Source organism: Hevea brasiliensis, chromosome 6, assembly GCF_030052815.1.
Source record: "Hevea brasiliensis isolate MT/VB/25A 57/8 chromosome 6, ASM3005281v1, whole genome shotgun sequence".
Taxonomy (NCBI): Eukaryota; Viridiplantae; Streptophyta; class Magnoliopsida; order Malpighiales; family Euphorbiaceae; genus Hevea; species Hevea brasiliensis.
The window spans coordinates 3,171,781-3,232,462 of NC_079498.1; the positions used below are offsets into that span (position 1 = coordinate 3,171,781).

The window sequence follows — 60,682 nt, forward strand, 5'->3', positions numbered from 1 at the left end:
GCAATAGAAAATTAAACATAACTGGACTGTAATATTCAATCTTTATTTTCTTATGATTGAAATAAGGAATATTTATTATTTGATTTTTAGATTTTATCCTATATTACACTTTAGTTTCTAAATTTTAAAAAATTAATTATTTAGTCATTGAATTTTTTATTATATTACACTTTAATTTTTAATTTTTAAAAATTAATTATTGAGTTCGTGAATTTTACATTATGTCATAATTTAGTCTATTTAATTTTAATATATAAAATAATTTAGTTATTTTGTCAATGAGTGAAATTATTATAAAAATTAAAATTACAGAGACTAAATTATTTTATATGCTAAAATTAAAGGAACTAAATAATTTATTTATCAAAATTCAGGAGGTTAAAATGTAATGTAATGTAAAACTTATAGAGTAAATTATTAATTTCTTAAATTATAAGAATTAAAGTGTAACATAAAGAGAAACACAATGATCAAATTGTAAATTTTCTTTGAAATAATAAAAATTTTATGAAATATGATATTTATACATTATTAATTTTAGAATATTAATATTTATAACTTTATTTTATTTATAAAAATAATGAAAACTATATATTATTAATAAAATTATAATTTGTATTTTATAGTGTCTTATAATGGATGTGTGTGTGCGCGTAGGTTTATAAGCTTTGCCAAGGCTTCTCCCAGTCAACAATTGTCTAAGCGTGAATATTGGTATAATAAGTCTTGTGTTTCCGTGTGTGCGTGTATTCTCAAAAGAAAAAAGTAAATCCTGAGGGGTGAACTTGATTCTCGGTGTGGCCCAATGGTTTAACGAGGTTCGCGAATTAGTGAGCGTACCCATTAGGACTGAGCCTTCAAGGTCCAAAATCGGTTGTGGATGTGTGTGTGCGTGGGTTCATAAGCATTGTCAAGACTCCTCTCAGTTAATAATTATCTGAGTGTGAGTGTTGGTACAGTAAATTTTGTATTTTCATATATGCATATGTTCTCGAAAGAAAAAATTTATTTTCTTAAAAATAGTCAAGTCGATTTATTCACAATAATCATAAATGCATTCCATTAAATTCAATGAAATAAAACCTTTTTTTTTTAAATAAAATAAAATACACCAATGAAATATATATTGGTTTTTCTAAATATACATCCATTAAAATTTATTTAATGCATTCTATCTATATGAAAATTATAATTTTATTAATAAAAAAATTATGCTAAATGGATGCAAATATATTAAATAAAGTATAAATTATAATTTATCACACAAATGAAAGGCACTAAATGAATTTCAATGGGTGAATTTCAATGGGTGCATATTTACACCCATTAGAAAAATTATTCATTTTATAATATAAAAATCAAAACTAAATAGATGTAATTATCATAAACTCATCTTTTATAAAAATTAATTTAATAATTATTAAATTAAATATTTATTGTAAGATTCATGAAGTGTTAATATATTTATTATTTTAATTATTTTAATTGATTTTGCATGTAAAACTCATAACAAATATTTAATTTAGTAGTTGTTAAATTTATTTTATATAAAAATAAATTTATAATAATTACACTTAAATTAAGTTTAATATGTTTTTTCTTAAATTTAATAATTTTCATTATAATAAAATTTAAAATAATTAAATAATTTTTTTAATAACACTTAAATTAATGTTGTATCTTCTAATCACAATTTTAAATTGAGTACAATATTAATTAAATCTCTCTTTATCCTTAAAAAAAAATTAAATATCTCCTTATTTTTAAAATTTAAACATGATAAATATATATATATTTTAATTCTTTTTTTTTTTCGCGTTATCTTTAGTTTTTCAACCATGGTGTAGGAAGAGCAACGATAAATTTCTTTAGAATTATAATAAAATTATTCTTAAATTTAAAAATATAAAATAAAAATCCTTAAACATTAAAATTTTATACAATAAAATTTTTTTAATTCTCATTTATAAGTGATATATTAATGTAAATAATTCTGAATGATAATAATATGAATAACTGTTATTATTTTTTAAAGATAAAAATCTCTCGAATCAATTATTAGATATCTAGTATTTCATTATTCCGTATGTCTATTTTTTTTTAAAGTTAATTTGTGAAGAAAATTATAATTAATTTTTATCATTGTCATATAGAGTGAGAATTATCTACCTCATCACTACTTTACATTGTATAAATTAATTATTAAGAATTAAAAAGATTTTATTGTATAAAGTAAATTTATGAGTTTTATATTATAAATTTATAGATGACTCTATTATAACGCTTATAGTTTGTTTTGATAAGCAGAAAGATGAGAGGAAAGAAAATGACTATTGATAGGTAGAAAGGGGAGAGGAAAAAAAATGACTAAGGAAAAATAAAATTAATTAGACATTTTTTGTTATTTAGATAAAAAAAAATAAAAATTGCAAGAAAAATAAGCTATATTTTCTTATGAGAATTTTCTCTTCAATTTAAAAAAAAAGAAATTAAATAAAAAAATAACCTTTTAACCCGTCAAATTACATAATTATCTTTTTGATTTAATTGCTATTTTATATATAATTTATAAAAAAGAGTAAAATAATAATTTAAATTATTTTCTTTTCATTATTCTCTTCTCAAATTAAAAATTTTTTTTTTTCATTTTCCTTTTATTTTTCACTTATTTAAATTTAAAAAAAATAATTATAAAAAAAAATAATTTATTTTCCATATTTTATTTCCTTTCTTCTCTTCTAAGATATTTAAACATCGTGTTAATGTTTACGATAGCTCTTGGAATTTATCAGGGAAGTAAAGAGATATTTAATAACGCCGTCAAAAATATGGACGGCAGAATGGCGGATACCAAAGACAAAATCGTACAATCCGAAGAGGCGGTGATGAATCATCAGGCGCCCACCCACACACGTATCACATGTCATGCACCGGACCTCAATTCCACCATTTCAATTTACCTTTCTCTTTTCCCTTTCACGTCCGCCCACAATTTTATTATTATTTATTAGTCTCCTCCTCTCTTCTGCACTTCGGTCTTCACTCAGCAGCTTTCCCTCTATTTTTCTTTAGCGTTTCCTTTCCTTTCAGCTCGGTATGCTCTTCCTGAATCACTTTGTAAGGTTCTCTAATCTAACTTTTAGGAGGTTTTTTTTTTTATTAAGAAAAGCAGAAATTTATTTCTATCTTTAATTTAGTGTTTTTTTTTTTGGAAATGATTTTGGTCTTGCCTTTTGCTTTCTGGGTTTTTTGTTGAGTGCTTGTTCTTGTTGTTTAATGGCTTTCTCTCTGTTGTTTGCTTTATTCTTGTGCACGGTGCCCATTATTGGACTGGTTTTTAGCTGCTATGAACATGCAAGAACATGGAGAGATTCTTTTAGAGCATCTTTGATTATCGAAGGAATTCAATTTGTTTTACATTATATCTGATAAACTCTGAGAGAAAGATGGACAATTCAATGTAGAAAACGATAAATGTGGCTGGCTGCCATTTGTTTTGTAATGGTATAAAATGTCAAAACAGAGTCGTTTTATGGGAAATGAGGAATTCTCATCCAGAACCTGTTCTAGCATTGGGGTTATGTTAAACTATGATCATCTACTTAATGCATGCTAAATTTCTCTGATTATTTGGTGTAAATGGTTTTTCACCAATATAACTATTTGAAAGTGAACTTTCTATATATTATTGACTTGAAATTTGACGTGTATGATCCTTGTGGATAGAGGTTTTAAATTGTTACCATTGATCTAACAGATGTATTCTAGAAAGTAATAAAATGATTCAAGAATTCGCATGTCTCACGCTACTCTGCGTAGATTCTCTCCCATAGATATTAAGTACTTGCCTTCTGGTGCTTACATAAGAATCCAACTGATTATTGAACTATCTGAATATGACCTTACTGAGAACATGCATGTCTTCTGTTGTTAATTCTCCCCACATAATAATGCGTGAGAAGGAGAGAAATTTGTTCCAAGTGCTTGGCATTTTAAAATTAATGGTTGTGCATGGAAATGTTTTCACCTCTAAACAGAATCTCTGTTGTTGCATGCTTGCCAGGAAATAAAGTTTCAAAACTTTTCATCCATGCTGCTGTTAACAAGTTAACTTGACGAAGCATTTTTATCTGACCATTAGAAAGAGAAATTAAAGTTCATTGAAACCTTTTCTTTTGGTGACTTCATTTCACATTTCCCACTAGTAATCTGATTAATTATGTCAATGGTATATGTCATCTAAAGTTGTTATTTTTTCATATATTTTAACTTTTATGGTTATGAAGTGAGATTGCAGTTCATGCTTAATATTTGCATGTTTGTTTTATGGAAACAGGAGAGCGAAGTGCTGATTTAAATTGATGGGTACAGAATCAAAGGATGCTTTAGTGGATGAGAGTGCCAGCATCTTCTTATATAGCCATGCTGAGGTGAATACTAAAATATAATTGTTATGGCCTTATGGGTAAATTAAATTCTCATCTCTCTAGTTTACTCATATTTACAATTCATGACAAGCTATTTTTAAACTTACAATGCATCCTTCTGTCTAATTGTGTGAAGAAAATTAATATAATGACCTTATTATCCTTTTGTAAAACATATAATAAATAAGAGAGGACTAAAAAAAGAGGAATTATAGAGTAAAATAAAGAAAATAAATCTCTCTTATTTTAACAAGAGTACATTGACAAAATCTTCCTTAGGTCATCCTCCCTGTTGTGGAGATACTGAGATAGTGATTTTATGCAAATTTCATTATTGTCAGTGATGTTTTCCATGTAAGTGGTTTCAATATCCATGATTGTGGTTTCTTTTAGAATATTGATTATTTTAAAAACTTTTTGGGTATTTATAAAATATTTTTAATTTCATAGCGGTGTCTTGAATTTTATTCCTTCTTTTATTCTTCGCTGTTCTTTAAACAAAATACTGCTGTTATAATATTATTTTGGGTATATGTGAATTAATAATAATTTGTTGTGATAGATTGAAAAATATTCTTCCCATACACCTTCCCGCTAAGTTGCTTTTCTCTGTGGCACAGTATGCAAGTCAATTTTTCCCCTGATAAATTATATGAGGTTTTTTCATGTATTGCAATTTTCTGGTAAACTTTTCCATAATTCCCATCTGAAAACCTTGGAGCAATGATTGCACTGGCATGTTTTTATGTAATCTCTCATCTTTTTGTAGGTTGACCAAGATTTATCTTATTTGACTACTTTTGAAGATGAAGTTACAAGATTGCAACAATACTTACCTGAATATAAAATGGACTGTTTTGATGGTACCATCGGTTTTGAAACATTCAATTCACTAAAGGGCTTCAGTATTGAAAGTTTTTCATGTGCTTTCGACTATGATCACATAAACTTCGATGGTGGTAATGATCTTGTCAACTTATAGTGTGTCTTTGTGCATATATATGTATGTGCATGCGTGTGCACACATGCATGCATTGGTGCTTCTGCTTGTGTTGATATCGTTATCATTCTAAAAAAAAATTGTATCAATGACAGCTCCTAACTGCAAGTAAGCATGACACCCAATTGCCAGCAGAGGATGTAAAAACTCAATCTACAATGATAGTTTCATAGTGTAATACCTTGTAAAATCTTAATGTGCTGCTGACATTCATTGTCTTTGTTCACATGCTGTTTATGGAATGTTATAAGGTGCTTAAGCCTTTCTCACACCTTGAGGGATGTGAATTTGGAGGACACTCCTTTTAAACAGTCAAAGATGCAATTTCTTTGATAACAGATGCCCAAACATTAAACTATCCACATTGGTGCTTGTGTCAACAGAATTTTAGCTTATATTTATAACTCCTTGTGATGTTAAAGGTCAATGTTGAGGAAAAGCTCAAGCTGTTCTGACATTTGTTTGCAATGCTTATTGGGATGGTCATTATGACTTCAAAAGTGTTTGTTTGCAAAGCTGTTCCAATCAGCTACACCTGTTGGATAGATACTATTTCTTTAGGGTTGCTGTTGGGAAGCTGTTCCTTTATATCGGGTTTTCCACTCACCAGGATGTTCCCAACTTCTTGAAAACATTGTGAAAACTTCTAGAAGTCATCTTGCCATCAGACACTGGCTTGCATTGAGTTTTTTTGTTAGTTTATTTATTTAGTTATATATATGTATATACTCTGTGTCGTCATTGTGTGTTTAGAGGATGGTAAAAGTAATAATAAAAATACAGTCCATTGTACATCACAGTATGGTATTCTTGGCTATAACTTTCTTCTAGAGTACTCGATATATTTAACTAGAGGAACACTTATTTCCATGAAGGAATAGCGGCTTCCGTGTCTGGCGCTCCATCACTACAAACGGTAAAAAGCAATTCTCTATTAGCAAACACATTTTGAATTTCATTTTTTGCATTTAAGTGCATTATCAAACTGGGGATATGTTCTATATTTTGTAAATCAACTGCTCCTTATATAGTTAAACATCAGGTGCTGGTTCATGGAATCTGACAAAATTATATAGTGCTTGTGGAGAAGTGTGGTTTTGCATATGTGTGCACCTATGTTTTTATTTATAATCTAGAGTTTTCCATGGTTTGCTCTGATCGTGTTTCTCTTTCAAATTTTGCGTTTCAGTGGTTTTAAACAGAACTTTGTTTTATAATAATAATAATAATAAAGGTACCACCTACTTGATTATAGTTAAGTTGTTTAACACATGGTTTCTTATATATCAACTTTTCTCTTGTTGGTTGGCTGGATTTTTTTGAATTACTAGATTTAACTTTTATCTTTTCCTTGCACAGATGCGCTGGATTTGTATCTTGCACAAGAAGGAGAGGAAACAAAGGTAGAAGTATGTATTGAGAGTATTTAATATGTAAATGGTTTCATATTATACTTTATACTTTCTGGAAAGTTTAGGATGAGTTTGACTATCAATCAGAGATTTTTCTTAATCTAGATGGGGAGCTAAAAATTTGTAAGATATTAATCAAATGTTGATAGGGTAATTCATTTTTCGTATTTTGTGCCCCCAACCAAAAAAATAAAAAAAAAAAAAAAAGAGCCTATCTGAAAGTGGTTGCTGTATTTGTAGGGCAATAGCAATAGGCTGCAAGTCACTAACAAGAAGGTTCTTCTTGGAGATTTTAGAACTGATTCCGCATGCAAGGAAACATTGGGTAAGTCCTTACAGAGTTATGCAACCTTGTTTGCTGGCTTATGTTAATCAAAATGCTTCTCATATAACTATCTAAAACTTTGGTTCATCCCCAACTAGGTGCTGAACCAGCTGATGAAGCTCCCAATTTGAGTTGCGGTTCATGTGAAAAAACCAGTCTAGGAAATGTGGCTTTGAAAAGCCACTCCCCACATTTCCAAGAAAGAGATTGTCATGCCGAAATATCCAATTTATCTTCTTCAAGCGAAACAGTGCTTGAATCTGCACGTGACAGGGATTCCCTTTTGCTTGACAAGATGACAGCTCAAGATCTTTGTCAAGTCTTCAGCAGAATATTTGGATGTGAAACATCAGTTAAGGACAAGCAATGGCTGAAACACCGTATTGCAGTTGGTTTGCAGAACCGAGGTGAATTAGTAGATAGTCTGAACTTATTGGAATCTGGTGAAACTTCCAAGGCTGATGAAGAAAAAGCTGTCGTTCTACTAAATGCGGCATTGTCTGGAAGTGCTTCTGACTTGACTGATACATTGGAAAACCAACTCATTTCAAGAGAAAAACATGTGAAAAGGATGAGGCTTGCTAGTTGCAACTCTTTGAAAAGTGTGTCTTCTCCAGTGAGAGAGGTTGGGTTTTGTTCTGTGAACAAAAGCAATACTGCGGATGCACTTGTTACACAAAAGCAAACACACTGGCCTACTGGGATATGCACCAAAGGACTACAAGAGCAAAACTCAAGATATCACCACAGAAAATGCAGGGCATCCTACAAGAATGCAAGAGACGAGTTCCTGAATGTGAAAATTCAAAAGCAGCATTGTCAAAAGGGAATAGGAACTGCACAATTGAGTTGTCAGGAAGAATCTCTGAAAGGATCCTGTGTTCAGGTTCCATTAGATCTTCCAGTCCAAATAGGGGAATCAACAAAAGATAATCATTTGGTAAGTAATACCAATACATGGGGTTGCATGAAATTTGCTTGTCCAATTAAGCATGACCTGTGTATCAAGTTTCTTGCTGTGAATCATGTTGTTTCTTGCCCTGTATGACCTTGTGCTTTCCTAATAGTTCACCATTATTTTCCTTCTTGATGCAACACTATACTGCTTTTATGCAACTTTGCAGGTTAAAAAAAAGTGCATGTTTCTTCTTTGCAATTTTGCAGTTGTGATTTAGTTTTCAGTTATTCATGATACTAATTATGACTGTACTGCTTGTACTGTATAAATTTATGGCCATCATTGTTAAGTGTAGGTTAATGACTTTGACAATTGCAAGGACAATGAGGTATCAGTTTCAGATGAAGATTTTGATAGGGAAACCTCTTCAGCTGACTCACAAATCTCAGAAGATGATTCTGTAACAAGGAGAAAAAGAGCTAGAAAACGGAAACAGCATCACCGGAGGTGGACGCCTTCTGAGGTGATGAAGTTAATTGAGGGTGTTTCCAAGTGTGGAGTTGGAAAATGGACTCACATAAAGAAGTTACTGTTTTCTTCATCTTCTCATCGCACATCTGTAAATCTCAAGGTATTTTATGTTATTATATCATCCATTTTTGAATTAATTTTTTTTTTATCCTCTGATCTTAATAGTGCTTGGGTTTCAGGACAAATGGCGAAATCTTTTAAAGGCTAGCAACAATGAGATGCAAAAAAAGAGAAAGGTCAGTGTCTAAGCCTAATTGGTCTTGTTTTTGTTGCCTTCATAGGACTGACATTGGATCAGGGGGTCTAACTTTTTGGTAAATGTTAATTTTCCTTCCCTTTCTCTTTTTTTATGTTTAATTATTTAAGACGAGCTAAAGAAAAAGAGGAGGGAGTAGAGGTTTGAAGTTTGAACTGCAGAGTAGGTATCCCACCATTGGGCTTTCATGTAGTATGATATTTTATTTTTTGAACATCTTGTGTGTAGTTCCAGGCCAGCTATTGGTTTTTATTTTCTTAGCTTATAAAAGACCAACTCTTGTATCTTGTTGGAGTATTGAACGCCTGTAAACCGTAAGTCCATAACTTATCTTCAATAATAATTGTTATATTATTATTATTGTACCTGAATGCAGTTATTCCTGATAAGAAGAATAATTGTTTGTTCTTTTTATTTGTTACCAAAAGAGAATAAGAAGTAGAAAGTTCCTTGCTATAGCCCTGCAGTTGACTACGAAAATCCACACTGCAAGTTTAGCTGCTCTTATCATGCAAAAAGAATGACCAAGATATTCATTTCTGCAGGTAGAGCAAGGGGAAACACAATTATCACATCAACTATCAGAGTCTATTTGGTGTCAGGTTAGAGAGCTGGCTGTCATCTATTCATATCCAAGGGAAAGCAAGTCCAAAGTATAATGTACTCCTGTGGCTTCATCAATCAATTCCTCGCAACTATTGCTAATTCCTTCAGGCCTTTGACAATTGCTGATGGGGGTTAGTCAGCAAAGAAACCACTAGATATTTCGTAGACGTGGAAAGTGTGAGTTATAGAAAGCTTTAGCTAGATAAGTGAGAGTAAAAAGAACCAAAACAAGAGAAAGAAAGGTTACTTTAAGAATGCCTTTCATCTTGAAATAGAATCACTTTCTCCCTTCAATTCAAACTCATAGATGATACCCCACTAGGTTAAAAGAAAAACGTACAAATGATACAGGATTTCTTCTTGTGAAATTGTGGCAGTTGAATATGCTATTTGTTTTGTAGCCCTTTGTTTTCTCCCCCTTATGTCGGACATTAAGTTATGCAGCTGAGTATCCTATCTTTTGAGTGAACAGAAATTTTCTTAGCATGATTAATGTATGTTATGTTCTACCTTTTCTGTGTACTGCTGGAGGATGGGAATTTAATGCTGGTCGTTTCAAGACCTTTGTGTGGGAGGAGTCTTTGATGATCTCATGGTTCCTATTCAAGTATACCCCAGTTGAGCTGATTGAATGTGAAGTTCTATTTTTTTTGACCTGACCTAGCTTGTGATCCCCACCACCTTGATGGACTACTTACTGTCTTGTGCATACCAAACGGCTTTCTACTCTTGACTTTTGGCTTTTGAGATATCTTGTTTGTATGACCCTCCTCAAGTCCACTTCTGGTTGGTCTCCACTAGCAAGCAATTGGCTCAATCCTTTTCCCCGTTATTTTGTGAATGGCTGCCGTGATGCTTTTCATATTGAATATGAGATGTACTCTTCCAAGTTTCCAATTTTCAGCAGGAAGACTTAATGCTAACGGCACTTGCGACATCTTCAAGTACTTTGACTTGGACCATAAAAAGCCCATCTGTCCTTATCATTAATTTTTAAGAAAAATAAATAAATGTCAACTTTTATATTTATTTCATGAAACTGGACTGCAACGAGTCCTAGAAACCTGAAGAAAACTCTAATATCATTTAACTAACTTTTTGTCAATATCATGCCTGTTTATGAGGGTACAAGTCACTTTTGCTTGTAGATTTTTTTTATTGGTTATCTTTCTCTCTAAGTAAATTTATAGATGTATCTTGCATTCAATGTGAGCACAAATTATTGATGTTGTGCAACTTCTTTTACTATTTATGATTAACAGTATTGCACTAAAATTAAATTAGCTTTGCGCATTAAAATTAATAATTTTTACACTTTTAAAATTTTATTTCTTTAAATAAATAATTTTAAAATATTTTTTTAAAAAAATTAAATTTTAATCGATAAGAAAAAAAACATTCCACCATTATCAACTACATTACTCCTATTAGATTTGATCTCTGCCGACAAAAGCCTAAAAAATAGTAACATTTCCGAAATCATGTGGAATTAAATGCAATATGACATTATACATATTATTATAAACAGAGCCCACTAGTTTTGAGAGTCCCTTGAGTTTCTACTGTGAGGGTGGTTTTCCTCGAGCTTCCCTTAACCGGATGTGGTCGCCCCTCTCCACATTTGGTGGGGTTGTATAGTTTTTGTTCTTTTGGTGAAGGAGCTTGGATTTGAGAGAGGGCTATTTCTTTTCCTCCCTTTTTATGTATATTTGAAACTTTCTTCTTGGATCTGTGTTTGTTATGTTAAGGTGGTGTAGGAGTCTCACGATTTGGGAGCAGCGACTTTCTCTGTGTAGGTCATCGTTTTCTTTCGTTGAGATGAGGCTTAGATTCGCATGATAGTAGTGAGGGTGCAAATTAATTAAAGAGGATTTGTCCTTTGGTCCCGGTGAGCTACGAAGCTTGAAGTCCAGCACCTCATGGCTATAAAAGACAGAAACGCCATGGCTTTGCTCCTTCTCCCTCTGAGCGTCCAAGTTCTGCATGTTGCTGCCACTGGAGATGTTATTAGTGCTGCTACATTTGTGACTCGATGGGCTTTGTTCGACTTCTACAGAAGTTTGCAAAGCAAGTTAAGTCTTTCCTGCTTTGTCTCAGGTGATCTCTTCTTCTCTCCTCAACGTCGGCGGTAATTTGTATCTGTTTCTGCTACTCAGTGTCTGTGTGTGGTGTTGAGTTCTGCGTAATAAAATTTGATGTTCTGTGGGCTTAATTATATTTTAATGGATCTGAATTATGTAGCTATTTGCTCTTCTTTGGGCTTTAAAGCAAGATTATTGCAGTTAAAAAAAAAATATAGACAACAACCTTATAATTTTATTTTTTTTTTAATATGCATAAAAAGACCATTTGCATTACATTAGTCAATTTATTCCACTTCTGTCCCGTCAAGCAGCTCATTATATTACATTTTTAAAAATTTTTGTTTGGGTTGGGTCTATCCTCATTAGATAAACCTCATCCTTCTTTGAATAAACAACTTCAATTCAAAATCCCAATAATTTCATTTTCGAAAAATAAATTAAAAAAAAAAACCTAATATATAAGCAAAAAAAAAAAAAAAACTGCCAAATTTTCTGTTTCCAACTCATCTAGGCGCCAAGGAGACCGAAATCTGGTCAGAGATCGTCCGCAAATTATCAGACCACGTTTTTGAAGCCAAATACCACTTCGATATCTTCCCAGCCACGTGTCCCATGTCTGGCCGCTTATTTGGATCCACGTGTACGCACTGTACTGCTAGAACTGTCAGTTTCTCCGCCACGTCCACTGGGAACGAATCCTTCAGCCTCCTATCCATCCACCTCCTTAATCTCCCTTCTCTTCCTCCATCACCATCGTCGCCACCGTCAATCGCCGCTCTTGCTGTCTCTATCAATGACGTTCGTATGAAATCGCCTTTGCTCTTATCGTACTTGTATTTCAATGGTTCCTCACCGGATAACAACTCTAATATCACTACACCGAAAGCGTACACGTCGGATTCCTGTGTCGCTATTCCTCTGGCTTGAAATTCCGGCGACATGTAGCCTCTCACGCCTTCGAATTGCATAGCTCCACTATTATATCTTTTCAAATCCTTCGATCTATCTTTTTTATCTTTGTCTATTTCGCTGGCTTCAGTGATTTCGGTCGAAGTTGAGCTCTTCTTTTTTCGGTTCTTATTCTCTTGCGCTTCCCCACACAATTGTGCAGTACCAAAATGACAAATTTTCGCATTGAAATGCGGCTCTGTAATGATAATACCACTGCTCTTGATGTGGTTATGGACTAGGGTTAAGTTTAACTCTATTTGGTTGTGGATATAATCGAGTCCGTGAGCCAGGTCGGCGGCGACCTGCATTCGCGAAATCCAAGAGGAGAGAACCGTGAAGTCCGGATTCCTCGCGTTTCGTAAACAATCGGCTAGATTTGCGCCTGCGATGAACTCGTAAACGAGGTAGATATAGTCTCCTGTTATCGAAACGCCCAGTAATTTGACTACGCTTGTATGATGGCTTCGGCTGATAAGTCCTAGATGTTCTCTCAGCTGTGACATTTCCATTTTCCAGCGGAACTTGCGCTGAAAGACAATCGTCTCAGTGTCCCTAAGAGTACAGCGCCAGCAGGAGGTGGAGGCAGTGGAGTAGCGTTTGGCGAGGAAGTTGTTGGTGGCGGCGCGAATCTCAGAGATGTCGTATATGATAGGGCTTTGAGAGATGGATTGGCGGAGACCGGAGAGAGAGGTTCGGCTGGAGAAGGTGGAAGACGAACTTGTTGAGTATAACGCACCGGAGATGCTGGAGGTTGAGGGAGCTGAGGAGGAGGAGTAGGAGGATGAGGAGGTGAAGGTTGGCAATCTCGGTGAGGGAGGGGTGCTTGGAGATTGAGCGGGGAGAGTCCGGGAAGGCTGACTGGGACGAGTTCGGGAGGAGCGGGCTGAGTTGCGGTCTGGCTCGTTGATCGCCAGTTTGGTTTTGCACATATATGGCTATTAGATGAAAAAGAAAATGTACAAAATGAAAGAGAAGGGAGAAAGAGGAGAGCATTTAAACATTGAGGAATCTGAAAACCGTAAAGTGATGGAGGAGCCTGGCTGCTCGTGCTAAAGTGCGCACGTCGAGGCGGTGCACTGTAGCTATATTTATCTAATTTATTTATTTTCCTCCCAATTTGATGACAAGAGTTGGGTCTTCTTCTTCGACCTGGGGAAACGACACGCATTTTAATTTTTATATTTAAAAAAATATATTATTTAATTTATATATTTTATTTTTATTAAAATATTTAATTTTTTTATTAATTAAATTATTATTTAATTTTTCTATTTTAATAAAATTAATCAGTTAATTTTTATATTTTAAAAAAATATATTAATTAAGTCTAGAACGATTCTTAAGAAAATTGATGGGTAAAATGAGAAATTCAATTAACAAAAGAATTTAGCATGAATGTCTCAATTCCTATTCAGCAATAATGCAGTTGCTTGAGACTTTTAAGTTTGTTGGTTGTGTTTGTAATCGGGCAGCTCATAGTGTAGCTTAACAAGCTTTTCGTGATGAATTTTTCTTATTACTCGGAATAAATTTTGTACTCTTCTCTATGTTTCTTCTTTTTTTTTTTTTTAAACCATATTTTCCTACTCAATAATCACAAAACATAAATTAAGAACTCAATTAATATTTAAATCTTTTTTGAAAATGAATTAATCTTTAAATCTAAAACTCTAATACAAAACACATTGCATATCCAAAGTTAATTAAATCGTAGCCGAAAACATTGTTATTATTATTGTTATTATTATTATTACTATGTGACTCTCAATTTATTATTATTATTATGTGACTCTTAATTTAATGCTTATGGGAAGTCAAATGGAGTATTATAAAGGAGAGTTACTATCAAAGACGAAAACTTATAAAGTCAAATGGAGTATTATAAAGCGTAATTTGATGGAGAGTTACTATAAAAGACAAAAACTTATAAAGTCAAAGGCCATAAGCATTTATGCAGCCGTAAATAAAATAGTTCCATCTTAATCCTTGCGTGCTTCAAACCTCGCATGCCAACTTGACCCTTGCCTAATTTAGTTGACCGGATCCTTATATATATATAGTCGTCGGTTTTTTCTTTTTTTTTTTAGTTGCAATAGGATAGGGGATATTGCTTACCTTTTAATTTTAATTTATTATTAAAAAATTTATAAATTTTAATTTTTTTATTAACAAAAGGTTCTCTAATATACAATAATAGACTTTTAAATTAAAAATTTTTATTAAAATACAGTATGATGTTTATAAATGTAATTTCAGTACTAGAGAAGTGAAGAGCAAATATTTATTATTTCGATCCAAGAAGTAATTAGTTATGATGATATATATTTTTTTAAATAGGTCTAAATGATGATTGAAACCATTGATTTTTTTTAAGTGTGAGAAGAAATGAGATAAATAATTAATTTTATTATTTTTTTAACTTAGAAACCTATTAGGGCATGTTAGAAGGATTTTTATGAAATAAAATTAAAGTTTATAAATTTTTTTAATAATAAATTAAAATTGAGGGATAAAAATAAAATGTAATATAAAACTTAGGGACGAACTATAAAAATTATTCAAAAAAAGGAGGTTCAAACTTAACTTTGCCACCACGTGACTAGTAATAGTTAGTGGTTTATAGTTATTCTTTTGTTTTTTTCTTTTTTTTTTTAACAAATTATTTAAAAAAAAATAAATAAAATGTAACTTTAATGATCTAATATTAGGATTTAGGGGTGACCATGATTCAGGAACTGCCGATTACGAATCCTAAATCATCAATTCAAATTCAATTAAATCATGAAACTGAATCAAATCATCATGGGACAGTTTGAGAAATGTGTCACGACTCAACCTATGGGGCGCCAAAACACTAGGACTGGCCCCCCCTAAAGCTCGACCGAGTAGCGTAGCAATAACTCCTCAAACAAAACAACTTTAAGGCCCCCATGAAAATCAATTCCAAACACAGTCCAGGCCATATAAAAATAAACCTTTTTTTTTTTTTTTTTGACTGACTTACACACAACACAATATATAATATATATATTTTACTCCTCTACCTCTACTATAAATATATAAAAATAAAAATAATAAAAATTCAACTCACCAACATACATATATATAATATATAATAATATAATAACAAAATAGCAAATTATAAATATATTTAATATAAAAAAAAAAATAATAATAAATAACAAATTCAACAAATTCTAGATTTAATATATACACAAACATAAATAAAAAACATAAAGAAAGAGAAAAGCGAAACAACACACAATAATATCCTATCCTATAGAGAGAGAGAAAGAGAGAGAAATAAAGCGAGGAGTAAAATTTAAAAAATATCAAATTTTCTAATAAAATCTATAAACTATCTAACTGCATGTGAAATGCAACAAATGTCATATTTTTTTATTTTTATTTTTTAAAAAAGTAAAAAGGTAAGTTCACACAAAACATAGATACAACAAATATAATATATAATATATCCTATCCCTCTTAATCCTCTTAATCCACTTAAATTAAAAAACTTTGCTTTTTGTAATAGCCAAACGAAATAATCCAAAAAAACTCAACTCAAGTCCCGGTCTCCAAGACAAGTCTCCCAAGTCGTCCCTCAATCTCTGAGTCTCCCCACCATCATATATGCATACCACAACACCACGCACGCGCCAACCACGCACGCCCTTCTAAATACAACTTTATTATTATTGCAACAATACTACATACAAAATAATACATAACATAATCATACTTATATAATACATAGATACATATAATATATTATATAATATTATATAAATAATATTAAATAATATTAATATAATTATATAAATTAAAAATAATTTATTTTACTACTTGATCTGCATGATGATTATAAATCCTTTGGCTATTTTATGTGAGATTTTTATTTTTTTTATTTTACATTTTTATTTTTTTAATATTATTTATATTAAATTAATAGAAAAAAGAAAGAAAAAGAAGAAAAATCCAGAAAAGTCCCATAAAAATCACAAAGTCCCATGTCTAAAATTCTAGCGCTATCTAAAAAAGCCAAAACACCACCCACTAATTCACCACACACACACACACAAAAATCACAACAAAACACACACATAATCATGTCATTCAATCATTACACATAAAAATCAAAAATATCAAAAAAAACTTAATAAATAAAAAAAAAAAAAAAAAAAAAAAAAAAAAAATCTAAAATCAAAAAAAAAAAAAAAAAGCTAAGCTAAAAATGAATTCATTTTTTTTTTATTTATTAATATTTTATAATTTTTAAATTAAATTAATATATTTTTTTTATTTTTTATTAAAATTTAAATTAGAAAAATAAAAAAAATTTAGGAAAAGCTTAATTATGCCAGAAAAAATTTTAAAAACGTGAAATTCAAAAAATTCAGGGTGTAGGTTAGAATAAATAAAAAATCCATCTTCTAATTCCAATTAAATTCCAAATTGATAGACCATTGAAAAAATTCTAACCACAAGGATTTGTATATAATTCATAGTTAATTAAAAATATTTTTTTTTTTCAAAAAATATTAAGAAAATTATTTTAAAAAATTTTTTCATTAAGGAAAAAAAAAAAAAATTTTTTAGCTAATTTTCGAATTAAAAAAAAATTGAAAATCTCGGTTTAATTATTTGTCTTGGTTTTGTTTTAAAAATCACTTTAAAAAAAAATCTCAAAAAAAATCTTCAAAAACAAAATTAGGAGAAAAAATTTAAAAAAAAAGAAAATGAAAATGAAGCTAAAAAAATTAATAAACTAAAAATGGGGTGTAAAATTTTTGGTGTCTTGGGTGGCTGGAAAAAAATGTTTTGTGGCGGTGGTGGGTTTAGTGTTTCGTCGAGATTTTTCGATGATTTATCGTGCGGCCGTTTGGCCGTGTGGGTTGATTTGCGGTGGCGGCGGTGTAGGGCGCGCGCGGCGGAGCGTGTCGAGAGAAAGGCGAGGGCGGCGCGGGAGAGGGGAGAGGAGAGGGTGGGACGTGGGGTGAGGGAGGAGAGGAGGAGAGAGAGAGGAAGAGGGAGGAAGGAGAAGAAAGAGAAGAGAGGGGGAAAAAGAAAAAAGAATTCGGATAATTCAAAGAAAAAAATAAAAAAAAAAAAAAAAAAAATCAAAAATCAAAAAAAAAAAAAAAAAAAAAAAAAAAAAAAAATTTAAATTAAAAAAAAAAAAAAAATTTTTTTAAAATTAAAAAAATTTATTTAAAAAAAAAAATAAATTTTTAAAAAATTTAAAAATAAAAATTAAAAAAAAAAAAAAAAAATTAAAATTTTTTTAAAAAAAAATTTAAAAAAAAAAAAAAAAAAAAAAAAAAAAAAAAAATTTTAAAAAATAAATTTAAAAATTTGGGGTATTACAAAATGGTTATTAAACCGCCGGTTATAGTTCGAGTCCCAATTTAAAATAGTTCAAAGGCAACTTAAAAATAACAATTCAAGATGGTTTAAAGGGCGATTTGACATTAATATAACATGAAATATGAAAATGTCAAAGTCGGGAAATTAATTAAATCTAATGACAAGTCCTGATTGAGGTAGATTGTAGGAAAACAACCTTATATATATGACATATTTTTATTAATATTTTTAATAGAATTTTTTATATATGTATATAAATTAAATTTCCTTCTGAATAATTTTAAGAGTACATTTTCTACATTAATCTAATGTATCGAGCTCTAATCGATAAAAGAAGATAGACTCTCATTTTTATTAATAGAATTAACTTTGTTGGCTGTCACAATCTAGTGTTGGAGTCAAATTCATTGGAGTGGACTATGGCACACGGCTTCTTAATCTGAAATATTTGTCAAGTCATTGTTTTAAGTTCCACTGAGGCTAATGGGGTGGGTGGCACGCTCCTTAGCCAAATTGGCTCTTAGGCTAGCTGATGTGGAGAGAGAAAAGGGAGATGCAGAGGGAAGAACACGAGAGAGAGATACAAAGAGAGAAGAACGTGAAAAAGGGCGTGGAGAGAGAAAGTGAGAAGAGGATCGTCTAGACATTTAGGGGAAGAGAGAGAGAGAGAGAGAGAGAGAGAGGAGAAGGTGAAGGGAAAGATAATAAGAAAAAGAGGCCCAGCGAGAGAGCTAAGAGAGAGGTAAGATAGAAGAATATTTTTGTTGCTTCATAGGTGATTAATGCAAATTGAGTTTAATTTGAACGCAAAAATAGTGTTGTAAACGAAATTAAAACTTAGAAACGAGTTTTAAATTGAATATGGGAAAATTGACATGTAATGGAGGCTTGCTGAGTTTCATCCAATGCGTTTGCTCATTGACCCCCTAGTAGGCTCGTACACAAGCCTCTTTTCCTCAAGAGCCCATCTACTGATCTACCAAATCCACTTAGCTCATGGGCTTTTTCCACAAGTCTCATATATTTAAACACTAAATAAGCCATGGTTTTATCAAAAGATATGTGCCTTCCATATTTTTACGTGTGTTCATAACTAATTGAAAAAAAAAAAAAAAAAAACACCAACTAAAATCTTAAATACCCATGAGATATTTAAACATTAACTAAACGAAAAAAGTGGGTGAAGATTTAGTGCACCTGCTTTGCACAAGTGACTATCAGAGGGGAACAAAAATTATTATTTGATGATTTACAAACTTGTATTTGGTTGACATATGCACACAAGAGTGATGAATGCAGTCCCAGCTACAATATATGTAGATCTTTGTGCAAATGTATATTACTGTGTTTAATAATGAGATCACAATACTGTTAATGCATAAAAACTAAAAAAGGCCTACAATAGTGCCATCGAGATAGGTTTCTCAGCTTTGAATAACTCGACAGTCAAATGCAAGAAAGACCAAGAAAGGTTCTGGAATTTTTGTGAAAATAATGCTTCAACCAAAGTAGCATAAATGTATATAATGACAAGATAGTAAAATTCCAAGATGGGTTGCTGCCAAATTAGTAGAACAGCAACCATTTATTGGTAATGCAAAACCCCCGTTATCAACTAGAATTACCTATTTCCCGGCACAATAGTTCTACAAAGGACTTCCAAGTGCCCAATCCAACTGTCCCAGTAAATCAAACCATAAAAAAAGAAGTTAGACAAGGAGGCATGCCAAAAAAGAAATATTATACAACGTAGTACTTACATGATAATAAATTAATAGAGCAATTCTAGTCACAGTGTCACGAAAATGCAGTGCGAACTCCAACGCAACCAACCATGTTGCTCACACTACACAAATTCAATTCATAACTTGTAGGTCGTTGCTTATACCGACAAAACTTCAACTTTAGGTATTCTAAAAGGATGGGTGGGCCTCAAATGGGGAAAAAAAAGAAAAAAAAAAGGAGTGCATCCTGCGTTTGCTAACGAAGTCCCATTCAATTTAAAAATCATTCAATATAATTGTGAATAGAAAATTTTGGTCCGACGCATTACTGAATCCAACTAGTAAACATAATTAGAAAGTAACTATTTGTTCTTTCAAAATAAACGTACCTGTAGCTAAAGCCCTGGACAAAAGAACTCCCTCAAGCACCACTAAAACTTCTAAAACCCAAAGGAAAAGCATGTTATAAATTTTACAGATCTTTCCAGGAATCGAAATAATGCTTAGTTAATATGTTTAAGATGCAAATTCGATAAGGAAAACAGCTACTAAATGATCGTTATCCTCTCAAAATACGGCAAGAACGTGCCTGTGCCTTTCTATGGAGAAGCTAAGTGAAATCCTGCCGCAAGCAGAGTCTCTATTATTGATTTTTGGCATTCTAACGGAGCTGTTAACTCAACAAAACATTCTTTCGTTGTTTATATTCCATCTAAGGCTGTGCAAGAGGCTCTTGCTACTCCATAGCCTCCTCTTGATACTTCTTAATAGCCTGGCAAACTCCCTAATTCTTATACGGGAATGTTACCAACTTCGGATTTTGATCTATGCCCCAAGCTCTTAATGTATGCTTAAGTGAGAAGCACCTGGTCGCCAATCTGATCTGCAATAACTTGGTTACCACTTCATATGTAGTCAGCCAACAATTCTTGCGTTTCATTCAGTAAATGAAAATACATATACATGCAAATTAAGACACAAATGGAAATATAAATACAATCAGTTGCATTCACAATCAACTAAATTAAAAGCTTACTTACAAACTTTGCCTGTACAGCCCTTCCTTGCAATATGTGTTTGAAAAAACGCTCCTCACCATTGACTTAATACGGGACCATCAGCTTCTTTTGCTAGCAATGGCAATGTGGCAGGTCGAGAGTGGGATCGCTCCTCCCATCAGGACCCCACAGGAGTTCGAGGTCGGGATGGGCATTTCTCATCCGGGTGCAATGCAGAGCGGGTTTTCACGTAGAGAGTTTTCTTTTTTTTTTTATTTTAATTTATTAGTGTGTAATATAAATTTATTTATTAAAAAGTAAAATATAACTGGAATATAAGTTTTGCATATTATTTTAACAATATATTTATATATTTTGTTAAAATTATAATATTTAAATATATAAATATATAAAAATAAATTATTTTTTAATAAAAAGGTCAAAAAAAAATTGATTAGATTCAAGGTGAGGCGGGTAGAGTTGGGGAACTTTTTTCATCCCTAACTTTTGCTTCTCAAAATGATTAGTGTCCTCAAAATGGGTGTCTTTGTCTTCTTCAAAAGTCAAGACTTATTTCCAATTCATTGACCTGGATTTAATTCTGTCAAAGAACGGGATTCTGTCCTATGAATTTCATTCTGGTTTCTATCTACATCCTAAGTTAAATTTTTGGCTTTTCCACACAGACATGAAGGTAATGACCCTGCAGCCAGACTATTACCAAGCAAAAATAACCAGAAATATACAAATGAAAAGGACAAAAAGTGAAATCAGGCATGAGAAAAAAAAAATACAGAAAAGTATTTTATTGCAAAAAATAATGACAGTATCAATTCATGCCTTTCTGTTCGTTGTTCTATCTTCAAGATCTATTAATATTTCTTGTGTTTGGTACAGTAGTAATTGCAATATCAGTAAAGTTGAATGTAAAGCTTCATGCAGCTATATTCCCAACAAAGCTTATGCTCAAACTAAAATCAATACTTGCTCTGATGAGTTGAAAGGGGAAAAAAGATTACAGCTAAACCTAACTAAGCATGGCTATAAGCAACCAGAGAAACTCTTGTAAGTAATAACTACTATAGGCAAAATTCAGTGAACACAGGCAACCTCTTTCCTGTTCTTGGGCCATGAAGAATTCTATGGATATAGGCATCAACATCTTTTCTTGATAATGAATAGTCAACGTCACCTGGCAAGGCAACTTTAATGCCATCATCCAAGGGCGACCAGTCTTGAGGTTTTTTGTTGTGGATTTCTGGTTTGATGCGTTGCGCCAGCGTGATGCTTGAGCTGGCGATGTTAGGGCTTCTGTTCCTGTATTCAGGTTTGGAATGGCTTGCTGCAACCGCTCCTTCAGCCATGAGGAAACGCGACTTCTGGCCAAAAGAATATGAAGCAGCGGTGTGCGACTTGAAAGCATGCGTCTACATAAACAGAAAACAGATAAGCACAATGTTCGTCTTAATCTTTGATTTATTTCTGCCAATAATTAACATCAAGAATTCAAGGTTTCCTTTTCTTAAAGATCAAGAAATAGCGTTTACTTCAGCTTTGCTCTTCATGGGGAAACAAGTCGGTCGAAGCTCTTCTTTTCCATGCGCAAACTGCAAAGATAAGGCACAAAAACCTATCATCCACCATGTGACGACCAGAAAAACAAAATAGAACCAAACTTGTAAAAAGCAACACAGTATTTTCTATTGTTTTCCTTGGCTACTCACCCTAAATTCCCCGATTTCAAAAGACACGGCGTGTTAAACACATTATATACATGCTTTTTAATTGCCACCGCTTAAGAACTAAAATCAATAAAGGAAAATTAATTGAGCTAGGCTCTTTGTAGGACCCATGCTTGGTCTAACAGAAATCAAATTGCAGATTACAGAATAATTATCCTTGATTTAGTGAAAATCAGATCTATTGTTTCTTAATCAGTAAGCATGTCAAATTCACCATCCCTACTTTTATTATTCTTAGATGGAACAATCAATAAATCTAACGGTCGTAAATAAATTAGAGAACAAGAAAGAGACCTGGCATTTGGAGCCATACCGGCACTGTCCAAATTCCTCCCAAGACCGACATAGCTCCGTCTTATACACGCTAATTCCTGGCGAAGAAGACGAAGAATTGGATGACGAATCACCGGAATCAGACGCCAGAGACCTAGAAACCCTACCTCCAGAAACAGACTCCACTAAAATCCCATCCATCACCAGCACATCATGATCCACAACCTTGACAGGCGTCCCATACACCGGCGTTGACATCACATTTTCGATCGATGACAGCGGCGACAAGGACCTTCCAAAGCTGCTTCTGCTGGAGCTGAACTCCTGAGAGGAGAAGGCGTCGTTTTTAGCATTACAAGGAGAGGATGTGATCGGAGATCCACCGCGAAGGTATCTGATGAGCGTGGAGTCGGCGTTAAAGCGTGTGTTGATAGGGGAAACGCTGCCGTTTATGGTGTTGAGTTTGGAGATTTTTTTGGAACTGTGTAGGGCATCCATGCGATTTGGAGATTGTTTACATTTGCTTTTGATCGTTTTCTCGTCAATATTATGTACGAGAATGAAGAATAGAGCGAGCCATGGGAATGGATTTAACCTATTTTTAATTTAAAATTCCCGCCCAAGCTATGTTTCTTTCCTCCAACGATACGGCAACGCATAACTGAGATCACAGAGAAAACGTCTCGTGGGCCAAACGACATTGTCGGCCCGTGCTTATTTTCTGTAAATTACATCTTATGGCCCATAATTAGTGGAATTTGAACCCAATTAGGCCCAAAAAAAATCATGTGTTTTTGTGATTCAATCTCATTACATTCACTACAATGAATTTTAATAGAGATTTAGGATAGTGAATACTTAAATCTAAGTCTGCCATGTTTTTAACTATTAAATTAAATAAGACTAAATTTTATTTACTAAAATAATTATTAAAATTACTGTTAAAAATATTTTTTTAATATATTAATTAAAATTACTATGAAACAATTTGATGCTAAAAGAGAAATGTGAGGGTCGGCACTCTGCTCAACCATTTAAATTCAAAAGCATTCGTTAAAAGTTAAGAGGAGTCACTTTTTATGAATTACTTTTCTAATTTTTAAATATTAATATAAATATTATGTCATCAAATAATATAAATAAGATAGATAATATTTTAACTTAAATTAAAATACTAAATCCTACTTTAAAAGCTATTACCGAACAAGACCTAACATAATAGTTTTGATAAAAGGTTTGGGGTTTCCACTATCTTTCGGTTTTTAGTTTTTCAATATTTAACACTGGTACATCCCTTCCCTACCACCAAAAGAATTTGGCTAAATGTTGAATTTCATGAATGATTAATTTAGGACATTTTATTTTTTTTAATAAATTTAAAATTTTAATTTAAATTTAATTTAGTATAAAATTTAAAAAATTTGAGCTAAATTTCTTGATTTAGACAAACAATAATGAAGTTTAATTTCTTGATTTTATTTACTAAATTTCTTGAACTTCTTTATTTTTTTGACTAATTGAGCTTAATTTGAATTTATAGGCTAATTTGGACAAAAAATTGCAAATGGATTTAATTGAACATCTATAATAAGTACATGGGTTAAATTGAGCATAAAAGAGAGTTCCACACTTCTAGAGTATGAATTTGATCGGTTCGAGCCGAATGATGAAAAATTATTATGTTTGATTCTTTCGAAGGATAAATATATAAGAATTCACTTATCCCAATAACTAAAAAAAAAAAAAATGATATAATGATAAAAATTGAAAAAGGAATAAATGAGTCATATTTCTTGCATAGCCCAATAATCTTTTATATATTTTTTAAATAGTAATTTTAGGTATTGCATGTAATGTAGTATTAGTGGCTGTAGAACCATCAATGATTGGTGAACCTGTGGACCCATTTGCACCGCCCTTGAAAATATTAGCTAAATGATATTTCTTTCCCATATTTCAAATAATTCACACAGTACCTAATAAGTTAATAGGGAATCAAATTAATCGAAGTGTTGAAATTAAAATTTATAGAAATTGAATCAACTGGAAAAAGAGAGAAAATAAAATGGAACCGACCAAGAATTTTTTATCCGATTTGTAGATAAAATGGACCAAATCTAACTCAATTGATGAGGCACAGACAACCTTTTACCAGGAGTGAACACATGTGAGTGGCCCAACATCGAAGGAAGGGTAGACTCTGATACCATATAGAAAAAATATATACTAGATCTAATTCAATCACAAAAGCTAACTGAAATCGGTGGATTGCCCAAGTCTTTATATTTAATTATTATAATTTTCTTATGCAAACTAATGTGTGACAACATGATTTGATTCATTCCATTAGTTTAAGGCTTTTTTTTTATAAGCATTTTATTTTATTAATAATAACAGAAAAACTTAACATGAGAATATCTAACTAACCTCAATTATTTGACTGGTCTAAATAGACCTGACCTAGAATGTTGCATGCCAAGGGAGAAACAACATGAAGACCAATACAAAACCAAATTGGAAAGTAATACAGATACCAAAGACATAAAACAACGGAAAAATACAACTAAAACCAAAATAGCTCCAAGTATAATAATCCAAAATAAACCCAATAGAAGAGTAATTTTACAGTATCACTATGATTCAATAATAGCTAGACATATATGCTAATATGATTATTATTTTTAAAAAAAATCACAAAGTGATTGTAAATTTTTCAAATTCACTCATATATATATATATATATATATATATATGCTACTGATGTACGTATTATATAACGTCTCTAGATGTAGCAAAGGAGCCAAAACAGAAAATGAAAAAAAAAAAGGACCAAAAAAACAACAGCAGCAGATCGCAGAGAAAATATCAACATCAACAAAGAAGCATACCAGAAACTATCAAAAAATATCAATCACATAAAGCTTCATCATTAGAGAAATGCAACAAAATCTGTCAGCCTCGAAATCCCTTGCTTTGCTAATCAATCTGCAATGAAAAACAAAGCTGAATTCGGAGAACCAATGTTGATTAATTATCTTATTGTTATATACCATGCAAAGGTGGCAAAATTTCTTTCCACTCCCATGGATTTGTATGATTCAATCGGTTTTTGATCTTGCAAAAGCAGTATGCATTATATTGACAGGGATATGTAGGTTAGAGGTAGAAAAATGAAGACAAAATGTTGAAATATCTTGCTTTTATCACGCAACAAATATATACATCACCGTGTCGTGTCAATTAAGTTAAAGAATATAATAATTTTGTTAGGAATTCAAGAAATTAACATCTAATAAATAGACAAGAATACTTTGGCTAGCTCGTTGAAGAGCTACAGGCACTTGGTCTTCTGTTTGTACTTCATATTTTGCTTCGAATTTTTTCACTTAACATCGTAATTTTTAAGTTGGGTGTATTAGAATGGTTTATCGACCAAGGTTAGTTTGGATTGTGCTTACTAAGATTTTTCTAAATATATTAATAAAATTTTGCTTATAAAAAAAATAAATGAATAAAAAGACAAGAAGCAAATGAATTAAGTTAAAAATGAATTTATTAGCTCTTTGTTTTTGCTAGTATTTTAATTATTTAGATAGTATTTAGTTTAATTACTTACTTTTAATCATATTTTTTAATTTATAAATTAATTTAAAAATAAATAATTAATTATTTAATAAAATTACTTAAAATTAATTTTTAAATATTTTAAGTGTTTATTTAAAAGGAACTTAATTTATTAAAATGACTTAAGTGAATATATAATTGAGTATTGTGGTTATTAAAATACGGAAAATGTTGATACTTTTAAAATTATTAGGATCATACGATCTTTTATTTAGTAAAAAAATAATTTTAAAATAAATTATAAATAAGAATACCTTGAGTAATTTATTTAATTTACAAGTCAAATTAAATATTAATTTATTTATAATTTTTTATTTATAAATATATTTAATTGATTTATATAAATTAAATTAAACACTCTCTTGCTCATTTCTTCTTATAGTAGAAGGAAAAACAATAAAATTTTTATTATTCTATTTTCCAAGAAAATGATGTGGAATACGACCTTTGATACAAAGGTCCAAACACATGCTTGTGGTATAGCAGTCATAAGCAAGCTAGTAAACTAAATGTTCTTATCGGTAAAGATATAAAATTATTTTAATTTTCATTTTTAAATTTAAATTTTTAAATTCAACACCATATATATCACTCTGTTCGAATTAAAAATTTTAGCGTTTAAATTTGACCGTCTCTTTTCTTTTTCAAAGTAAAAATATTTTATTAAATAATAAAATTTTAGAAAAAACTTGAATTACCACACTACTTGATCGTCTTTATCTATTAATTAAATATTTTAATTAAATATTTTAATAAAAAATAAAGTGAGCCTATTTTTATTCTTTAAATTTAGGGAATAAGTATATGTTGAGAATATAAAATTATTATTTATATTCCTTCACAAATTAGAAAATTATTAAATACACGAGTTTAAGATTGAGTATTCAGTTCAAATCGAATTGAATCAAATTATTAAAATCGAATTAATTGAATTATTATATTTTCAAAATTGAACTGAATTGAAATATATAAAAAATCGAATCAAACCAAACTGCTCTAATTCAAGTTCGATTTGGTTTGAAGATTTTTCATTTATATTTGATTTTTAAGTTATTTTGTCTAATTTTGATTTTGATTTGAACCTAATAATTATTAATCAATGAAATTAAATAATTTATATATGTAAAAATAATATAGTACATAAATTATCCATAAAATTAACATTGTTTAAAAATTAATAAAATAATTTAGTTCAGTTTAGTTTAACTCTTTTTTTTCTCTAAAACCAAACCAAATCAAAAAAATTAAAATTTTTAAAATTTAAAATCGAATCGAATTGAATTACCTTAAAATCAAATTAAATTATTATAGTTTGTTCAATTTATTCGGTTTAAATTAAATATCGATCACTCTACCGGTTACTAAAAAAATACAGTACTACTTTAAATAAAAATATTAAAATTTTCCTTATTTATAAGAAGTGGGTAGACCATATTTTTTTCACTTAAAAGTGATTTCTCCAAAATCAATCCCCTAATTTAAAATTTTTAGATATTAAAAATAATAATAATAGCGACACAAACCAACTATAAATACATGATTTAGTTCTTCATTTCTCATGCACACTAGAAATACTAAACATCTTCCTAGCTAGCGATCACATGGCAAACACGGTCTACTTTGTCTCTCTTTTCCTTGTCTTCAACATGATAATTTTCTTTCCGCCGCCTTCAAATGCTATCTCTTCATGCAACGGCCCATGCAGGACTGAAAATGACTGTTCCGGCCAACTCATTTGCATCAATGGCAAATGCAACGACGACCCAGAAGTTGGAACCCACACTTGCTCAGGAAGCAACCCTGCGCCGCCTTCAAACGGTGATTGCAAGCCGTACGGAACCCTTAGATGCAACGGAAAATCATACCCCAAGTACTCATGTTCTCCACCAGTCACTTCCTCAACAAAGGCTAGTCTAACTCTGAATGATTTCAGTAAAGGCGGCGATGGTGGTGGTCCATCTGAGTGTGACGATAAGTACCACGAGAAGACAGAGCGTGTGGTGGCGCTTTCGACTGGGTGGTATGCCGGAGGAACAAGGTGTGGGAAGATGGTAAGAATTACAGCTGGAAATGGAAGGAGTGTGTTAGCAAAAGTGGTTGATGAATGTGACTCGAGGAATGGGTGCGACAGTGAACATGCAGGGCAGCCACCTTGTCACAATAACATTGTAGATGGGTCTGATGCGGTTTGGGAAGCTCTGGGGCTGAATAAAGATTTGGGTGTTGTGGATGTTACTTGGTCAATGGCCTAGCTAGTTAAGGACTCGTTTGGTTAGTTTAACAACGAAATGATGACCCCACCTTGAAATTACATTCTCGTTAGGTTGTCATTTAGTTACAATAAAAGAAGAAAGAAGAAGAATAAAACGACAATCAAGTTAATGTTGTCTAGCTTGCATATTTACATCTCAATCTAAATAGTGAAGGATGAAGTGACCCTATGTATGATCATATGCAAGTTATTACAATGAAGACTTTAAATATTAAAATATTGTGCTTTTTTAGATATAAAAAAATTAAATTTTCTTAATTTTTAAAAAATAAAATTTTTATTTTTTTAAAAAAAACATATATACCAAATACACTTAATAATTTATCCACAACTCAATGGGTATTTGCCATAGAAAGTATCCTCACTCACCTATTATTTTCATGAATATTAAATGGATGAAAATACTTTAATAATCTATACAGCTAGTGAACATTGAAAGTCTCCATTTCCCACTGGCTAGGGGGAGAGACTAATAAATTGGCCGTTTTACAATGTGGATCATTTTGCTATTTTTCCTTTGTATCATTTTTTTTTTCAGTTAAAAAAAAATCACCTTTCATAAATATAGAATAAATATGGGTCAATAGACTCAACAAACTATAATTAAATTGAGAAAAAACTTCTTATTTAGATTTATTTTATTATAAATTAAAAATATAAATATATAAAATTTATATATTTAATGGATGAATTTTGTCATATATCTTTATAATAAATTGAATTAAAAAAAAAACTCCACATTAAACAAAATTTTAAGAAGAAAAATCCTTCAGTTTGAATATGAAACTAGTTATTGCGCAATTAAAGGAGCTATGCATGTTTCAATAGTAGCCACCAGGTTGGGCGTCCTACAAACGACAACCAAGGGTAAACGTGAAAGAAGAATACATATTCTGATTTCTGAATTAATTTGCGTGACTTTGTGGCTAGCCACTTGCCCACTAGCCGGCAGGTCTTATAAGTCAGACAACTTGCCCATAATTATTTTGGACCCTTATCCATTATGGGAAGAAAACTTGGATTCTGCTTCTTCCACACAATTTCTATATTGGGTGTTGGATGCATCCAGGCAGGAATTCTTTTAAGGATCTAATTAAAATACATAATTTATAAAAATAATATACATAAAATAGACATAAGTGAATAATAAAATTTTTAATAAAAAGTTAATAAAATATTATAAATAAATTATAATGATTATCATTTATTTTTTATTAATTGAAATCTAATTAATCATAATAAATTTTTTGTTAATACTTATAAATATATATTTTTTAATGTAATTCATCAAACAATCATGTAATAATTCATCTCATATTTTATTGTGAAATAGATTTTCATGTAACTAATAAGATCAATGATCAATTTTACTTTGACAATTCAATTTTATAATTAACAACATAAAAATATAAATTTAATATCAATTTTATTTTATATATTAAAATATAAATCTAAAGAATATATGATTAATCTCCTATCATTTTCCTTAAAAAAAGAGACTTTGTTTGATTATGATTATAACATATGTTATACTTTTTCTTCTCATTAAAAAAAATATAATTAAGAATGAAATTATAATGACAAACAGTCAATAACCTTATCTCTCTAGAAAGATAAGAACTTTTTTTTTTCTCCTTATAGATAATTGAAGACAAAAAATAAAATAATATATGATTATCTCTAAGCCAGAAAATGAATTGTTTAGTCCACTAACTACACATTAATAATGTAAAATAATAAATATTAGTTTATCAAAGTCTAGGACAAAAAGAAAGTGAAACTTTCATATTAGTTTAATAAAATTACTAATATATCCCTAAAAAATCCAGAAATTCCATGGGAGCCAGTGCCCTCCTTGGCCCTAATGTGGCTCTGCCTAAGGATGCATCCACACCCGATTCAACCCCTCACTGCAGAGGACTGAAACTTTTCTTTGTTGTCTACCATGGATGAACAAATAGTATTCTCGAAATCTTGAGACCCACTATGGCTCAGTGAGTAAATCTCCTTATAGAGTGAGTTAAATAAGGGGTTATAAGATCATTTAATTGTGGATTTTAGACTTAGAAGATAATGATCATTAAGAGCTCCTTTTAATTAAAATAAAAAGAAATCATATATCAATTTTATACTTAATTTAATTAAATCTTAAAATCAAATGGTCATATTCATACTATATATCAAGTTCAATTAAACATAATATTCTTAACAGGAGAATGATATATAGCTATTTTTAAAACAAATTGTTTGATGAAGTCACATAAATTTATGCACATTGATTTTAGTTTAATTAATATATGATAAGAGAAGTTCAATTAGTAGCTATATGCCATACACACTCCATCCCATTTTTAGAAATTTTTTCTGTCCCACTTTATTTGTTATTTTAAAAAATTAAAAAATATATAATTTTTTCAATTTTACCCTTATTTATTATTATTTTCAATATATTTATTTAATTCTTATTATTTTTTACATTCCAAAAATACACAAAGATAGTTTAGTCAATTATTAATATTTTTTAAATCATTCTTTTAATCTTTGTATGAAAAATTTTAACAAGCATTTAAAATGGAACGGAAATAATATATTTCTATTTTCTACAATATAAAAAATTTATATAAATTTTATAAATTGAAGTTTAGTTTAATGTTTATGAAGTTATCTCGAACTCGAATTCGAATTGCATTCAAAATTAATTTGTATATAAAAAAATACATTTTTTCATGGTTTTGTGAACCAATTTATTATTTAGCATTCAATATATATTAAGATTGTAATAAACAATAATTTTAAATAAATCTTTTTTTATTTTTTTTATTTAGAATTAATACAATATAAATTTAATATATAAAATATATGCAATAAGAAATAACTATTAAATACATGAATATGTTAGATGAGTCTACGTAAGATTTTCCCTTCTGAAAATGTATTCCGACTATAGACAAACCAACGGATGCACGTAACTCGTGCCCTTTGGCACTATAGATGTATGGATATACGTCTACTATTCCATCACCCACCGACCCAATCTCAGTCATAGCAAGCCGATAATGGAAAATGCTGTTCTCTTGGTTTCTCTTTCCCTCCTATTCAACATCATCATATTCTTTGCTTCACCAACAAACGCCATCTCCTCCTACAATGGCCCATGTCGAACCCTGAATGACTGCGAGGACCAGCTCATTTGCATTAAAGGCAAGTGCAACGATGACCCAGATGTTGGCTATTGGAAAAGCAGCTATTAGTTGCTACTTATTTTGCATTTATTTAGGGCATTTGTTTAGGAATTTTTGTGTGCATATCTGTTCTTACCTTTTGTTGTATGATTCTGATACAATTTTGGTAGTTTAGCTTGATTAGGAACCTATTTGTTAACTGTAATTTTTTATATATATATTTGATTTCTGAGACAATAAATATCAGAATTCATACTCTAAAATTTCTTAGTTCTTTTACATGGTATCAGAGCCATGGCTGATGAAAAGAAAAATGAGAGTTCTGGATCAGGGAAGAAAACTTCTAGTTCTTACACACTGAATTCGAATGACAACCCAGGTAACTTGATTACCCAAGTTCAGTTGAAGGGCGAGAATTACGAAGAATGGGCGCGAGCTATGCGGACTGCATTGCGGGCCAAAAAGAAATATGGTTTTATTGATGGATCTGTTAAGCAACCAGCAGATGACTCACTGGAACTCGAAGATTGGTGGACGGTTAACTCTATGCTGGTTTCTTAGGTGTTTAACACCATTAAACCGACGCTTCGCTCGACCATCTCTCACATGGAGAACGTAAAGGATCTGTGGGAGGATATTAAACAGAGGTTCTCGATTGGGAATGGTCCACGAATGCAGCAACTGAGATCGGATCTGGCGAATTGTAGGCAGGAAGGTCAACCGATCGTGTCCTATTTCGGAAGACTCAAAACGTTATGGGATGAAATAAACAACTATGATCAGATACCAGTGTGTATCTGTGCAGGCTGCAGATGCAATCTTACCATTGAATTGGAAAGAAAGCGTGAAGGAGAGAGAGTTCATCAGTTTTTGATGGGCTTGGATGAAGAAGGAAACGGAACAGTGCGCTCTAATATTTTGAACACTGAACCCTTGCCCAATTTGAATCGTGCCTATGCTATGGTTGTTCAGCAAGAGCGGATGCGAACTATGACACGAACCAAGGAAGAAAGAGGCAATCCTATGAGTTTTGCAATTCGACCAGGAAGTCGAAATTCAGGGGGGGATAAAGACAAATCCTCAATTTGTTCTAATTGCAACCGAGAGGGACATGATGCTGAAAGTTGTTTCCAGCTGATAGGTTATCCAGAATGGTGGGGTAATAGACCACGTGGAACTGCTGCTGGATGAGGAGGTGGTCAAAAGCCTGGCAATAGAGCAGGACGTAGCAAGGGAGGAGTTGCTCGTGCCAATGCCACACAAGCAACTGGAGTTGATAGTGGGCATGGAATTGTGACAGATTCAGATCGAAAGGGTCTTAGTGGATTAAATGAAGAGCAAGTACGCTTTTTGGGCATGTTGAATTCTTATCAGAATGGTGGCAATGAGAGGCTGACAGGTACGCAGAGGATATTTCCTTGGATTATTGACACAGGAGCTTCCCATCATATGACAAGAATGTTCGCATTTTTTAGTGAATTGCATAACATTGTGCCATGCTCAGTCGGGTTACCTAATGGAGAAAAGACCTTGGCGATGAAAGAAGGAACTGTGTTGCTTGGAGGAGACTTGAAATTGCAATGAGTCCTTTATGTGCCAAATTTGAATTGCAATCTGATCTCTGTATCACAACTACTTAATAATTCAAATTTGCTTATTCAACTCACTAACAAAATTTGTGCTATACAGGACCTCAATTCGAGGATCCTGATTGGAGCGGGTGAGCAATGCGAGGGGTTGTACCTTCTCAAGGGAGTGACATCGGTACATGTTTGCAAGGTAACTGATGTGGGGTCTTTTGAGCTTTGGCATAAGAGAATGGGTCATCCTTCTTATAAGGTGGTAGAGTTAATTCCAGAAGCTGGTAGCATAGTTAGGAAAACTAATAAAACTTGTGAAGTTTGTTTTAGAGCAAAGCAAACAAGAGAGATTTTCTTTTCTAGTGACAATAAAGCTGATGGTTGTTTTGAATTGATACATTGTGATTTGTGGGGACCTTATAGAGTTCCAACTTCTTGTGGAGTAATTTACTTCTTAACAATTGTTGATGATTACTCTCGTGCTATTTAGATATATTTGCTGAATGGTAAACAAGAAGTAGCTTGTGTTCTTAAGAAATTTGTTGTGATGGTTAAACGCCAATTTGAAAAAAATGTGAAAATTGTCAGAAGTGATAATGGAAGTGAATTTATATGCTTGAAAGAATATTTTGATGAACAAGGGATGTTGCATCAGACTTCCTGTGTACGAACACCTCAACAAAATGGCCGAGTGGAAAGAAAACATCGCCATATTCTTAATGTGGCAAGAGCCTTGCATTTCCAAGCAAATTTACCTATAGAATTTTAGGGAGAATGTGTACTTGCAGCCGAGTATTTGATTAATAGGACTCCATCTATGTTATTAAATGGTAAAACCCCATATGAGATGCTCTTTGGAAAAGTACTTTCTTACAAACACGTTCGGGTTTTCGGTTGTTTGTGCTATGCGCATAATCTGAATCGGGATAAAGATAAATTTGGTAGTAGAAGTCGTAGGTGTGTTTTTGTTGGGTATCCATTTGAAAAGAAGGGATGGAGATTGTATGATTTGGAAACTAAAGAATACTTTTGTTGTCCCAAAGAAAGTGACCAAGAGGGGGGTGAATTGGACGCTTTAGACAAATTTTCAGTCGTTGCTCAAGACTTAATGAAAAATTGAGGCTTTGCACTTCTATGTATATGTATAACTCTGTTCCTAGGATGTAATTTAAGTAATCAATCAAGTTATGCACAAATACTAGCTCATACACAAAATAATTACTTGATATCAAGTGTATTTTCTCACATATAATTCAGAGTTTGCAATATTAGCTCAATAAAACAAATTCTCAACACATTCAATATATAATCAGAAAATCAAAGTGCTGAAAATTAAAGAGTTAAGGGAAGAAGAGAATCAAACACAATGTTTATAGTGGTTCAGCTCTCTTGGCCTACATCCACTCTTCCCAAAGTCCCACTTTGAGAGTCACTCTACTATTTGATCTTTTCAATGGCAAGATTCAAAGCCTTTACAATATCAACAAGCTTCCCAGGTGCTTGAGGACCTTTACAACGTCTTTGCTTCCCACAAAAGACCACAAGCTTCACAAGGTGCTTGAAAACCTCCCACAAGCTTCACAAGGTGCTTGAAAACCTTCCACAAGTGTGTCCTCACACTTACACAACCTTAAATAGGTTTTGGTGTAGAAGAAATCACTCTCAATAACTCTCAAATACAGAATTTAATGCTAGAAGATTGAGAGAGAAGATTTGCCACTCAAGCTCAAGAGTAATTGAATGAAAGCTTTAAAAACCACAATAAATTCACTATGAATAAGAACACTTTCATTAGTTAGAATTGTAGTAAATGATGCCTTTTATAGGTGCTTTTCATTGCCAAAAACGTCTGCTGGAGAGTGTGTCCAATGGCTCTTTAATTTTCAAAAAACTAGCCGTTATTGCTTAGAAAGTCGTGCAGCAGAGTTGAGTCAGGTCAGGTCATAAAAATAGTTAACTAAAATTTTCACCGGTTAACTAGTTTTGTAAGATAGAGAATTTTAGACATCAAAACTAGTTAACTAATTTTTGCAACGGGTTAATTAATTTCGCTACTGCCTGACTTAAAAATTGAAATTTTGAGTTTTTGAAGAAAGGTTGTAAAAATTATTTTGACCATTCAAAAACCTTAGGAATGATATAAAAACACTTTCTAAACCCTTGAATCTGAAAACAAAATTGATTTTAAGTCTCAAATGGCATAAATTCTCCAATCTTGTACAATGGACCTAAGAACTTAATTTCTATCATATTTCTTCATGGACTTTGATTCGTTTTGTGTTATACAAGATGATAAACTCCTTTTATATCAGCCATGTCAATAGAATAGTCCTTCCATCAGTGTCTTTGCATATCATGACCTATAAAATCACTTCAAATACTTATGCACAAAAGGTTAATGTATATTTCATTAAGTTTTGTTATCATCAAAATCAAGCTCATTTTAGCTTACAGGGCCTACAACTTTGTATCAAGAGACATGGTATGAAACAGAATTTCCATATGCAAATGAGAAAACAATGGGTGATGAACTCATTAAAAATGGAGTTGAGGAGTTGGGTGATGAAGTTGATGGTTTAGAGAACAACTTGGGAAAGGAGCACGATGAAAGTGTAGGTAGAGAAAGTGAGGTGAATCCTGAAATGGAAGAATTGATCCATGAAAACAGTGAGGGAGTGGATAGAGGTGAAGTTGTTGAAGAGCAACTAGGTAGGGGACAAAGGGCCAAGCAACCTAGTGTTCGTTTGAAGGATTATGTGACAAACGCCATCAAAACAAGCCCCTCAGTATGCTCACCTTCCCAATCTGATTTCTCAAGTACGCCTTGCTCTATAGCACATTATGTGGGTTATGATAAATTCTCTGCACAACAGCGATATTTTTTGGCAACCATTACTACAGGATATGAACCAAGCTCTTATGCAGAAGCAGTTAAGGATGAATGGTGGAGAGCGACTATGAGAAAAGAAATACAGGCTTTGGAGGATAATGGTACATGGACAGTTAAAAATCTGCCATTTGGGAAAAAAGCAATAGGAAGTAAGTGGGTATACAAAATTAAATACAATTCTGATGGAAGTGTTGAACGATACAAGGCGCGGTTAGTGATATTGGGAAATAATCAAGTTGAAGGCATAGATTATCAGGAGACTTTTGCTCCTACAGCAAAAATGGTTACTGTGTGCACCTTTTTTGCCGTTGCGGCTGCAAAGAATTGGGAACTCTATTAGATGGATGTCCAAAATGCTTTCTTACACGGTGATTTGGAGGAAGAGGTTTACATGAAGATGCCGCCTGGATTTGCTTCTCAATCATCAGGGAAGGTTTGTAAACTCCGGAAATCTCTAAATGGTTTGCGGCAAGCACCTAGATGTTGGTTTGCGAAATTGGTTGCATCTCTGAAAGCTTATGGATTTCAGCAATCATATTTAGATTACTCTTTGTTCACTTTTCGAGCTGGGACTATTCAATTGAATGTGCTTATTTATGTGGATGACCTTATTATCTCCAGCAATGATGTTTTCGCTGTACAAAAATTCAAGAACTATTTGAGTCGTTGCTTTCATATGAAAGACTTGGGGAAGCTGAAATTTTTCTTAGGGATTGAAGTAGCCAGAAACTCGAATGGTATTTTCTTGTGTCAACATAAGTATGCGTTGGATGTAATTTCAGAAGTTAGATTACTGGGTTGCAAGCCGGCTAAAACTCCTCTTGAACAAAATCACAAGCTGGCCCTTACCGAGAGTGATGATGTGGATGACCCTGCTCAGTATAGGTGTCTGGTGGGACGGCTTATTTATCTAACAATAACTCAGCCCAAGTTGTCTTATTGTGTGCATATTCTTGCTCAGTTCATGCAACAACCGAAGAAAGCTCATTGGGAGGCAGCTGTTAGAGTTGTGCATTATTTGAAAGGAAATTCAGGTCAGGGTATACTACTGCATGCCAATTGTGATATCAAATTGTCTGCTTACTGTGATTCTGATTGGGCTAGCTGTCCTTTGACGAGACGGTCTTTGACCGGTTATTTTGTTCTTTTGGGTGAATCCCCTATCTCGTGGAAGACTAAAAAGCAACAGACAGTGTCTCGCTCATCCGCTGAAGCTGAATATCGGTCTATGAGTACTACAACTTGTGAACTTAAATGGTTGAAAGAATTATTGAATTCTCTTGGTGTGGCGCATACTGAACCTATGAATTTGTATTGTGATAGTCAAGCAGCTCTGCATATAGCTGCTAATCCTGTCTATCATGAACGTGCCAAGCATATTGAAGTGGACTGTCATTTTATCCGTGATGAGATATTGAATGGTAACATTCGAACAGATTATGTACGTAGTTCAATGCAACCTGCGGATATCTTCACAAAGGCGTTGGGAAAGGATCAGTTTGACTTTCTTCTTCGCAAGTTGGGCATTCGAGATCTCCATGCTCCAACTTGAGGGGGGGTATTGGAAAGGCAGCTGTTAGCTGCCACTTATTTTGTATTTATTTATGGCATTTGTTTAGGAATTTTTGTGTGCACATCTGTTCTTACATTTTGTTGTATGATTCTGATACAATTTTGGTAGTTTAGCTTGATTAGGAATCTATTTATTAGCTGTAATTTTTTATATATATCTTTGATTTCTGGGGCAATAAACATCAGAATTCATATTCCAAAATTTCTTAGTTCTTTTACATTGGCACCAACATGTGTGGTGGATGCGGCGGAGAATGCAAGCCTTCTGGTTTCCTCAAATGCAAAGGCGAAAACAAACCTCTATATAAATGTTCACCACCAGTGACATCCTCCACAAAAGCTATTTTGACTTTAAATGACGGTGAAGGAGGAGCACCATCAGAGTGCGATGAGCAGTACCATGACAACTCAGAGCGTGTGGTGGCGCTTTCCACTGGATCGTATAACGGGGAATCAAGGTGTGGGAAGATGATAAAGATTACTGCTAGTAATGGGAGGAGCACGACGGCTAAGGTGGTGGACGAATGCGACTCTATGCATGGATGTAAGAGTGAGCATGCAGGGCTGCCGCCGTGTGACAACAATATTGTTGACGGGTCCGATGTTGTGTGAGAAGCTTTGGGTTTGAATAAGGACCTAAGTATAGTGGATGTTACATGGTCTATGGCATAATATTAATTAATAGAGGAATTTTCCCTTCTCAATGATAATAAAATTTGTATTTTTCTTATTTAAATTCGTCTTATCTAAAATATTAATAGATAGATCTTACTATATATTTTATATCTTAAATTCATAATAAATCGGTTTAGAATATCTCTGTTTAATATGGTAATGATAATGAAAATGAAAACTATTGATATTTAACTATCTGTTATTTCATCATCTGTGTTGAAAATAAATGAAGATATTTGTGATATAAAAAAATAAATTCTAGTGATAAAATTCAAAGATCAAGTCAAGTGAATGTTGAAATTCATGGATGATGGGGCTCTGCGCCCTAATTAATCCATTAATTAATAATTAACTCAAATTCTTATGGTGATTAGTTGGACCTATATATATATATATATATGAGAATAAATAAGATCGCACCGTAATGATAAAAGAACAAATTTACGTGATTACCGGTTGAGTTTCCATGATTTTCAAGGTTTTAGCTTTTTTTTACTATATATGTCCCATTTAAGCGCCAACTTTTTTTTAATAAGAGTATTGAGGCGAAATTATTTTCCTAAGTGCGTTATATATTTTTAATCATTGAATTAAATTTAATTAGGTAACTTTTGAACAAATATAATGAATTTTCTAATATATAATCTCAAATTAAATGAAATTTTTAACGTTCATACAAATTTTAGATTAATCAATTAAATGTATATTTATTTTTGTTAGACATGTTTAATTTGTTTAATTTGTTGCTTTACTAATCTCTATTTTTATATATTTTTAATTTTAATAATTTTTTTTTAATCTTTTGCTATTAGTTATATCATATATTCTAGTATTTAGTGTTTATTTATTTTGACTTTTGAATTGATGAGATTTATGCAATAACTTAATATAATATTTTAATGTGGACTAATATTTAAATAATAGAATTTATATTATGAAGCTATATAATAATTAAAATCATAATTATTTTTTTTTAAATAATGATATATTATATAAGTAGACAAAGCCTGGGCCCATTACAACACAGTATGGCCCAACTAAATGGGGGCAAATCTAGTTCAACCTAACCTAATTCAACATATTGGTCTTTCAATCCAAACCCAAGTTAGGTACCTGAGGCTAAAAACAAACCCTAGACTTCTAGCTTTCGAAAGTGGCAGAGAAAGATTAAGATGTGGTAATCGGTTAATTATTGGATACATTATGAGTATTAAAAAATAGTATTCCTTTAAATACAATAAAAAAATTTTTCCTTACTTATATAAAAGTGAGACTCATGTTTATAGAGAGAGAGAGTGCATGTGCACCGAGTGCAATGCGGCTGACCAACACCGACCACTCATAACGAAGCCACATTGGATCAAGCGGCAGACAACAGGCAACAGTATGATGGAATCACAACAAGCCATTCACAGTGATTCCAAACACAACATTGCTCCAGATGGAGAGCAACCCAAAATCGATTAATTAAGCACTTCGTGTACAAAGAATATATTAATTGTTCTATGCCCTAATATATTAAATTGGAAAAACAACAAACCATTGTATTGTTGATCTTAGTGAGATATCATGTGGGAATCTAAGTTAGATTTTTCTTACCTAAATTTAGCCCATCGTAAATTTAACATATAACATATATGATGAGATTTACCAACTAAATATATAGATATTACGTATTTATATATAAAATTTATAATAGATTTAGATAAAAAAAAAATATCAAAACTTAGTATCCAAATAACTAATGAGAATGTGGTTGTTTTTTTTATGCTTACACATTAAGGTTTATGGCCCATCCAGATGAGGTTTGTGACGTTTTATGGACTTTCTTGGTCCATGGGTTCTAAGAGAATAAGAATATAACAAATAAGTTATTTTTGAACTGTAATTTGCATTACGAGGCTCACAAGGGTATACAAAAAATTCACATAAATGAAAAAATTATATATTACTCGAAAGTAATTCAAAATAAAAAAAGAAAACATAGCAAAAGAAATTAGTCTTCCCTAGTAGTAGCATATTAAAATATTTATGGCAACCCTACAAGAAGAATATTTATGGCAACACAATTTGGATAGCCAAATTGAGGTGTGCCTAAATTCGATTAGGCTTCCATTTAAATTTGAAATCAAATTAAAATTAAATTGATTTTAAAATTGAACATGGCAACACCATCTTTCTAAATACATAAATCTCACCTTCTTAAAACTAAATAGAAGCTGATTTTTTATTTAAGAATATTATTTTTTAATGCTCCCAACATATATAACAATTATATATATACACGTGTGTATATATATATATATATATATATATATATATATATATATATACACACACGTGTGTGTATTTATATGTATATATGTGATTAAATTGGGCTATCTTAAATATATATGTTTTTATTTGATTAAACTGAATTCTTCCAATGTTAATATGAGTCTTATGTTGAGTTTTTTTTTTAAGTTTTGAGAATAATAAAATTTATTATAGATTTTAATAACTTTAAACTTATCTAAATCTTAGTGTTGATTTATTAAAATTGAATTGTAAAATCAAAATTAAAACATTAATAGTTGAATTCCAAGCCTCTTTTAAGAATTATAATTAATAGTTTTGATTTAAAACTCAACCAGCTTGATTATTCTTTGAAGAAAAAAGTCTGGTTACTTTGAGTTGTAAAGAAAGAAGAAAATAATTGTTTTATCTCCTCTTCATTTTCTCTCCGAGGCATTTGGCCTCTCTTTGACTATCATTTAGCAGTTTTTTTTGCCCCATTTGGATAAGGGACCTTCTCCCCTTTCTAGGAAGTGAGTTGTGTCCTCTCCACCTTCGAGTGGGGTTTGTAAGTATAAATAAAGTTGTGTGTGAAAATTTTGGTGGTGGACTCTGTGCTGATCGATGAGGACTTTTATTGGTGTGCACTGTTTGAGTTCTGTTGCTTTGGTTGGGATGTCTTGCATAGAAGTCTAGTGTTTTCCTTATATCTTATATATCTATGGCTCTAAGAGGGGTTTAGCTTTTATGGGATGTGGTATCTTAGGGGTCTTTCACCGGCTTTGCTACATATGGCCAACCCTAATGGCTTTAGTTGTTGTCGGTGCTCTACCTCGTCACTTTCTGTGAGCTATTCTAAGATATGCGATGCATGTGGTTTCCAATGACCTTTGTTCATTCTTGTATGTTGTTAACCTAGCTTTTCCTTTTATTTGGGTTTGCTTCTTGGTTTTGGAGATCCTTTATTTGGTTTGGAAGGATTGTTATCGATCTCCTCTATTTCCATTGTTGACGGCTTCCTATGCAAGCTCTGTTGGTATTGGTGGTGTTTAGTTTTACTCTGGCTCTTCCTCTATAGGGTTCTGGTTCTAGACCCATAAAAATTAGGATTTGTTGTTTTATTATATTGTGAGCCTTCTTTTTTAGGCCTGCTTATATCAGAGGCCTAGCTAAGTTTTTGTGTTTTCAACTAGGTGCCTTTGTATTTGGACTTCCTATTAATGAAATCATATATGTGTGTGGGTGTGTGTTTGTGTCCGTGTGTGTGTGTGTGTATTTTGATGATTAAGGAATGGATGGGCTAGCAAGATTGCAATACGTGACTAACGAAGACAGAGTTGAGTAAATTTTACGAGTATTTAGGAGATACGACTACTTTATATTGATTGGTATCTCTCTAAGCATATTGTCTCATTGAGAATCATCAAAGCAAGTTTGTACCTTACTCTCTTCTAAGGTTTTCTCAAGTTGGAGGTTCTTTCATTTATAGAATTGGGTATTCAGTGTCAGCTTGACATATGCAAATATTGCGCAAGTAGACTGTCTCAATCACTGATGACTAGGTCAAGTCAAATCAGGTCATCTCTAGAGTCATGATTATTCTGACATTCATGAGCTAATGACAACAAGAGTTAGTTGGTTGATTTAAGGTTATGAGTGGCTTATTTGACTAGTTTTCCTTTAGAGGTGATGAATCTTTCGACTCCTTGCACGGAAGTGTTTTGATCTAAACCTATCGAAGGGAGTACGAATTACTCGGACTCTTAACTTGCCTTTAGGATCACATCCTCCTAAGTTATAATTACTTTTTTCCAAATAAAATATAAGCATTATTTTGTTCCTTTTTCAGCTTGGTGGTTTTTCAGTTATTTAACCCCAGGGTTTTCTCAACTGAGAAGTTACGACGCTACCATTGCCTCATGATTATGCCATGATTCTTTTGGCGTTCTGTTAGACAGTCCGACTGATTTCAGTAGGGGGTGATTGAGTTGGCGACTTTTTTAATCCAAGTCTCGATACTAAATTCATCCAATACGACTTCATTATGATATCGACTCCATATTTAGACTTAGATCAGTGAATCCGGCCCCTTATATATTTTTATAGCACGTGAGGAGATCAAGGCTTCCATCATAAGAGATTTGAGTGTTTTTTCTCACAAATATACAAGTACTTTTTGTGCTCGACTCTTAGAATTGTATGTACTTCCTATTGTATGTATAATGCACGTGTCTTTCGTTTGAAGGCCCATCTTGATTATAATATATTATACATATATATAAAAAAGTCTCGTTCGGTGGCTAGGACTCAGTGGCATGTGCGCATGCATGTTCCACTCCACAAATGCCATATCTTAATTCCAAAGGCAATAATATTTGAAGTGATAAGGTCCCAGAAATGAGTGCCCCCCCTTACCCTTTCCTCCACCACCACACATATTGATCATACGAATGAAGCATGCAGCGCCTCCAAGGAGCAAGCAATGTTTTTATTGAACAAGCAGGGCCTGCCCTAGACAATTTCCAAAGGTGGGCATGTTTCAATATTCACTTGCAATGACAGGAAGCATATGATTTCCATTTCCCTTTTTTTTTCTCTATTCTTTTCTGATGTGATACGCTGCAATGATGAGTGATTTCACCAAGTTGTTTGTGGTTGTCCATCACCAATAGCTCACATGTGATGGAGAAGAAGAATATATGCATCTGTATGAAAGAGAAATTAGAACATGGATATGGCTATATATTCCTATTCTGTTGTGCTTGGCAGCAGGGGGGCCCTCCCTCTCTTCTATTTTCTCATGCTTTCTTTTCTTTTCATATAGCACATGAATGGTCAATATTTGTTCAGAAAATCACCCTGTCAATTTTCCATCCTCCTTCTAGCTCAAGTACATTACTTATTAACCCTAACCCTTCTCTACCCAAAAATAAACAAAAATAGCATACAACATGCTATGGTGAATTTTCTGTCACTATTCACCTGTCAAATTTAACCCTATCTGTCTTCTCTGGCTGCAACTAGTTATTTTTTTTTATTTTTTAATTTAAATAATTTTTTTATTCACTAGTTAATTTTTAAATTTTAATAATTATATTAATTAATGTAATAAAAATATATTAATTAATCTTTAAAATTTAATTTTGTTAATTAAATATTCACTCCTTTTAAAAATTTACAATTTATAGTTAATATTCAATAAAAATTAATATTTAATTTTTATAAAAACTGTTATTTATAATTAATTTAAATTTTAAATATATTTTCTTAGAATCAAATTATAATTCAACTCGAAAGTTTTCATTCTACAATCTAATTAGAGTGAAAAATGAGATTTGATTGAAGTGGAGTGCACATGAAAACACACTAAAATTAAAGTTTAAAGAATTATAAATAATTATGTTTTTTTTTTATCACAATAAAATTTCTCATCTTGTCTACGAAGAACAATGTAAATCTTGTATTTTTTTTTTAACATGTTTTGAGTTAGAAAGATTGATGAGTTTGACATATAAATAATACTTAAAAATTAAATAATAATTCACACTAATTAATAATAAATTAGATGGATGAATGTATTAATGGAAGAAATTTAATATTAAAAATTAAACAATATAATTATTAAAATTTATAAATTTATTAATATCAGATGTCATTCGCCTTGTAAAAATTAATAATTTACTACTACGTTAAAGAATTTGTAAAAAAAAAAAAATAAAGGCAGTGGCAAATGTGTTATTTCTTAAGAAAGGAAGTGCGAAAACGTAGAGAAATGAGCTGCCTCAAAATGAACTATGGAAGACACAGTCGGAGAGAAGGGCGGAAGCAAAGGCAGAGAGAGAGAGAGAGAGAGAGCCTACTGCGTGGCTACTAGGGTTTCTGCAGTGACATAAGTTTGTAAGCGGTGACGTCAGGCTGCAATTATTCTTTTTGCAGTGGTTATGATGTATAAATAAATTTATATTTTTCGAAGTGTGCAAAACACATTCAAAAATCTTTTTTAAATAATCAGAATTTTAAAAATAATAAAATAATTTTTTAATTATTTTTTTAATATAACATCTATTCTTATTTTTATTGAGCATTTTCAATATAATATCAAGAAATCGGTAAATTTGATCACGGTTTGATTTTAAATCAAAATAAAATCAGATTGATTTAATTTAAAATAAAAATTAATCAAATTAAATTAATTAAAATTAATTTTAAATTAAATTAAAACTAATAAGTTTAATTTAATTCAATTTTAAATCAAATTGTAATGAAAATTATAATTAAACTAAATTAGAATAGAAAAAGACTATGCAATTTAATTTGGAACAGAAACTAGTATTTCTGATTAAATCAACTCTACTTCAATCTTTACCTCAATTTTTTTTCATGTATTGTTATATATTTATTTTCTCTTTCATCTATTTTTACTTATCACTATTTAAAAATTATTTTATTCAAAATTATCAATTATTTTGAAAATATTAAAATGTGTCAATTAATTTTTTTAATTTTACTATTTATTTTTATAACTTATTTTATCACATTATTTTTTAATTAAATAAAATAATTATGAATAATTTTATTATAATTTAATTGATTTAATTATTTTTTAATTATTATTATAAAATTAAAATAGATAGAAATAATATTACAGAATAATAAAATCTGACATGGGTTTCAATGAGGATTATTAACGATAATCACTTTCAAATTGTCCAATATTCTCTATTAAAATAACAAATAATACAACTTAATATTTTCTCACAATTTAATTTTATTTCCCAGTGTTATGGAAATTGGGTTTGCCAATAATTTATATTCCCAATGCTATGTAACTTTGCTGTACGAATCTTTGCTTCGTTAAGCGGAAAAACAGAAGGAGTAGAGAGTGATAGGATAAGGTAACTACAAAATATATATATATACAACATATGTGTATATATATTTATATATATATATAATTAAAATTTAAAATATTCAATAATTCACTTCACAAACAATAATAATAATTTCACATTTTTTTAATAGTGTGTAATATAATATAATTAATTATATAATATAATATATTTATTATTATTTTATTTTATTTAAACATAAAATAAAAATATATGTAATAAAATATGATGATAATTTTTATTTTAATATTTAATTTATTTATAATGTTAATAATAATTAATAATGATTATTGTGATTGATAAAATGATAATTATAATTGAGTAATTATAATAATAGTGATAATGATGATAATGACAAAATGAAATAATTATAGTAATGGTAGTTGTGTGGTCTAATAATAGTGATAGGGATAATAATAATAGGATAATGATAATGGTAGTTATCGTGGTGATAGTGATTATAATACAAAAAAAAGTAGTAATAATAATAGCAGCAGTGATTATATAATGAAAGTAGTGATAACAATAATAAATAAAAAAATTAAAATAAATAATTATAAATTATATGTAATAATTATTATATTATTTTAAATATAATTATTATTTCATTACGTTAAATTTTTTATATTATCAAACAATATAATAAATATGTAATATAATTTTGATTGTATCTTGTTAAACACAGCCTAAAGTATTTATATTGAATATATATTTAGATAATTTTTTCTTTCTCTATTAATTTTTATGATTGAGTTAAGTTCACGCTATTATGTTTAGTGTTGTTATCAATTTTTGTTTTAATATTTAATCATTTACGTGTGTGCGATCTTTTAAATTTGATGTCTAAATATTTATAAAAATTTAAATAATTCATTTTTGATCTAATTTTTAGATTAAATTACATTCAAATTATTTTTTCTAATAACATAAATAGTCTAAAATAACATTTAATATAATATATAATGAAATGAAAAATAAAAATTATGAATGAAATTCGGAATTGATGTTGGCATATGCCTGCTGGTTGCCATCCTAGAGCACACACAGAACATAATCACTAGAATGGTCTCTCTATATTACACGCATGTTTTCCTTTTGATGGTGCCCCAACTTAGAACCGATCATCTGATAATATATTCTCAAATCAAAGAATCCGTGGACCACGTGGGTCACCCAGCCACCTGCAAAAGAGTGAGTGACAGCCCTTTCAGAAACTTGCAGTGCCCTATATTTATCACCCCATCCTTTTGATTGGACGGTTTTCAGATTACGTACCCTACCAATATTTTTTTATTTTATCTCCACCTTCGGATCCCAATCCAACGGCTTTCATTACCTCTTTGATACCGCCAAAGGAATCATATCTTTTGTCTTAACATTCTACAGAACAAGATTACACATGGATCCGACGGTCCAGATTTTTTTGGTTCTTGGGCTGAACAGAGGAAGAAATAATAGTGGCAGCAGGGGAGACTAAAACTGAGAGTGCGAGTGTCCGTACTGCGAGTGACCGGCTTTTTATCGGTAATCGGTAACAAACATCTGTGTCCAAGCAAAAGATCTGGCGGACGACATTTAAAGCGGGACAGAGGGGAGCCCCAGGCGGAGAACCGGCAGGTGACGTAATATCCAGTTGCCCGTACGTGTGTTTACCTACGTTTCCCACTTCCAGTGGGAGTCTTGTCTACTCACTTGTCTCTCGCTGCAGCCTGCAACGAGGGTGAAGACTGAGGCTAGACTGTAGTCTGTAGGAAGGGGCCTGCCTTTGTATGTACTTGTAATGCATGGGAATTAAGATAAAGATGCATGGTTATAAATCTGAACTGAACCGATTGGTTAAATTTTTAATATAAAAAATTAAATTTAAAATTTTACAAAAAATTAAAAATTAATTAAATTAATTTATTATTATATATTTTTTATTTTAATATATTTATTTTTTAATATATATTTAATATTTTATAAATTTTATAAAAAATTATATATTTATAGAAATTTTTATATATTATATTATTTGAATATTTTTATGTATAATATAAAAATATTATTAAAATTTATTAAATATGACTTAATAAATATTAAATTTTTATTTTAAATAATTAAATTTAATTAATTATATTTATTTATATTAATAAGTACTATATTTAATTAATTTATACTTAATTAATTTTAATGACTTACTAGTTAAATTATTAACCTACTAATTGAGTCATTGATTTATTCATTCAGTATTTTTACCGAGTCAATCATTGAATCGGATTTAATAACACCATAAAGACGAGCATTTTTAAATTAATGATAGGTTGATGTCCAAAATTTTATTAAAAAAATTTCAGGCCACTCTAATCTTAATTTATGTAAAATGAAGTTAAAATATTCATAAAATTTTATGTAAATTTTAATCGTATTGATATGATAATTTATCAACTAGATTAAGAGAGTATTTTAATTTTATTTTTACATAATTGAGATATGTCATGAGCATTTATTTTTAAAATTTAGAGTCTTATGAGATTTTTTTAAATTAAATTTAGGAATAAATTTATGTATTCAATTTTATTATTAATAATAATAATTAAAAATTATCGCAGTATATAATTAATGGGAGGGTTGCCCTAAAAATTTATATGTAATGGAATTTTATTGAAAATATTTTTGTAAAATACAATCATTCCTTTTGTTTTAAGTGTTTTGATCATGTTATGGAATTAATCATGCTTTTCAAGTTTTTTAACAATTAATTTTAATAAAAATTTAAATTTAAAATCTCATATAATTATGAAAATAATTAAAAAATGAAAAATGTGTTAGGATGGATTAGTCATGTAATTTGAAATGATTATTATAAACTCAAACCTCATGAATAGTTAGGTGAAGAAATGATAAAAAGTGAATGTACATAACACATTTACTTGTGTACTAATAATTACTTTCAAAGGATGAAATGATTATTAATTCACCATATAATTAAATAAAAATTACATATAGGCTCATTTGAAATTATTAATAAAATTAAAAGTAAGAAAAAATTATTATTTAGATTTTATTTTAATAAAATTAATTATTCGAGCTATATGTTATGAAAAATATATTATTTAATCTCTATATTTTATTTTTTATTAAACTATTTAATTACTCTATTAAAACTTTTGTTATTCATATTATTCAAATTAATATTTAAGTCATTTATTTTAAGAAATTAATTAGTTGGTGTATTTTAAAAAAATAATACTATTTAATTTCTTTATTTTAGTAAAAGTAAGTTGGTATATGTACTTTAAAAAATAAAGTATTATGAAAAATATACTCTTGGATAATTTTTTTTTTGCTATGTATAGATTAAATCTAAATATATATATATATATATATTAAATTTTTAGATATTATTTTTGTATTTTCTTTTCTAAAAAATAATTTCACTTAATTACTTAGATATTTAAGAAAATTGATCTTTTTGGTGTAAATAATTTGTATAATTTTTATCAATAAATAAAAACAAATAGAAAGGGTGTGAGTGTAGAAGAGAAAAAATATATAGAGAGAGAAATAAGAGAGGATAAGAAAGAAATAAAAGGGGGAGAATTAAGGTAATTTAGGTATAAAAATTAATTATAAGACTAAATAATTAATAGAGTCAAATTAAAATAACTAATTCATATGTTTTTCCTAAATATGAGGACTAATTAACTAATTTCATTAAAATAGATAAAATAAATAATAATTTAATCAGTATTGACTAATAAAAAAAATTGACATAAAGACGAATTAATTTAATAAAAATAAAATATAATAACTACATAATATATTTTTTAAAATATATAAATCACATAATTAATTTTATTAAAATATAAAAATAATCCAAATTTATAACAACATTAATTTTTTTTATTAATAATTATCTCATGAATTAGTTTAGTAATTAAAAAACATATTATTTAACTGATAAATTAAAATTAGAATCGCTACTCATCAATCTCCTTATTCAAGAAAAAAAATTACTGATATATTTTATAATTTAAATTAAACTTTAATCATATATATATTAATAAAAAAATAAAATTATTAGTGTAACTTCAAAATTCTCACATTATTATAGACAGTAACACATGCTATCAAGGGAGCAAAATTGACAAAAAAAAATTATTAACAAATAAATTAAATGGGATATAAAATCATTATCTAGATATTGACTTAGAAATGGCATTTTCGTAATTAAGAGAAGTATTTCGGGTTTTTTAACGCCATGCCATTTACAAAAAAAGGGGAGAAATTTGGACCGAAGGGTCCCAAAGGGGAGACAAGATTCAACTCTCGAGAGTGACAATTCTTCTCGCCGTTACACGTAACGGACCAAACCCACGTACGTTCAAGTGTCTGCTTGAGAAAGGTTAAGCGCGCTTTAACCGTTAAAGCTAACGGAATTGTCGAAAGCCTTTACAATTATTGTCCTCCAGCTCTCTCGTGTCTGTTTTCAAGTTGAAAAAAAAAAGAGCTTTCACCGAAACTTCACCGGAACCTCCCGGCGAATTTTACCCGTCTCGGGTCTATTGGGTCGATTTCAAGATTTGGGTCCAACTAACAATAGATTTCTTTAAAGGTAATTAATTTGTCCTGAGTTTCAAGTTGTTTTTCCTTGGGTTGCCTCTCTTTGAAGATATACATACTACGAAGATTCGCTATCTAAAGCTTCAAATTTTATTTCATCGACTGTTTATTTACTTATTTATTTTTAAATTTTCGTTAAGTTTTCAATCTTGGGTTTTTCTTGAATATTTTAAATGTTTTCTTTTTGTTTTATTTATTTATAATAATAATAATTATTTTTTTGAAGTTTCTTTTAAGTACAAAACCAAACCTAGCTCAGAGTTAAACTAGCCAGAGAGCTGTATTTAAGATTTGTTTCTGCTTCACGAATTGGATCTGTAACTTAAAGTCTGAATTCTTGATATTTTATGGTGATAACAGGAGGTTTCATGGTGGATTCTTACGAGCTAGGGTTAACAGTACGTGAAGTATAATTGCAGTACAGGTGTTATATTATATATATGCAGGAAAAGAGTTATCGGTTATGGTGACAGTGCTATGTTTTTAACCTTTCTTTTTGTTTGGCGAATGCTTGACTTGGTTCATATACATCTGTACCAAGCAGTGGAAGATTTTTGCACGCTCTTTTGCTTTGGTGGGTGAAGCCGCCAGAGAGTTTAATCGACAAAAGCCAACAATTTTTTTAGTATATCTCAGACAAGGCAAGTTCTTTTTCTCTCTTTCTGCGAGGGGTGAAGCTGTTTTCCAGTAGTTTTTTTGCTTCTAGATTTTTATTGTTTCTGTTTCGTCCTTCAAGATTCGTGTCTTCTCTAACTGTTCTCTCATTCTTTCATGATTGTGTTTTGTTCTTTATACTGGCTTCGTTACTGCTTCTATTTGTGTGTGTGTGTGTGTGTGTGTGTGTGTGTGTGTGTGATGTTTTAGATAGAGTTAGAGCTATGTATAATATATGGAGTAGAGCTTGATCATTTTTTACTTGTATGAACTTTTCAGGAAGCTAATGAAATGTCAGGACCAACTTGGATTCTTTCTCTCTCAATTTCTTGAACTTCTAGCGAGTTAAACCTCCGAAAGGGCTTGAGTTGTCTGATGAGATTATTTGGGAGATTCCAGTCAGGATAATAGTTGAATTCCAAGAGTATAGCTTAACAGGTGGTGGTGCCTTGTGTTAGATGGACATTAGCAGTTTCAGGCCGGGTGAATCACATGTGGCACAACAAAGCAGGAGAGATAAGCTGAGAGTTCAAGCGAGTTCAACTTCAGTTCCGCATTTAGATGACTTCCCTAACAATTTGGAACAGTTGTCTGTCCATTCTGGGCTAAACCCAGAGCTTGTTCAGGTTCGAAATGTTAGGAAAGCCAATGTGCTTTATGACCCTACTACTACTGCTACTACTATGTTTTCCTCTGAAATGCTCAATTTTGCATCTAGTTCTAATAGTATTTTACCAGCTCAAAGGGATGCAATGATTGATCAAGAACTAGTCGCAGTACAAACGCGTAGGCCTATCCCGGGGATTTCCCCATTAGCCGATACGTCTCATCCAATTTCTTCCAACTTTAATACTTCACCTCAAACCAGTGCCAGTGACCCACAAGAGTATAGCAACTGGAGAAGCAATGATTCACAACAGAGTTATGACTGGGTGGTGAATTATGCAAGTGGATCAGTAGGTAGGGAAAACAATCATAAACCTATTTTTGTTGGGGATGTCTTGTCAAATAATGCAAGGGTAACCAATATTTCAACACCTACACGGTCTTTGAAGCCTAACTATAATGGATATCAAACTGTTCAATCTTCCTTAGCCAACCCCTCCAGTGATATTCCTGCTCATGATAACCAAAAGCTCAATAGGGAGATGCAATTGTCTTCCAATGTGCATCCACTCTACCGGAATACACTGGTTGATGTTGTTACTCCATCTGCTTCCATTGGAGGGAATGAAAGGATTTTCCTTCCAGAATATGGGAATCAATCCAGTGCTTTATATTTTGATAATGCCAATAGTTGGATGAATAGGCCTGTTGACAATTGCCATCTATGGAGTAGTGAATTGGGTGGTCTTATTGCAAGGAAGAATGACCAAGAGTTGAGGACTCTTGCAAGTGATCCCAATACTCAGGTTCTATCTCTGTCTCTTTCATCAAATCCGCCATCTAGAGGTAATGTAACTCAGTTTGGAGATGGATATGAATCTGAAAATTTGCAATCAAAGTCTAATGTTCTCAAAGAACCTCATCAAGATTCAAAATTTTTCAAGTCAAATTATTTGTGTCCAATGCCAAAGCCGGCAGCAATTATCAGTAGAGGTAGTGGAAAATCGCTTAATGATTCAGTGGGTGCGTCTAATTATAATGTTCTTCGAAATGCTGGTCCTCTTGGGCCTTTTACTGGATATGCAACAATTCTAACGAGTTCTAAATTCTTAAAGCCAGCGCAACTGCTGTTAAATGAGTTCTGTAGTGCATCAGGTTCAAAACTTACAAAAGCTGGTGAGGAGGGTCGGAGGATATCTGAAGCTGATGCAGAGGCTGGGGCTAAAGGCAATAACAATAGTTCCAGTGTCTCATCAACAACATTCTATGGATCCAATGAAGCAAGTGGTGATGTTGCAGGTGCAAGAAGTTCTTGCGAATCCTACAGGCCGGAGTACCAGCAAAAGAAGGCAAAGCTCCTATATTTGCAGGAGGAGGTTGGTTATATCTGCTTGATATCTTCTTTTGGGGATCACTGTGTGCCTGTCTGCTTCTTTTTGCTAGTACTTACATGATATTTGTTTCTTCATTTGTCTTATACCCTTTTGCTTTTATGGTAAAAGAAAGGTGATGATATTATCAAAAAATTGATGCTTATTTGTTGGAATCTCTCTGGCATAACTTTATTGAGAACTTCTGCTTTAAATGATGATTTGCTACTTTAAATTTAATATCATCCAAGTGTTGACTTGGTATATATTACAATTCTCGCATGCAATGTAGTATTACTTCCTTTGGAATAAATCAGTTATAGGAAAAGAATTTAATTGAATTCTCACACAATCATGTTTGGGATTTATTTCTTTTAGAATCATTTTTTTAAGTTGAAAGGAATTCATTTTTTTTTTAAAATATTGGAATGTACCGAAAAAAAAAAAAAAATCAATTGAATTAAATTTTTATAAAATTCTAATTTTCAGGGGAATATTTATTAGGTGTATTCAGAATTTGCTTATGGAGACTAAATGAAGTATTTTAAAACTTTGAAAAGGTACACACATGCACACGGTATGCGTTTGTATTGCCTGATAAATTATATGTTGTTGCATCAAAATCCAAATATTTAAGAATTTTTAATGTTAAAACTTTAATTCTAATCTTTGTAAGTAAAATGGAGATGGAAGGTAGGCATGAATCTGTACCCCAAAAGTGTATACTCTCTTTATCTGAATTGGCTTCATGATTAAGTTTGTATATAAAATGGAGATGGAAGGCTGGCATGAATCTGTACTAGAAAAGTGTGCACTCTTATCTGAATAGGTTTCATGACTAAGGGATCTTTGCATTTAGAGAACACGAACAATGAAGCACAAGTATATGGGAGTGGGAAATAGAGGAAGAGAATAGTAGGGTAGGATTAGAGAAGGTCTAATTCAGTGCCAAATGCCGTTGTCCATTGTCATGTCTAGAGGATTTTGTCATGAATTAATGAGTAACATACATCAAAATCATATGCTTGTCATAAGCTAGCAAAAAGTGTTCACTCAGATGTAGTTGATAAAAATTACATATACATTTTCTTGCATTCTATGGGATTCTTATCTTGTGAATTTGATCCAAGTATCTGTGCCATTTTGTGGATTTGAAAGATTTCATACTCTTGCGTATCAGCTTTGATGTTGGATTTCAAGCATAGTAGAACAAAGTTTTTTATGGGTTGCACATGGATTACGGGTCCTACCTTTGTCGTCATGTAGCTAACATTTTATGAAGGTCTCAATTCTATTTTAGGCTCTTTAACTTTCATCTTTTCCACTCCTAAAATTTTCAAATTAGGCTGACCTCAGGATTGGTAGCTATGTCTCAATGCATTGCCTACTAGATGAGTGGATTTAATCGTTTGAAAGTAAATTGATGGTCAATATTGTAGTCACATAATCAAATCACGACCGCACCTTGCTACCCGGAGGTGGGCCTAAGGCATATATAATTTAGAGAATGTACAAATTGTGATGTTTTTATTCTATGTTCTGCTTGAATATTTTCCTAACCTTTACTTCTCATTTAAACATTTCCAGTGTAAAGAAATTGAAGAAGTACAGATTTGATTTTATAATTCATAGGAAGAACAAATATCTTATCGTAGTGTTCTTTTTTTATTTATTTTTTTTTTTACATCTCATCTAGTGAAATTGTGACACATTTCTGAGGATTTAATTCAATATCGTTTAGAGTGGAGAATGCGAATTTATATAGTCGACCTCAAATTTTTGGGATAAAGGCTTAGTTGAGTTGAGTATCTAGTGAAATTGTGAATCACTTGAAATGCATGTTGGAAAATAGTCTCTGGTTTTTCGTGCCTTCAGTAATAGACATGCATATTCTGCTGGACAATTTTCTCCATTGATGAGGCAATCTTATAACTTTCTTCTTGCTGATTATTGAGTTGATTTTTATTGCTTGAATTTTTAGCTGGGTTATTTGGTACCGCTAGCATACTTGATACTTGAGAAGAGCTCCTTTGATGCTCTTGTAGGAATTTCAGTCTCCACGTCCTCTCTTTTTTTTTTTAAATTTTTTTTTCATAAGCAAAATCGAAAAAGAAAAGAAATTACCATATGGTATCTTTATGTTAGTGCATGGAAGAGTCATTTCTGCAATTGTTTAAGTTATAAATTAGATCAGAACACGTGTAATTAGTCTCTTGTGACACAATTTTTTTTTGGAAGTTTGTGTTTTTTGTTTGGCCTCGGCTGATTTAAATTGGATTAGACAATTTGTATGCTTAACTGTTTGGAATTTCCTTCCTGAAGATGCTTAACCCTATGGTTTCATTTCTTGAACGCAACAACTGCATTAGCACATACTTGATCACAGGCATACATAATGGGGAGAGAGGAGAGGAGAGGAAGGGAGGGGGGGTGTTGTGGGTTGTGGCGGGGAGGAACTAACTATGGGGTTGGGGAATAAGATTATTGCATTTCTTCAAATGTCTTGAATTACGTACAATGTGATGATGAATTCAAATGTATTGAGGACTTGGGCTGCATGCTTTATGCAGAGTGTATGTGTTGCACCTTTGTTTTATCAATATGATTTTCTTTTGCTGATACCACTAAAAGAAAAGCCGAAAAAGAAATGTGAATTTAAGTCATTTAGACGCTACTCCTGCTTGATAATAAAATTTCCAAGAATATCAAACTTCTCTAGGTTGAAGGTTGCATAGTTTTGTCTAGGTTAAACTATACATATTTTCATAAAGGGATCCATGTTGTAGTAGAAAAGTCTCCATGATTCCTGCTTGTTAATAGGTGCAATGATGAATTGGTTAAAATTATAATTTAAAGACATTGATGTCCCACTTTTCCATTTAAGATCATTTATCTCCCCGCGCGCGCCCCGCCCCGCCCGCCCCCCCCTATGTAGAAAGTCATGCTATTGATTAATGACATCTTAATTAACAGTGCACTCCACTTACTTTCATAATCTATAAAGTTTGTCCCTATAATAACACCATTATTGCTGTGAAAAGAACAGGCTGTTTGTACCATATAGAGCAAGCATCATCTCAACTTGCCTAAATATGTTACGTTGGTTTTCCCAACGGGTGAGGTTTGGTGCTTGCATAGTGGAATTGCTGTTTGTACCAATCTCTTTCATTAAAAGATGTTCATATTTATTCTTCTCATTATCATTGCAAGAGACCATCTCCCTAATATTTGGTGAGTCTATTGTGTTTTGTTGTTGAAAGGTGTGCAGAAGGTATAAGCAATACCACCAGCAGATGCAGATGGTGGCTTCATCCTTTGAATCAGTTGCAGGCCTCAGTGCTGCTACCCCTTACCTTTCTTTGGCTCTCAAGACAATATCAAGGAATTTTAGGTCCCTAAAACATGCTATATCAGATCAGCTCAAGCATGTAACAAAGTCCGTAGGGGAAGATTTGTTGTCCCCAAATACAGGTGCTAGCAGTAGCAAAGGTGATATGAGTACATCAAGGCTGAGATTCATGGATCAAGGCTTTAAGAGGAACAAATCTGGTGGGGCTAATGTGGGCTTATTTGAACCCCAACAACACGTCTGGAGGCCCCAAAGGGGTCTACCAGAACGTTCAGTGGCGATTCTTAGAGCTTGGCTGTTTGAGCATTTTCTTCATCCGTGAGTCCCACCTTCCTTCAATTCCCTCACCTCTCCCTCCTGTTCTGTGTATAATTCAATTTCTCAACATTTCCTCCTTTAGGTACCCCACGGACACGGATAAGCACATGTTGGCCACTCAAACTGGGCTATCTCGAAACCAGGCTAGTCAGCTACTTTTATATTTCTTTCATCATTATGTACCCTGCGGTGATTTAAATGATTGAACTAAGCTATTAGAATGGTCATTCTCACACTGATTTGCTTTGAGCCCTGCGGGTGGGCCAAACTTACTACTTTTCTCTTCCCCAGCTTGAGTTTTCTTTATTCATAGATGTTTAAAATTTCTTGCTTTTTAAGAGCTTGAATTTGATGTGATGTACACGGTATAGCTTCTCGTCAAGTAGTGTACGTAGATGCTAGTGCATGCTGTTAATTTGGCAGTGACATGGAAATGCTAGGGAAATAGAACACCCTAGATGATAATTTATCAATTTTTTGGTAGTTTTAATAAAATAAATGATTAATGTAGGTCTCAAACTGGTTTATAAATGCCCGGGTACGGGTTTGGAAACCTATGGTTGAAGATATGCACATGCTTGAAACCAAAGGTTGGGCAGAAAATCGAACTTGTGTGAATAACCTTGAAGGAAAATGTCCTGAGGGTACTAGCCAGCCAAGTCACGAGCAACCCCCAAATAATACAGGTCCAAGCTCCATACTTAATAAGCAATTGGAGGGTACAGGCTCCTCGGCGGGCAGCGGAGAAAAACTGGATGCAGGGCAGTGGAGTCAGGAGAAACGAACAAGAATGGAGGTTCATGGGAACACTAGCATGGATGGATCAGTGATGAATTTTCTGCCATACCAGAGAACTGGAATTGACATTGGAGGCCTAGGAGCCGTTTCACTTACACTTGGGTTAAGGCACGGTGTAGAAAATGCTCAGCAGCAGCAATTGCAGCAACATGAGGATCAACTTAGGCGGCAATTTGGAGGTCAGATGATTCATGATTTTGTGGGTTGATTTATGTTATGAATCTTTCTTTGGATGGAAGTGAATAATTAAGGAGAGGGAGAAGAAAATGCTCCTTTTCACCAATGTTATCTTTGCATTGGCTAGGAAAAATGCATTTGCAATACTTGGATTATCTTTGTCTTGAAGCTTTGATTTGTTATTGTATATATGCTTCCTATCGGTAGCAGATCTTTTTTTCCATGAAACAAAGGGCCTGAACTGCCTATAAACACCATAAGCAACCCCACCAAGAAGACAAGGAAAGGATGATTCAGGCTAGGGGGAGCTTGAAATGGTTTTTAATAATGTGGGAAAGGTATTGTTATTAGGTTTTGTGCAAAATTAGGTGACATATAGCCGATCTAATTAAAATACCAAAACCAGTGTAAACGTTTTCAGTTTGATGTTATAATCCAAAATTCATTTCTGATTTGATGCCTATGGGTGTTTTCTGCTTCTGCTTCCTGCAAAGGTTGGCTAACTGCAACAAACGTTTCTTTTTAGGTTTGAGCTTTTTTAAATTTATGATTATTCGGATTGGAATAGAGGTATTGAATTTATGTTGCATGATATTAGGGGTAATGTTCTGATTATTGAATTTATGCATGAGAGATCACAACCTTCTCTCTAAGAATTAATGCTTTAATATATATAAATATATAAAGTTTGCTTGATACTGCTGTTGAGGGATACTTTTTCAAAATATTTTTAAATTAATTTAAAATTAAAATTAGTAATGATTTAATCATAAAAATTTGAAAGTATTAAAACGATTTTTGTGAAAAAAGTTTTTTGCAATATTTTTGTGAAGCTTGATGGAGAAATATAGATATGTGTAAAGATTTACATATGGTTTTTACCGATTTGGAAAAGGTTTATGATACGTGTCTAAGATAAGAGTTGTGGAGATGAAAATGTTCAGATGGATGGGTGGTCATACTAGATTAGATAAAGTCCGTAATGAGAGTATTAGAGAAAAGGTAGGAGTAGTATTAATTGAGAATAAATTGAGAGAAGGGAGATTGGGGTGGTTTGGTCATGTGAATTATAGACATACGGAAGTTTCAGTTAGGCAAGTAAAAAGAAAAGAAGGAGTAGGTTTAAACTGACTTGGAGAAGAGTAGTACAGTATGATTTAAAATTATTATATATTTTTAATAATTTAATCCAAAATCGTTTAGAATGTAAAAAGAGAATTCATATAACTGATTTTAAATTTTTGGGATAAAAATTTAGTTGAGTTGAATTTTTTTCAATATTTTTCTTAAAAGTGTTTTTTTATTCAGTACTTTAATATCAAATTGTTATATATTGTGTCGGTAAATAAATTTATTATTATTATTATTATTTTATAAAAAATTAGAGAAATGAGAGCTCCAATATAGCGTTTGTTAGGTAAATAAAATGACTAATTATTGGATAAAGTTAGATTAGACTAGAAAAAAATCTGATACTTTATTAATTTCTATAATCATATAATGTTTCTTTAAACTTTCATAATTTTTAATTTTTACATTTAATTATATCCTGCCGTTTATCAATACTGTTAAAAATTAAATGAATTGCCCTGCTGTTAAAAGTTGATGGAAATCAGTGCCAGGATTGCAGCCCAGGCTTAAGCATGGTTAAAAGTAAAATTCAATCTATGATAATTAGTTGGTTATTTTTTTATTTGGTCTTATTTAAAATTTAAATTGGGAATTTACATAATTTTAAAATTGATTTTAATATTGTTGAATTAAAATTTATTAATAATTAATTAAGAAATTTATTGAGAACTTCTGAAAAAAGAAATTTATTCTGAAAAAAATTTTCTCCAAATATATATTCAAATAGTACTTGCATGAACATTTAAATCAAAGTTTCAAACTTACAAAAACAACTAGAAATGGCCCATAGCCATATAATAATAATAATATGCCAGGGTAGCTACTGTATTTTGCATTAATTTAGCAAAGATTAGGAGGCATGTTTGGCTAACAAGCATATATTGTGAGAAATCGGAGTGTCCCAAACTGGAATTTTTTCTGTGAAATCATTTATAAATGTTTATGGGGATGTGAAGAAATTTGTTGAGATGACCTTAAAAAAATTGGTGTTGGTGGAAATGAAACCATTGACACCTGGTCAGAATGAAGAATAAGATTAAGAAAAATTAGTAGAAGGGCCAGCTTCTCACAACAGTATGAAGAAGGGGCTGAGGAATTAAGTGGGCTAAGCGATTGTACTAGAGACTGCATGCCTTCGTGCATGGCAGTACAATAGATGCTACGCAGGATATATATATATATATATATATATATATATAAAAGAGTAAGATTAATGCATGACTTGTTCATTTTTATTAATATTGTTTTAACCTAGCTAGTCATCAAATAAGATCTATCTATACTAACAGAATAATTGTACTATACAAAGACTCGTACATGTAACAAACAACTAATTAGCCACCAATTACAATCTACAAAGTAGGCATTAATCACCACCGGCCGCCGTGGCTCCACCACCACGGTGCTGTTTATCGAAATCTTTTGATGTGGAGCGTAACAAGTTACCGGTCTTGATTCCAGAGAGCCACACGAGCATTCCGTGTAGAGGCTCCTTTCCACACATGGGTTCCATGTAACAAGTAGACGTCGGCTTTTTCTCTCGCATCTCTTGTAATATAAGCAGGGCGTGTCAGGGCTCCATCCCACACGATCAAGGCGTGCAAGCTTTGGTAAAGAGACTACTTTTAATAGTATATATTTCAGCAAGGATTCATATTTTGTGATGTATTTTTTTTCATAATTAATTATAATTTATTTCCTGTTGAGTTTTAAAATTTTTAAACTTCTTTCCTGATTAATTTAGGTCTTTTATATTAGTTCTCTAGATTTAGAACTTTATAAATACCCATATATTCATATACTTTATAAATTTTTGTTAAACTTTATTAGATTATTCTCTTTGATAAATCAGTGTTTGCTTTATTTTATATTTTTTGGATTAAGTCGTGATTTTGAATTTGATTCTTTTCATAAGCAGAAAATTTTATTAATAAAGAAGAGAAACAGTGCAAAAATCCTAAAATACTTACTAAAAAACCTGATAAAGTTTAAGGGTCTGTTTGGAATGGGTGAAGTAAGGGTAAATAATGTAAGATAAGGATAAAAAGAGTTACAATAAAAAATTTTCATATTTGAGAAGGGGTGAATTAATGGAAAGGTAAAGAAAGATAATGTATATATA

The 60,682-nt window shown here is 31.6% G+C and overlaps 6 protein-coding genes across 17 annotated transcripts; 4 read left to right on the forward strand and 2 right to left on the reverse strand.

Annotated features, from left to right (window-relative positions):
* Positions 1 to 2,963: 2,963 nt before the first annotated feature.
* LOC110661892 (uncharacterized) lies at positions 2,964 to 10,026 on the forward strand. Of its 9 annotated transcripts, XM_021820718.2 has the most exons (10): positions 2,964 to 3,117; positions 4,337 to 4,430; positions 5,197 to 5,386; positions 6,787 to 6,836; positions 7,080 to 7,164; positions 7,263 to 8,104; positions 8,418 to 8,693; positions 8,773 to 8,829; positions 8,960 to 9,011; positions 9,395 to 9,536. In XM_021820718.2, the coding sequence occupies exons 2-9, from the start codon at positions 4,362 to 4,364 to the stop codon at positions 8,966 to 8,968; spliced, it is 1,578 nt and encodes a 525-aa protein (XP_021676410.2). In that variant the 5' UTR covers positions 2,964 to 3,117; positions 4,337 to 4,361; the 3' UTR covers positions 8,969 to 9,011; positions 9,395 to 9,536. The 9 variants fall into 9 exon arrangements, with proteins under 9 accessions (XP_021676410.2, XP_021676403.2, XP_021676407.2 ...); XM_021820711.2 differs by lacking the exon at positions 8,960 to 9,011 and having other exon boundaries at positions 9,395 to 10,026; XM_021820715.2 differs by lacking the exon at positions 8,960 to 9,011 and having other exon boundaries at positions 6,787 to 6,830; positions 9,395 to 10,026.
* A 1,745-nt stretch (positions 10,027 to 11,771) lies between these two features.
* Positions 11,772 to 13,503, reverse strand: LOC110661894 (lysM domain receptor-like kinase 3). Its single transcript, XM_021820719.2, has one exon. It carries the CDS (start codon positions 13,417 to 13,419, stop codon positions 12,043 to 12,045), a length of 1,377 nt encoding a protein of 458 aa, XP_021676411.2. The 5' UTR covers positions 13,420 to 13,503; the 3' UTR covers positions 11,772 to 12,042.
* A 7,917-nt stretch (positions 13,504 to 21,420) lies between these two features.
* Positions 21,421 to 23,184, reverse strand: LOC110664183 (uncharacterized). Its single transcript, XM_021823756.2, has 3 exons — positions 22,616 to 23,184; positions 22,127 to 22,186; positions 21,421 to 22,006 (listed from the first exon to the last, which is right to left on the reverse strand). The coding sequence occupies exons 1-3, from the start codon at positions 23,090 to 23,092 to the stop codon at positions 21,659 to 21,661; spliced, it is 885 nt and encodes a 294-aa protein (XP_021679448.2). The 5' UTR covers positions 23,093 to 23,184; the 3' UTR covers positions 21,421 to 21,658.
* Positions 23,185 to 27,760: 4,576 nt separating this feature from the next.
* On the forward strand, positions 27,761 to 28,616 carry LOC110661895 (kiwellin). The gene has a single exon (XM_021820721.2). The coding sequence runs from the start codon at positions 27,820 to 27,822 to the stop codon at positions 28,468 to 28,470; it is 651 nt and encodes a 216-aa protein (XP_021676413.2). The 5' UTR covers positions 27,761 to 27,819; the 3' UTR covers positions 28,471 to 28,616.
* Positions 28,617 to 31,546: 2,930 nt separating this feature from the next.
* On the forward strand, positions 31,547 to 38,384 carry LOC110661904 (kiwellin-like). Its single transcript, XM_058148223.1, has 2 exons — positions 31,547 to 31,714; positions 37,925 to 38,384. Exons 1-2 carry the CDS (start codon positions 31,547 to 31,549, stop codon positions 38,324 to 38,326), a joined length of 570 nt encoding a protein of 189 aa, XP_058004206.1. The 3' UTR covers positions 38,327 to 38,384.
* Positions 38,385 to 49,869: 11,485 nt separating this feature from the next.
* LOC131180731 (uncharacterized) lies at positions 49,870 to 57,890 on the forward strand. Of its 4 annotated transcripts, none has more exons than XM_058148224.1 (7): positions 49,870 to 50,149; positions 50,518 to 50,581; positions 50,702 to 50,802; positions 51,095 to 52,793; positions 56,048 to 56,454; positions 56,537 to 56,597; positions 56,966 to 57,890. In XM_058148224.1, exons 4-7 carry the CDS (start codon positions 51,270 to 51,272, stop codon positions 57,458 to 57,460), a joined length of 2,487 nt encoding a protein of 828 aa, XP_058004207.1. In that variant the 5' UTR covers positions 49,870 to 50,149; positions 50,518 to 50,581; positions 50,702 to 50,802; positions 51,095 to 51,269; the 3' UTR covers positions 57,461 to 57,890. The 4 variants fall into 4 exon arrangements, with proteins under 4 accessions (XP_058004207.1, XP_058004208.1, XP_058004209.1 ...); XM_058148225.1 differs by having other exon boundaries at positions 50,518 to 50,555; XM_058148226.1 differs by lacking the exon at positions 49,870 to 50,149 and having other exon boundaries at positions 50,196 to 50,581.
* The last annotated feature ends 2,792 nt before the right edge of the window (positions 57,891 to 60,682 follow it).

Bases quoted from the DNA above. Each gene is read 5' to 3' on its own strand.
- LOC110661892 (XM_021820711.2), top strand. From the start codon at position 4,362: ATGGGTACAGAATCAAAGGATGCTTTAGTGGATGAGAGTGCCAGCATC. The intron at 7,165-7,262 runs GTAAGTCCTTAC...ATCCCCAACTAG, and splicing joins CGCATGCAAGGAAACATTGG to GTGCTGAACCAGCTGATGAA. The intron at 8,105-8,417 runs GTAAGTAATACC...TGTTAAGTGTAG, and splicing joins CAACAAAAGATAATCATTTG to GTTAATGACTTTGACAATTG.
- LOC110661894 (XM_021820719.2), bottom strand. From the start codon at position 13,419: ATGTGCAAAACCAAACTGGCGATCAACGAGCCAGACCGCAACTCAGCC.
- LOC110664183 (XM_021823756.2), bottom strand. From the start codon at position 23,092: ATGGATGCCCTACACAGTTCCAAAAAAATCTCCAAACTCAACACCATA. The intron at 22,187-22,615 runs GTCTCTTTCTTG...TTATCTTTGCAG, and splicing joins GGTATGGCTCCAAATGCCAG to TTTGCGCATGGAAAAGAAGA. The intron at 22,007-22,126 runs GTAAACGCTATT...CTGTTTATGTAG, and splicing joins CCATGAAGAGCAAAGCTGAA to ACGCATGCTTTCAAGTCGCA.
- LOC110661895 (XM_021820721.2), top strand. From the start codon at position 27,820: ATGGCAAACACGGTCTACTTTGTCTCTCTTTTCCTTGTCTTCAACATG.
- LOC110661904 (XM_058148223.1), top strand. From the start codon at position 31,547: ATGGAAAATGCTGTTCTCTTGGTTTCTCTTTCCCTCCTATTCAACATC. The intron at 31,715-37,924 runs GTTGGCTATTGG...AAAATTTCTTAG, and splicing joins AGTGCAACGATGACCCAGAT to TTCTTTTACATTGGCACCAA.
- LOC131180731 (XM_058148224.1), top strand. From the start codon at position 51,270: ATGGACATTAGCAGTTTCAGGCCGGGTGAATCACATGTGGCACAACAA. The intron at 52,794-56,047 runs GTTGGTTATATC...TGTTGTTGAAAG, and splicing joins TCCTATATTTGCAGGAGGAG to GTGTGCAGAAGGTATAAGCA. The intron at 56,455-56,536 runs GTGAGTCCCACC...TTCCTCCTTTAG, and splicing joins TTTGAGCATTTTCTTCATCC to GTACCCCACGGACACGGATA.